The sequence below is a fragment of the Amblyraja radiata genome, chromosome 4 (assembly GCF_010909765.2).
Source record: "Amblyraja radiata isolate CabotCenter1 chromosome 4, sAmbRad1.1.pri, whole genome shotgun sequence".
Classification (NCBI taxonomy): domain Eukaryota; kingdom Metazoa; phylum Chordata; class Chondrichthyes; order Rajiformes; family Rajidae; genus Amblyraja; species Amblyraja radiata.
Window position 1 is genome coordinate 3,438,206 of NC_045959.1, and position 72,089 is coordinate 3,510,294.

Sequence of the window (72,089 nt, forward strand, 5' to 3'; positions counted from 1 at the left end):
ATCATTGGATAAATTAAAGTCAATATTGCAATAACTCTTTTCAGAAAGCCACAAGAGGTGAGAAATGGCTCTAAGGCCATCAAATCTAAATTATGTTAAAAGTGTATTTGTGAATGTATGAGCATTTAATGGAAATGTCTGTTCTCAATTAAAAAAATATACATTAATATCAAATTTTAAAATTAATCTTTTTCAGTTTGCAAGCAGTTTTGAAGAAATAGGAAAAAAAAGTTTATTTGATAGCATTCAATATTTGCAGAAGCAATAAAAAAACAAAGATAAACTAGAAACATCAGTGCCTGAATTGTTCTAAACGTTGCTATACAATTTTGTGTCATAATATATATTAACACATTAAATGACTGCTGCTCATTTCAATTAACATCTAAATTACTTGTACTAAAATGTTTCAACTCAAAGAGCAAAATTCAATTAAAAAACTAATTAATTCAATAAAAGAACCAGGGGAAGATCTAACAAAGATTTAAAAATAGTGCTGTGTCCCAGAGTCCTATTTAGTTGGAATTCCTGATCAGATTTGAAAGTGAGTGTTTTTTCCTATTGTTGCAAATTCAAGCGACTTAATTTATGCAGCATGGGACTTCTCAGTAAGGCAAAGGATTCAAGGTAAGGTTTGTTGCACATGACATACTTTTCAGATATGATGTGAGTCTCTGGCATTAAAAAGAATTACAGGCACGCTGGGGGATTTCGGAGCACTTTCTTACACCACTATTCTCAGACTACAAATGAAATGTTCCCTGAAGGGCTGTCATTTGCACGTCATTTCCCAAAATCTTCGCGCGCCACCTGCATGACGCGCGAATGACGCCCAAGTGGGACAGGCCCTTGAGGGACGTTATAGAGTGATTAAGTCAGAATAATTCAGCATGGAGACAGACCCTTTGGCAGAATTTGTCCATGCCGACAAAAATGTTCCATCTCAGCTGGTCCCATTTGCTTGTATTTGATCCATATCCCTCAAAACCTTTCCTATTCAAGTGCCTATCCAAATATCTTTAAAATACTATTATTGTACCTGTCTCAATTACTTCCTCTGGCAGCTCATTCCACATACCCACCACCCACCGTGAAAAGGCTGCCCTTCAGGTTTCAATGACAACTTTCTCTACTTCTTGATTCCCCTACCCCGGGTAAAATAATCTGTGCTTTCAGCTATTCATGATTCTATACACCTCCATAATATCAGCCCTCAGTCTCCTGCATACCAAGTAATAAACTCTTAGTCTGTTCAATGGCATTTGGCAAACGGTTAATCTCACAACCTATTTTCATCCTTTCTCAACATGCTTGCCTAATTAAAATCATTCCATCATTGACAAAACACTTCTCCTCCACCCCATGAAGATCAAGCTTCCAAATGGACAAAAATACAAAGTCTTTCATGTCCTCCTTGCGTACACGGTGGCGCAGCGGTAGAGTTGCTGCCTTACCGCGCCAGAGACCCGAGTTCGATCCCGACTATGGGTGCTGTCTGTACGGAGTTTGGTACGTTCTCCCCGTGATCACGTGGGTTTTCTCCGAGATCTTCGGTTTCCTCCCACACTCCAAAGACGTACAGGTATGTAGGTTAATTGGCTTGGTGTTTGTGTAAATTGTCCCTAGTGGGTGTAGATTAGTGTTTGTGTGTGGGGATCACTGGTCGGTGGGCCAAAGGGCCTGTTTCCACGCTGTATCTCTAATTTAAACCTAACTAAACATAGAATAGGATAGCACCTGGGAAGGGGGTGAGATGGTCTTGTGGATCCTGATGGGTGCATATCCCAAGTAGAGGATGCCACTCTGAATTGAATGGGCAGAGATACATTTGAGCCCAATATTTCAGGAAGGTGTCATCTTGCAATCTGTAAGATACATTCACTAAAAATGTTTTATTGTAACCATGGTAACCCCTTTGACTTAATTGACAATGAGACACCCTCATTAATATGCATGCTTCTGCAAGGCAATAGATGTCTATCTACTTCAGATGATGAGTGCAATTACCTGCAGTAGGAATATTTTAAGAAATTCCAATAAAGCATGGAATAAAACTAAATGTAAAAAAACAAAAGAAAAACAAATTAAATATTTTCATAAGCCTTGGAATAATTTAGCAAAAATTAAAGTGCTGGAGGAACTCAGCAAGATAGGCAGTGTGTGTGGAGCGACATGGAAGATGACATTTTGGTTCAGGACCCTTCAACAAAATTGTAAATACATCAAGATATTTAATACAATTCATGTAGCCTTTAACACTGAAATAAAATGTGAATTGGCAATTTATTTGTGATTTTACTGAAAATCATGAAAAAGCACTTTTTCACTAAGCACTGCTGACGTCCTTTTGCATATTCAAAATCTCATCTAAAGCTCGCAGATCTGGTCCTTTCGTTGAAGTCAAGAGGAAGAGGCAGCTATGTCTACTTCATTTGGAGAACCCTCTTCTCCACAGTGGGCAACCTCCTCAAGCCTCGAGCCAACACTCTCCCTACCTCTACTCCGGTTCTCTGCAACTCATTCCTCCACTTTTTCGCTGATAAAATCAGCACCATCTATCAATCTTTATCCCCTGTACCTGACTCCCCAGCATCTACTCCACCACCTACCAAGGCCCCTCCTTTCAACATCTCCACTGACCTCCTTACCCCTCTTCCACACTGCTTCCTCTCCCAGTTTGACCTGGTCACCCCTACTGAAATCTCCAAACTCATCAGCTCTTCCAAACCCACTACCTGCTCCCTCGACCCTCTCCCCATTCCCCTGTTGAAGTCGTGCCTCCCCGTTCTCTGCCCCTACCTCACTAATCTCTTCAACTCCTCATTGTCCCAAGGAATTGTCCCCTCCGCTTTCAAAACTGCTGCTGTCACACCAATCTTAAAGAAACCTGGTCTTGATCCCTCCTCTCTCATTAACTACCACCCAATCTCAAACCTCCCCTTTCTTTCAAAAACCCTGGAGCGTATCGTTGCGTCGCAACTTCATTCCCACCTCCTTGTGTCTAACCTACTTGAACCCCTCCAATCTGGCTTTTGCCCCCTCCATAGCACAGAAACTGCTTTCCTCAAAGTCCTCAACGACCTCCTCACCTCTGCTGACACTGGTTCCTTCAACATCCTCATCCTCCTCGACCTGAGTGCAGCCTTCGATACAGTGAACCATAACATCCTGCTTACCAGACTTGGGGACCTTGGCATTGAAGGTTCTGCACTCAGCTGGCTCTGTTCCTACCTTTCCAACAGATCCCACTTCATCTCTCTCCACAACCACACCTCTGCTACAGCCACAGTCACTCAAGGCGTTCCCCAAGGCTCCATACTCGGCCCCTTCCTCTTCATCATCTCCATCCTCCCCCTTGGTCAGATACTCCGCCACTTCAACCTGGACTTCCACTGTTACGCCGATGACACCCAGATCTACCTCGGCACCAAATCCCCCCACAACCCCCCCTCTCCCATATCAACTCCTGTTTGTCAGCTATAAAAACCTGGATGCAACATAACTTCCTCAAACTCAACAGCGATAAAACAGAATTCCTCCTCATAGGCTCCAAAGCCACACTCAGCAAAATCAATAACCTCACTCTCACCATCGACGGCACCACTGTCTCCCCATCTCCCCAGGCCCGCAACCTTGGCGTGATCTTTGATTCCACCCTCTCCCTTGAGCCTCACATCCGCCATGTCATTAAAACCTCCTTCTTTCATCTCTGCAACATCGCCAAACTTAGACCCTCTCTCACACCTCCCGCTGCTGAAAGACTCATCCATGCCTTCATCTCCTCCCGACTGGACTACTGCAACTCACTTCTCCTTGGCATCAGCTCCACCTACATCAACCGACCAACTGGTCCAGAACGCAGCCGCCCGACTCATCACCCACACGAAATCCTGGCATCACATCACTCCAGTCCTCAAACAACTTCACTGGCTTCCCATCTCCCACCAGATCACCTACAAAATCCTGGTCCTCACCTACAAAGCCCTCCACCATCTGGTCCCCCCCCCATATCTCACTGACCTCCTCTCCCCCTACCAACCCTCACGGTCCCTCAGATCCATATCAGCCGGTCTCCTCTCCATCCACAAATCCAACCTCCGCAGTTTTGGGGACAGAGCCTGCTCCAGGGCAGCTCCCAGGCTCTGGAACTCCCTCCCCCAACTGATCCGCAATTCCGTGTCCCTCACCATCTTCCAGTCCCGCCTCAAGACCCATCTCTTCACCTCTGCCTATCCTTAACCCCACGTCCCCCTCCCTTTTCATCTGTGCTTGAATTGCCTCATATTGTGTTTTAAATTGAATTCTGTCTTTAATTTGTGTACTAGTCATGTCTCTACTATTTATTTCATTCCGCATACATGTTTTTCCTCTACCTGCTAAATTTTTGTAAGGTGTCCTTGAGACTCCTGAAAGGCACCCATAAATAAAATTTATTATTATTATTATTATTATTATTTGGTCAAGTGACCAATTACATCTACAAGTTCAGCTCTCTGATGCTCCTGTGGTGAATTGCAGGAACATTCAGATTTCCGTACTTTTATGCCCATTTTGAAATGAGGAAGTTGCCAGGGTGATGCTGATGAATGCCAACAGTTTGATTAACATTTACCCACAGAATCAAAGCCAGTGTGTCCTTCCTGAGATGCAGTATGTATAACAGGTTGCATCGAACCCAGAAGGGCTGCCAGGGCATTCTACAGCTGTAGCATTACTTGCACTCCTTTGTGTTTTGACCCATTTGAGGCAAAGGCCAATGTTCCATTATCTTTTTAAATTATTTATTATACCTGTCCACAAGCTTTTAGTGATTTATGTAGTTGGATTACAAAATGTTCTACTCATCCGTAGTTCCTAGTTTCATGCTATTTAAAAAAAATAGTTCGATCTATCTTTCTTAGGTCCAAAGTGGATGATCTTAGATTTTGAACTCCGTCTGCTAGAGTGTTTCCTAGTCAATTTATCAATGTCCCTTAGCAACCTTGTGCTCCTGCTGCACCATTTACTGGGCTACCTAACTTAATATTATCACCAAACCTAGATATATACAGTAGCTCAGTGTTCGTTTGAGCAAGTCATTTATAAATATACTGTGCTCGTGTACAGATTCTTGCTACACTCCCAAGAACTTGAGTGCAAACGTATTGTTTCTCAAAATTAACTCTTGTCTCCACCAAGTAATTGGGAAGAAATTTAATGGCTCCACATGCGAGTCATTATCATTCTTCCCATTGCCAGAGCAAATTGTGCTGCAAGTTTCTAGGTTTGGTTTAGTTTAGTTTAGAGATACAATGTGGAAACAGGCACTTCGGCCCACCGGGTCCAGACAACTAACGATCATTCATTCTAATTTTACTTCGGAGTCACGTGAGTGACTACGTGAAGAACCCGCTCAGTGCGCAGGCGCGGCATTACGCCAGCAGTGCAACAGCGGCAGCGGGAGCTAGGCACTCCCGCAACAGATGAAACGGACCGTCAGGTGAGTAAAGAGAGCCGCCTCCTGAGGTCGGGTTTCTTTTACAGGGGAGCCCCTTTTTCTGCTTGTGTTTTACAGGCAGAGAAAAAGGCTCTGGAACAAAACTGTCCCCCGTTCGAGGAGGAACGTTTCCCGTCGGGGGGAAGGGGGGCAGCAACAGGCGGTAGGAGCGACCCGGTGTTCCTCTATTCCCCGACACCGTGCCGAGCCCAGCCCGCTAGCGGGCTGGATGTATAGCCACCCGAAGAGGCATCCGGCAGGTGTTCCCGATTTGGGACGGGACGTCTCTCCACCCGCACGGGGGGAGAGAGAGCCGCCTGAGCCGCTGGAGCGGCTCTCGGAGCAGGTGCCTGCGAGACGCGCTGCTTGAGGGGCGCTCTCGCTACTACAAGGCACAAAAGCTCCAGAAGAAGGCGGTAGGAACATTTAACCGGGCGTTCCGCTATCCCCACACCGCGCCGAAGCCAGTCCCGCTAGTGCCTGAGCTGCGGGCTGGATGTCAAGCCATCCGAAGAGGCATCCGGCCGGTGGCTTCCGACCTGTCGGAGGGGACGTCTCTCCACCCGCAGGGAGAGAGACAGCCGCCTGAGCCGCTGGAGCAGCTCCTGGAGCAGGAGCTCCTGCGAGACACGCTACGTGAGGGGCAGTCTCGCTGGAGGGTTCAGGCATACCCTCCACAGTGCCTAGGCACTGCCCATCGCTTCCTCCTTAGTGTGGTTAGCTTTGGGGTGACCAGTGGCTGGGCTGGTCATGAAGAGGGGTCACTGGCTGAACAATATCGGGAGTATGCTTGAGGTACAGGATCAGGAAGAGCTGCTGGGTGTGGCCGCTATGTGGCTCCACCACTAGCGAGATGGCTTTTCAGTCTCAACTGATGGCCAGCTTACTACCTGTCTTTTCCAAAAAACCTCTCCAAGACAGGTAGCCATGAGGCGTTGGTTTTATCACGCCTCCCCTAAATTGCATTTACTCAAAGTGCCCGCCATTATTGGGGGATACATTGAGCAGCGCGTTTAACCTAAATATTTTAAAAATGCATTTGGTACCCTGACGTCGGCTATCATGTCCACCTGCTCATTCCAGAAGGGCAGGGTAGTATGGCAAAACACCTGACCCTACTGTTCAACGGTATACCTCATAACTTCTGAAATGAACTCACAAACCTGCCCTCAATCTATGAAATTAACAGGACTATGAGAACGCCGACCTCATAAGCACAGATCCTGCTACCTGGCACTTATCAAACCAGTCCTAAAAAACTGGACGAAGTGTTCAAACTATTCAGCACAAGAGGGCAGAGTCTGGAATGAGCACCACACTAAACCAGACAGCAGTACCTCTACGTGTCCACCAGGGGCGTCTACCTCATGGTACTGGTGAAAGCTCGGGGCCTGCATGCCAAACCTGTAGCATTTTAGGCCACGGCCCAGAGCAGGCCCCAGGGGAAAATGTGCCACCCCCCAACAAACATCGTCCCTACAAGAACAAGGAACCAGAAACCGAAGAAAACAACAATGAAGACAGATAAGTATAGTTCCTACCATCACATAAAGGTTAAGGGTTGTACTAACAAGGGGTGGATGAATCACGCCTGGTTAGGAAGCTATCACTCTTGGTAGTTATATACCAAAAAATAAATACAAGGGGAATAGAATTAATATCTTGCCACCAATTCAGCAAGCACCCCAAGTGGTCTACCCTCCCACGATGGTGAATGTCGCACCATCGTTGATAAACCACTTGAGTATTTCACCAGGTATACCCATTCATGGGATTTGTAACTACTACCATGGATCCAAGGATACTTTATGGTAGACATCGACCTTGAAGATGCACACTATTCAGTACCTTCTCATATAAGTTTCGGATATACCGCAATTACCTGGATGGAGTAACCATGATGAGCGTTGCGGCATTTAAGTCAAAGTTATCCAGAATCAACTAGCCCTGACACTTAGAAACATTCCGTCATGGCATGTCTATATATTAACGACAAACTATCCTTGGATACAGCTTTAGCTGCATCGCTTCTCGACCTTTTGGCTAAGATCAAGTGTAGTATCTGTTCTTATCAGTTTAATAATCTGATACGTCCCTTATCTAGGGACCATATATTAAATTGAATTTTGGAACAGGGAGATGGAATAGGGGCTTGCTCCGTCCACTCCACGCATCGACCCAGTATTGCAGTGCCTCTGGGAACGGTGCACAAAATATATATCCAGATATTTACGTTGACCATCCACACCGTTGTTATCTGGTATTCATTAAGACTATCAGTCATGGTGCATTAACCACCAATCAACTACGTGGCAAAGTAATTGGGATATAGCAGCATTACCAGCTACTGAACTTTGTACCTTTCCTATGAGCTGAGATACTAGTGTTCAAAACTATCTCCATACCTGTAATATGGGGGCAAATGGATTAATCTGTAGTGTTATCATGGAATTTATCGGCAGGAAGGATTATGGTTGTACACTTCCACCTGTTTTGAGTAACATCTTATGTGTCCTGATGTGTTACTGAGCTTGTAATACTTAATGCCAATATGAATTGACTTAAACATGTTATATATTAACTTACTTAATTCTAGTGAAGCATTTGCTCAGTAATCCACCAAATTTGCATGTTCGTTTATAAGATAACAACATCAGTGGTGGCATATACCAAACCACTTGGGCGGAGAACATCGATATTAGGGGACAATTTATTAACAATTGGAAACCGTATGTCGTCAAACATGTTTGACCATCAGTAACTCACCTATCAGGTGAGCTAAATACTGTAAACATACATTTAAACCAAAAATATTTGCTGAAATCACTAAGCAATATGGACACCAGATATCGATTCCTTATATCCAATTAAATCACCACGTACTAACTTATGTCACATGAAACCAATCTCAAGGCAGCGGCAATGGAGACATTCCCGCGTATTGAGGGGTGGGGGGAACCTAATCTCTATGTTTTCCTTTCCTTCTACCTCTTCAATAGGTACTACGGCTTCATCAGTCGGGTACTACGCAAATTACAGTGGACCAAGTCCACAAGCATGGTTCCCAGTGATCCTCGACATGGTCATTAAAAGAATTGCAGAATTGGGAAGACCATTGCTGTGCTTGGATCAGGAGCACTATCAACCTGATGACAGCATTCCGTCGCATATCCTAGGGAACATACCTGAGGAGCATCAAGAAATGGTACACTGTTTCCAAAACAGGAATTACACATTCAACTATAACAAAAAACTGTACTGGAACTCCTGGCAGGTCTTCACCACAATGAAGGACATGTTCTGTTAGCCTACTCAACTTGGGTACCGCTCACTGGTGATCAGATACAGGAGAGGTATATCAATCCATTCCCCAGAAATAGGTACACCCAAATTGGGATGTCAGTGAAATCCTGACATACCTTAGGGGATGATCACCAGCCAGGTCACTCACCCTGGAACAGCCTACCCTGAAGATGGACATGCTGGTGGCCTTACATCAACACAAAGAGCCAGCTCTCCCATCTACTGCGATGGGACAACATGGTTATAACACCAGATAGTGTCACATGCCCATTCAAGGGTTGGCCAAACAGAACAGACCAGGAACATCAGTTCCAGTCATGAAATTCCGGGCATACCCACCTGAACCACGTTTTATGTGTCATGACCCACTTAGAGATCGACACAATAAGGAATACCGAGGGAGAGGAAAAAGCCTTATGGGTCAGCCACAGGAAACCTCATGGTCGGGTGACGAGCTAAACTATCTCTAGTGGCTCAAGCAGGTACTGGGAGTTGCTAGAGTAAATACTAACGTGTATAAAATCTTATTCCACCAGGACAGCTTCCACGTCAGTAACTAAGAGGATGGACGAGCCTATGGACCACATCCTGGCTACTGCAGGGTGGTCTAGGGAGTATACGTTCCAAACTTTTATAACAAACCACTGACAGAACCTGTATCGTTTGCAGAAAAAGAATCTGCAAAAAATATATAATTTAAGCCCAGGGGAGCAATTGGTCTTGTTGTTGTTAATAACACCATTATTGTTTTTACAAACAGATTCATGGTTGATTACGATAACATACTTCCTCCCTCGAATGACTTCGGCAGCGAGTGAAGTATGAACTGTTACACGGTTTGAAATCACAGAGCTTTGAAGTCTTCACGTAGTCACTCACGTGACTCCGAAGTAAAATAGTAAGATTAAACGAGAACTTACCAGTTTGAAGTTTGATCTGTATTTTATGAGGAGTTACGATGAGGGATTACGTGCCCTCCGCTCCCACCCTCATTATATGGATCAAACTAATAAATTGATGTCTCCTTATCTTTACTATGTTTACTTCAAATAACTGTGTCTATCTGTGATTCCACACCGCTGCTTGGAAGTATGCCGCGCCTGCGCACTGAGCGGGTTCTTCACGTAATCCCTCATCGTAACTCCTCATAAAATACAGATCAAACTTCAAACTGGTAAGTTCTCGTTTAATCTTACTATTCTATCCTACACACTAGGGACAATATACATAGAAACATAGAAAATAGGTGCAGGAGTAGGCCATTCGGCACTTCGAGCCTGCACCGCCATTCAATATGATCATGGCTGATCATCCAACTCAGTATTCTGTACCTCCCTTCTCTCCATACCCCCTGATCCCTTTAGCCACAAGGGCCACATCTAACTCCCTCTTAAATATAGCCAATGAACTGGCCTCAACTACCTTCTGTGGCAGAGAATTCCAGAGATTCACCACTCTCTGTGTGAAAAATGTTTTCCTCATCTCGGTCCTAAAAGATTTCCCCTTTATCCTTAAACATAAGCCAATTAACCTAGAAACTGCACGCTGTGAGAAAGTGGGAGGAAACCGGAACACCCTTGAAAAAAATGTACAAACTAAATACAGACAGCACCAGTAGTTAGGTTTGAACCTGGGTCTGGCATGGTAATGCAGCAACTCTACCACTGCATCACCTTGCCACCCCAGGTGTCCCGCACTCATTGTCATTCCCCCGAGGTTAAAAGACAAGATTTTAAAAGTTAGAAATCTGAAACACTCAGCAGGTCTGACATATTAGTCATAGAGAGTCATGGAGTGATTCAGTGTGGAAACAGGCCCTGTAGCCCAACTTGCCTACACCGGCCAATATGTTCCAACTATACTAGTGCGCTTGATCCATTTCCCTACAAACTTGTCCGATCCATGTACCTCTCTAACTGTTTCTTAAATTAGATTAGATTAGATTAGATTAGATTAGATTAGATTCCTTTATTGTCATTCAGACCTTTCGGTCTGAACGAAATTATGTTGCCTGCAGTCATACACAGAACCAATAAAAACAAAACATAAAATAAACACAAATTAAACATCCACCACAGTGAGTTCACCAAGCATATCCTCACTGTGATGGAGGCAAAGTCTTAGTCTCCGTCTCTTCCCTCCTTGTTCTCCCTCTGCGCTGAGGCGATCGATCCGCCTCCGTGGTGATGTCGCCGTCGCCGAAAGCCGGAACGCCGTCTCCGCTCCGAGACGGCCTGCCACAGCATCCGCTCCGGGCAGCCGCCCCAGCTCCAGGCCGCCGCCCCAGCTCCGGGTCCCGCAGTCTCCGCTCCGGGCCGCCGCCCCAGCTCCGGGTCCCGCAGTCTCCGCTCCGGGCCGCTGCCCCAGCTCCGGGCAGCCGCCCCAGCTCCAGGCCGCTGCCCCAGCTCCGGGTCCCGCAGTCTCAGCTCCGAGCCCCACTGCATCAGCTCCAGGCCGCCGCCGAAAGCCAGAACGCCACACCAGCAAGTCGGGCCACCGCTGCCTCAGCCCCGAAGACGGCCAGCCTCTCGTTGGTGAGTCCTGGCTGGCTCTGCCTCCAGAGCCTCGGGGTCAGTCGCGGTTGGAGGCCGCCAGCTCCGCCATTAGGCCTCAGCGCAGACGGAGGCAGAGAAGGGGGATACGACACGAAAAAGTCGCATTCGCCCGAAGGAAGAGACAGAGAAAATGTTTCACCCCCCCACTTCCGGATGTTGGAATAGTCCCAGCCTCAAATACCTCCTCTGGCAGCTTGTTCCATACACCCACCAAGAATTCCACCTGTACCAAACTAGGACCTGCATATGTGCATCAAATCACAGCACCTCAGGCAAGAAGGCAATGACTCCAATCGGCATGAGTGGCCCGCCCTCGAAAAGTGTGCATCTGCAGCACGAAAGCTCTTCACAAAACTGCTTGGAAAACTCTAAGGTTCCTGTCAGTTGTCAATGTAACACCCTCTGCACTACACTCGAATATCAGCTCAGAATTTATGCAAAAAAATTACTGAGTACGATTTGAACCGTTTTCTAAATCAGAAGTATCGATGGTACTTCCCGATTCAAGGACTTTTGTGTGAAAAAGTTACCCCTCAGATTCCTATTAATTCTTTCCCCTTCACCTTGAACCTATGTCCATTGGGCCTCAATTCTCCTACTCTGGGCCAGAGATTCTGTGCATCTACCCGATCTATTCCTCTCATGATTTTATACACCTCAATAAAATCACTCCTCATCCTCCTGCGCTCCAAGGAATAGAGACCCAGCCTACTCAACCTCTCCCTATAGCTCAGACCCTCTAGTCCTGGCAACATCCTCGTAAATCTTCTCTGAACACTTTCAAGCTTGACAATATCTTTCCTATAACACGTGCCCAGAACTGAACACAATACACTTAATGCGGTCTCACCAATGTCTTATACAACTGCAACATGATCTCCCAACTTCTACATTCAATATGTGCAAAAAGCCTTTTTGACCACCTTATCTACCTGCATCTCGACCTTCAGGGAACAATGCACCTGCTCTGATAGATCCCTCTGCTCTACAACACTCCCCAGAGGCCTACCATTCACCGTGTAGGTCCTGCATTTGTTAAACGTCTCAAAATGCAACACCACACATTTCTCTGCATTAAATTCCATCAACCATTCCTCAGCCCACCTGGCCAATCGATCAAGATCCTACTGCATTGTCAGAAAGAGAAACAGTTAAGAACTCATTTCTCAGAATCTTTGTCAGAACTGAGGAAAATGCAAGTCAGTTTTCAGTCACAGATAAGATGGCGGAGAAATCCCTCCATCACCTTCCTTGTTACTGAAAAGGAATTTGTTCTTTTTACGCACAGTTCTGATTAAGGGTCCTAGACATGAAATATTCTGTTTTTTTCCTTAGCTGCTGCTTGACTCGTTGTGTGTTTTCAGTAACTTGTTTTTATTCTGGAGGTAGTAATTCTGGTTAACATTATTCCGTGATTGACTTTGTTGCTTTTGAAAAAATGAAAGCTTGGAATGTGTGAGGATAGTTTGAGCTTTAACTGTGGCTGCCGTGCAACTATAGTCCTTGCCCAATGGTTTTCAATTTATCCTGTGGCAAACATTACATTTGAAGCACCACTTATCGACATAGTATCACTGGAATCCTATTACCACCATATCATTTTTAATACAAGAACAATAAATACACTGCCCCGCTCACTAGTGAAGCTGCCCATATTGTCTTATTGGGGCTGGGAGTCGCTGTGGGCGCGGGGGGGGGGGGGGGGGGGGGGGGGTTATCTTGTTATCAATGCAGTCTCTTGTGCTTATATCTTACATTGAAAATCCTTCAGCACATAGTATTACTCTCAAACCACTGTCATAATTTGAGTCCCAATGGTTGAGGATGTAACCCAGGTTCATATGATGAATATAGCAGTGAGAGATTGTGTCCTCGTTGAGATCTCACTTTTTTGACTACGTCCCATTAGTTTTAAGTTTGTTTTGAACATTTCTTTAGTTTTTCTATGTGGGATAGGGTAAGGGGGAAACAGTTTCCCAGTCACTTCCTGGCAAGGACGCAACTATTCTCCGAGTCGCGTCCTCGCAGCCTACCACCTGGATTGGAGCGGCCTTTCCTGTCGGGGACCCAGACCAGAGCTTCAGCAGCGGCGGCGCAGCGCTGGATACATCGTGGAGCGGGCGATTGCTTACCTGGATTGCTGTTGAAGCGCTGAAGTGTTGGGCCTGCTCTGATCTACATCAGAGCTGTGGTTTGCAGAGTTCCCAGTGGGGCGGAGCTGACTTCAACATCGCACAGTCCTGGGGCCCTTTGCCGAGGGCCGCCTGCGTTGAATCTCCGTCCAGCACGGCTTGTGGACTTCGGGAGCTGCGGGCTCCAGTAGGAGGTGGCCGATTCGGAAGTCCAAGTCGCTGAGGATGTCACACTGCTCTGGTGAACATTTATCCTTCAACTAACATGACTCAAATAAATTAGATCTTCATGCTTCCAATTGTAGCTTGAGGGATATTGCTACATTCAGTGGCTGTAAACTGCTTCAGGCCATCTTCAGGTTATAAAAGATGCCACACAAATACAAGACCTCCACTGATTCACTTCCAATCAAATCAAAAACAGATTTACTAATCAGGTAAAAATTATCACTCAATTCATACTTCGAAATGTCTACCTTGCTAACAATTCTTCTAGAATAATGTTTTCCTGGCATGTTGTGTACACCTTCACATTAGAAATGTCCTTTACCTTAATTTATTATTATTTCAGATCACTACTATGCATGTCAGAGCAATTGTCAGGCAGGAAAATATAAACGCCGATTTCTGCAGCAGACTCCAAAAACAACAAGTGATATTGACCAATTTAACTTTTTCTGTAATATAAATCTTAGCCAGGGCACAGGGAATAGGTCTGAGATACTTGAAATAGTGCCTTGGGATCTTTTGCATCCATCCTGGACAGGATCAGGGACTCAGTTTAACATCTCTCATAAAATGTAATAGTTGTGAAGTGCAGCACTCAATCTGTAATACACCTACATTTTGTCTTAGCTTAACTCTCTGGAGAACTCTTGAACCCAATCTCTGACATAAATGCCTAGAGGCCAGTAAGAAGTACATGTATCAGAACATAGAAACATAGAAAATAAGTGCAGGAGTAGGCCATTCGAGCCTGCACCGCCATTCAATATGATCATGGCTGATCATCCAACTCAGTATCCTGTACCTGCCTTCTCTCCATACCCTCCGATCCCTTTAGCCACAAGGGCCACATCTAACTCCCTCTGAAATATAGCCAATGAACTGGCCTCAACTACCTTCTGTGGCAGAGAATTCCACAGATTCACCACTCTCTGTGTGAAAAATGGTTTTCTCATCTCGGTCCTAAAAGATTTCCCCCTTATCCTTAAACTGTGACCCCTTGTTCTGGAACATTACATTCTGGTTCAAATCTACATCAATGGAAACAAAAATATTGAGATTAATTTATAGGTAAAGTGTTTCAAATAGAGACATAACTAAAAACTACAAGTAAGACTGTTCGATATGATGAAAGGTCATGTGCTCTATTCAGTTATTTTTTTAAGATGGATATTATTGAAAGTGTTTCATTTTTGGCACTATCCATTTCTATTCGATATTACGTCCCCAATTTTTGGAGCTTACTCCTTGAACGCTCTAGACCCAGGTCAGAGATTCCTATACAACATCCAAGGTAGTTACATGCTTCTCTCCTCTACATCAGTCAGTCTTTGAAGGAGGCTTAGGACTTCAGAAAGTCTGATGCATTGGAGGTCAATGGTAGACTAAAAGAACAAGCTATTCTCATTGGTACACAAAAATGCTGGAGAAACTCAGCGGGTGCAGCAGCATCTATGGAGCGAAAGAAATAGGTGATGTTTCGGGCCGAAACCCTTCTTCAGACTGAATAGGATAGAATTTCAGACTGAAGAAGGGTTTCGGCCCGAAACATCACCTATTTCTTTCACTCCATAGATGCTGCTGCACCCGCTGAGTTTCTCCAGCATTTTTGTGTACCTTCGATCTTCCAGCATCTGCAGTTCCTTCTTTAACAACAAGCTATTCTCATTAGTTGGATTGGATTGGATTGGATTCCTTTATTGTCATTCAGACCTTTCGGTCTGAACGGTCTGATTGACAATAAAGGAATCCATAGTTAAACTCTACCCAACTATCATACAACTACCCAAATAAGATTCTGATATTAAATATTTGTGCAGCAGATACTGAAACTAGCTGCTTCACCTCAGGGGGGAAGGGAGAGCATGAAATGCAGCAAGGAAGTCAGCTGACAGAGCCTTGCACTGGCACAGGATTCAAAGTAGATTGTTTGCACTCTGCTGAGTGCATTTGTGAACAGCCTTACTGAAAAGAGTAGAAAATAATTCAATGCAACAATCACAATATGCTTTATTTACAAAGTTTTTCCTTTTTGCTCACATGATTGAATTTACATGATTGAATGGACCAGCAATTGGTCCTCAAACTTGACATGATCTGCAAAACCTTTCAGAAGGCTCAACTACATTTCAGGAATTATAATAGAAAGAATACATTAATCAAGATTGTATAAAAATCCAAAATGTTTTCAGGAATCGTATTCCAGTCCCTGAATCTGACCTCCTCACAAATAAATTGCTTTTACAGTATCTGTAAAGGTACCTAATTATTCCTTATTCATTATTTACTAATCTACCAAAGCAGGGGGAAATCTCGAGCTTCGACCTAATATAGCAATCCATAACACTTTAAGCTTCAACGGTTGTCTTCAACGATAATGGTTCTTTTAGGATAGGTGTCAAAGTCCACAAATATATAACGAAATTCATACTTTCCATTTTCAGGGTTCTGCAATAAAGAACACAAGGTGTTTTGATTTGTAATCAGTGTGCATTTTGTTTACTCTCGCCCATTATAACAAGGGACAGAAAATAATGGCTGCAAGTTGATATTTGCAGAATTATTCACATTTTTTTCTTTCTTTCAAAATGTAAATCAATTAATCTGAAAATTAATTTTTAGAATGAAGGAAACTTGATGGATTGTTAAAGTAAGCTTGTTCTGGCAAGTTGCAGATAGGCAGCTTTGCTAAGAGCTTCTGGATAAATATTGAGGGAGTTTCAGGCAGTCCCATTTAACTCCACGGCCAAGAGCATATGCTCTTAAGTGAGAAATTTTAGGGGCATTTCATTCTAAATCCATCTCCTAATTTTATTTTCATTGGCAATGGTGTAAATTTCAGTACTCAACGGTACTCAATGTATTAAATACCTTAATATTCTTCAGTGTGCATTGATTGACATCTCTGCTACCAACCCTCCCCCAGACCACTGATGATAGCACACCAGTCAGCTATCACTCAAGCCTGGCTTATTCCAGCAAACATTTCAGCTCACACTGCAGACAGTGCATTTTCCCCACATTTTTTTTAATGCAACTTTTAATGCAGCGGTGGTGGAAAGGTTTTACTTAAAAAAACAAACTGTAAAGAATAACTGAACCGGTTAGACAAAGCACAACAGTAAACAAACATACTGACCTGTTTTGCATCCAAGTGCACTGTTCCTTTTATGGGTTCAGAGCCTTGAATATAAAATTTGAGTTGAATATGCCTCACGCCATCTTTCACATATTCTATGTGGCTGAAAAAGAAAAGAAAAATTGAAATACATGGATTTAATTTTTTAAAAACCAATCATGGCTTTTGTAATTTCTATAGAACTTCTCAACTTGTTTTGCAATCGATGACTAACATTTGAGATATAACAATGTTTATTTGTTGGCAAAGCAGCTAATTTGTTCATTATGAAGTTGCAAGAATATTAAGATTCTGATTGTTAACCACTGAGCAGAACAACAGGAAAACTCTGGTGCTCTTGTGAAAAAAATGATCATTGAACACTATTGTATTATGTGGGTCAAATTTGTTTAATATAATTTTAATCGGGAACTAGAGAACCACTTAAAAGTTACTTAAAAATTGACAAGCAGAAATTAAAACTGTCTTGGAAAAAAAATCACAGTTGAAAGAAAAATCTCTTTACATGCAACCTCCCTGCAGTATTCAGACACCTTTGTCTCTTAGGAACATAGCTGTCAGTTTCACCAAGGGAGACTGTTGAAACTGACAAGCAATTGCTTCAATTGATACGTGTGTAATGATACTATTAAACAATATAACGCTCAGCATTTAGTATTTTTAGCTTGCAGCAATACAATTAAATATATAGCTTTAATTTAGAAAATCCTGCAAGAATGTGTGTCTGAATATCTCTAAACCCTAAACCCCCCTTTCCCATTCACACTGATTGTTTTTATAATACAATTTTCTGCAAGGTGAGATTTCTCAGGAGTTTGAATGCTCCCCCCTGTGACATTGTGGGCTTTTCCCCCATATCTCAATAATGTGCTGGTAGGTGAATTGGCCTAGATCGGTGCAAGAAAAGATGGAGTTTTGCAGTTGATGTGAGAGAAGGAAAATAAGTGGAAGAATGGTATTGATGGGAAAGTCTGAGAGCTGGCATAGACTTTATGGGCCGAGTGGCCATCCTCTGTGTTGTGAAGAAACATGAATGTCATTCTAGATTACTTCCGCTTAATGGAGTGAGCACTAAAATCTGCGAATTCAAAGATTGAAGAGGTACCAAGGAGGTGAAATTTGAAAAGGTAGAATTTTTAAGGAATCTTATTTTAATCTTTTAGTGAAACACAAAATCTGGCCACTCTCGGTCCTAAGACTGATTCTCAGACTGAGCCACTCTCTCAGGGGCTAATCTGCAAGTCAAACATGAATGATTACCTTTCCAAATGCAATTAAATCCACTGCAGTAGTTACCATAAACTGTGTGGTCCTGTAATTGTGTGGAGCAACATATTTCTCCAGGTGACATTACATTAAAAAAAATGACCAAATCTAAATGAAGAGCAGGAGCTGACTGAGATATGCAAAAAAGTGACGATGATAAAGGAAATAGGCCATTATTAGCTGTTTGTGGGGTGAAAAAGAGAAGCTTGTGTGACTTGGGTGGGGGAGGGATAGAGAGAGAATGCCGGGGCTAGCTGAAGTGAGAGAAATCCAAACTCATACCACTGGGCACTGGGCTGTAAGCTGCCCAAGTGAAATACGAGATGCTGTTCCTCCAATTTGTGTTCAGCCTCACTCTGACAATGGAGGAGACCCACTGACTCCCACAAGTATCTCGACTACACTTCTTCCTGCAAAGACTCTACCCCACTACTCCCAATTCCTCCCTCTACACCACATCTGCGCCCAAGATGAGGGGTTCCATACCAGGACATCTGAGATGTCCTCATTCTTTAGGCAACAGGGGTTTCCCTCTCCCACCATAAATGAGGTCCTCACTCGTGTCTCCCCAATACTCTGCAGCTCTGCCCTTGCTCCCCCTCCGCCTAGTCGCAACAGAGACAGAGTCCCCCTAGTCCTTACATTCCATCCCATCAGCCGTTCCATACACCACATAATCCTCCAAAATTTCCGCCACCTCCAACCACAAGCCACATTTTCCCATCTCCACCTTCCCCAACTCCCTGGTTAATTCATCCCTTCACACCCAAACCACCCCTCTCCAGGTACCTTCCCCAGCAACCGTAGAAGATGCAACACCTGTCGCTATACCTCCTCCCTCGACTCTGTCCAGAGACCCTGACAGTCCTTTCAGGTTAGGCAGAGGTTCGCTTGCACCTCCTCCAACCTCAACTGTATCCATTGTTCAAGATGTGGACACTTATACGGCGATCATTTTGCAGAACACCTTCGCTCAGCCCACCTGAACCTACCTGATCTCCCAGTTGCCAGACACTTTAATTCTCCTTACTATTCCTACACAGACCTTTATGTCCTCAGTCTCCTCCATTGTCAGGATGAGGCTAAACGTAAATTGGAGGAACAGCATCTCATATTTTGTTTGGGCAGCTTACAGCCCAGTGGTATGAATATGTATTTCTCTCTTGGTTCCTTGGTCCTCCAAAATATTCCAACTGGAATTTAAACTGGAGGTGGTGGAGGGGGGACTCTCACTTCAAGTAGCCCCGGTATTCTCTCTGTTTCACCCCACAAACAGCTAATAATGGTCTGTTTCCTTTATCATCATTACTATGTTGCATATCTTTTATTCATTATTCTTTACCTCTCCACATCGTCTATATTCTCTCGTTTCCCTTATCCCTAACCAGTCTGAAGAAGGGTCTTGACCCAAAACGTCACCCATTCCTTCTCTCCAGAAATGCTGCCTGTCCCGCTGAGTTACTTCAGCTTTTTGTGCCTATCTTCAGTTTAAACCAGCACCTGCTGTTATTTCCTACTCATCAAGTCAACACTGCCATTCAATCATGGCTGATCTATCTCTCCCTCCTAACCCCATTCTCCTGCCTTCTTCCCATAACCTCTGGCACATGTACTAATCAAGAATCCATCTATCTCTGCCTTAAAAATATCTACTGACAGCCTTCACAGCCTTCTGTGGCAAAGAATTCCACAGATTCACCACCCTCTGACTAATGACATTTCTTCTCATCTCCTTTCTAAAAGAACGTTCTTTAATTCTGAGGCTATGACCTCTAGTCCTAGACTCTCCCATTAGTGGAACCATCCTCTCCACTTCCACTCTATCCAAGCCGTTCACTATTCTGTATGTTTCAATTAGGTCCCCCCTCATTCTTCTGAACTCCAGCGTGTACAGGCCCAGTGCCAACAAACGCTCATCTTAGGTTCCTTCAGCCGTGGAGCATCTGCTACTCCAACCTACTTAGCTCAGTTCTTGACTCTCATTCTAAGCATCATTAAACAACGACACATATAAAATTCCACTGCCGATTTGTTGGCATTCACTATTTTATGTTCACCCACCATTCCTGTGCTTGACGGGCAACACTATTCAGATTTTAAAAAACTTATCTTTATTTTCAAATCCCTTCATCCTCGAATCCTCCTTCGTTCCCATCTCCAATTTTCTTCAACCCAACTACTTTTAAAGATACCAGACTTGGTATCAGATCGAGATAAAAATACCAGATCTGGTATTGAAACCAATCTTGTCTTCTCCAGCAGCTTCCTGATCACATGGCACTTCGTATATTCATGTCCACAAAAAGCAGGATAAATCCAATTAAGCTAACTACTACCACTTCGGTCCATCCCCAAAGTCAGTATCAGCAACAGTGTTTTCTGATGGGATTTCTCCACCAATAGCCTGGTCGTCAATTTTAATTTTGGTTCTGCCAAAGTCACCAACTCCAGAGCTCATTGCAGCTTTTGCCCATGCATTGCCAAACGAACTGAGACATCAAGGTAGAATTTGACCAGATTTAGAATCAAAGGTTTCTTAACCTAATTGATGTGAATGAAAATTCCCCACCTGGTGGGCTCATATCTCGCACAGAATAACCATTCTGTGCTTTTGCAACATTAATCATCGCAACCGTTGGACAATACCATAGCAGCTCCCCAGGAACTGCTTCCTTGTCCCAGGCATCCCCAGTGTGAAACATTGACCTTCAGAAGAAGGGATGTCCTCAAATTACAAAGACTTGGTTCTTTGTATTAAAATGCATTTGCAGTGTGTGTTCCAAAACTGCCAGTATTGTGATATGTGACATTGTATGTGGGGTGACCTCTGGCCAGCTTTGTAACTGGATTCCTCCAACTGTGGAGGTGAAGGTCACATAAACTCTCACCTTGCTCATCACAGGATCTTTTTGTTAGGAAAAGTTTCAATTACTGCAAGAAGTATGAATGCACTGGGATTGTGGACATTGGAAGGGGTAGGATAGGGACCCACAATCCCGTTTACATCAACAAGGGTGGAAAGGGTCAAGGACTTCAAATTCCTGGGCGTTCACATTTCCGAAGATCTTTCCTGGTCCCAGCACACAATCATAAAGAAAGCACATCAGTGCCTCTACTTCCTGAGAAGACTACGGAGAGTCGGTATGTCAAAGAGGTCTCTCTCGAACTTCTACAGGTGCACAGCAGAGAGCATGCTGACTGGTTGCATCGTGGCTTGGTTCGGCAACCTGAGGGTCCAGGAGCGGAAAAGGATGCAGAAAGTTGTAAACACTGCCCAGTCCATCATCGGCTCTGACCTCCCTACCATCAAGGGGATCTATCGCAGTCGTTACCTCAAAAAGGCATCCAACACCATCAAGGACCCACACCAGCCTGGCCACACACTCATCTCACCGCTATCATCGGGCAGAAGGTACAGGAGCCTGAAATCTGGTACATCCAGGTTCAGGAACAGCTTCTTCCCCACAGCCATCAGACTATTAAACTTACCAACATACAGACTCTGAACTGTAACAGCCTATTGAACTCTATCAGCTTATTTCCGTGTATATTGAACTGAACTCTGTATTTTTGTTTACAATACTCTGTTGTGCTGCAGCAAGCAAGAATTTGATTGTCCTATCTGGGACAGATGACAATAAACTTTCTTGACTTGACTTGATTTGTTCATCGTGCTGGCTTCCCATGTGTTAGCCATGGTCTGTACTCATTCCCATAAACGCTACCCTTAATAACCTGGTCCCTTAGACAACATGAAACATTTCTACTTCCTCAAAATGTCGCTCACTCTGGACTAGGACAATAAGTTTCTCATCTTTAACAAACTGCTTCAGGTAAATAAATAAACAAACTCTTACCACTGAATCTTTTCCCAATAAGGAAGCCAACTGTCGGACACTTTCCATAACGGGCAGTGCACTTGCGTGATTCTCTTTATATCTGCCCATATCTGCCCTCACACCAAAGTTACCATGAACTACACATGGGATGGCATATACAATGAGAATCAGGTATGTGCCGATTTCAGAGAATCAGAGCAGATTTCATTGACTACCCTAGTTTTGGGATGCACTGTAACACACTACAGATGTGTAGACTTCATTGCCATGTGCTGAATGATGCACAATTTTGCAGGTTCAATAGTAGCCAGTGGTACGATTTTCAGAAGAAAGGGAAAGATTCGCCAGTGGTATGAGTTTCAGAAGAAAGGGAAAGATTCGCCAGTGGTATGAGTTTCAGAAGAAAGGGAAAGAGTAGCCAGTGGTATGAGTTTCAGAAGAAAGGGAAAGAGTAGCCAGTGGTATGAGTTTCAGAAGAAAGGGAAAGCCAGATTTTGAGGGCATGAAGCAGAACTGGGAGCAAGAGGACCAAGAAGATGGTCACTGCTACCCAGGGAGCTGTCTGTGTTCAGCATCCACAAACTCATTACCAAACTAGGCAAAACATTGCATAGAACACAATGGGACTCCAAAAAAGGGAGTCAATTTTCATAATAAGCCTGGAAAATTATAGATCAAAAATACCACAAACATATTGGACCAGTAATCAGGCAAAGGAACCCACATGATACATACAAATCCCACGCATTCCACTTTGCAGATCCAACTGTATCAAATATAACCCATGAACGAACCAATCCCTGCATCATTTAGTTAAATGCTTTGCCACAAAATCTCTGCATTTCCCAAGGAGTGGGGGGTCATCTGAAGAATTCACTGCTCCATGTAAAATATATCTTCCGTGAGGATCTCCACTCTGTAGGTACGAACAGTGGAGTGCAGATCACCCAGACATTTCTCTGCATTGTCCCACTGTGCGAGGACTGTACTCGGGGGACACTACTGTGACAATACTCTGCCAGGCGTTTCCTATGGTGGACATGTGGCCTTCTTCTTGGCATCTCATTGGCTCGGACTTGCATTCTATGAAGTGAATGCGGGAGCTGTTTCTTGCTGCCTTCCAAAGCTGTCCCTTGCATGACACCCAAAGTATGCTCTGCCGCTGTCTGGCTACCATCGAGGATTATATCTGGAAAGGCTGACACCCTCCTGTGGTTGTTACACATCAATGTATTGGGAAAGGTGTGAAATTAGTTTATGTTCTGTCACGAATCACGCAGATTCTGTTTTAGAAACATAGAAAATAGGTGCAGGAGTAGGCCATTCGGCCCTTCGAGCCTGCACCGCCATTCAATATGATCATGGCTGATCATCCAATGGCTTTAATGGTTGTTTTCTGGTGTCAACCAGCTTTCTGTGGTTTCAATCTTGCAATTTTGCAGGGAACTCTGGAACAAAAGTGTTTAGTACAATCCTATCTGCCATCTTATCTTTCTTCTGAGTAGCTACTAAATTTTGTTAGTGACTGTCCTATAAATGCATCATAGGTTGTGCTACTATTGTAAAGATCATGTAGCAACTATCCAGCAACCAGAAAAACTACTTAAGTTGTCTTCATTGGCACGCAATCATCTTAGTAAATACATATTCTCCGATTTACCTGACATGACGCCTTCTACCCCGTTGAGTTGTCTCTCCATAGCCTTTTATAGGTTCTCCCAGCACTCCGATTATCTGTTCACACAAGATTTACTTAGATCTGATTATTTAAATTATAACAATACTGCTCAAAAGCCTACTGGGTGTTCAATGAAAAATAGAAGTGCAGAACATTTTATTTTCATTTACTTCTCCAACAGCCATGGTAGAACTAAAACATGAAATGTAATTGGATTTTGCTTCTATTATAATTATCTGCAGATCATACCATTACCTGCACCTATCCTGAATATGTTGTATATATTTTACATAGGCACACACACTCATAATTCTTCTATCCGAGATGTGCATATGATTAAAAGCCAGTTTCTCCAGCAGCACACAGCTTGTCTGCATCTTAAGTAAATATTCCATTAGCAACAGTGAGCTTGCAATTCAAACAGATTTACAACATACAGTGCCCTCCATAATGTTTGGGACAAAGACCCTTCATTTATTTATTTGCCTCTGTACTCCACAATTTGAGATTTGTAATAAAAAAAAAAAATCACATGTCGTTAAAGTGCACCATTGTCAGATTTTAATAAAGGCCATTTTTATACATTTTGGTTTCACCATGTAGAAATGACAGCAGTGTTTATACACAGTCCCCCCAATTTTGGGCACCATAATGTGTGGGACACAGCAATGTCATGTAAATGAAAGTAGTCATGTTTAGTATTTTGTTACATATCCTTTGCATGCAATGACTGCTTGAAGTCTGCGATTCATGGACATCACCAGTTGCTGGGTGTCTTCTCTGGTGATGCTCTGCCAGGCCTGTATTGCAGCCATTTTTAGCATATGCTTGTTTTGGGGGCTAGTCCCCTTCAGTTTTCTCTTCAGCATATAAAAGGCATGCTCAATTGGGTTCAGATCGGGTGATTGACTTGGCCACTGAAAAAACGACAATTTTGTAGCTTTGAAAAATTCCTTTGTTGCTTTAGCAATATGTTTGGGGTCATTGACTTGCTGTAGAATGAACGACTGGCCATAGAGATTTGAGGCATTTGTTTGAACTTGAGCAGATAGGATGTGTCTATACACATCAAAATTCATTATGCTACTACCATCAGCAGTTGTATCATCAATGAAGATAAGTGAGCCAGTACCTTCAGCAGCCATATATGCCCAGGCCATAACACCCCCACCACCGTGTTTCTCAGATGAGGTGGTATGCTTTGGATCTTGGCCAGTTCCTTCTCTCCTCCATACTTTGCCCTTGCCGTCACTCTGATATAAGTTAATCTTCGTCTCATCTGTCCACAAGACCTTTTTCCAGAATTGTGGTTGCTCTTTTAAGTACTTCTTGGCAAACTGTAACCCGGCCATCCTATTTTTGTGGCTAACCAGTGGTTTGCATCTTGCAGTGTAGCCTCTGTATTTCTGTTCGTGAAGTCTTCTGTGGACAATGGTTATTGACAAATCCACACCTGACTCCTGAAGAGTGTTTGTGATCTGTCGGACAGGTGTTTGGGGATTTTTCTTTATTATAGAAAGAATTATTCTGTCATCAGCTGTGGAGGTCTTCCTTGGCCTGCTAGTCCCGTTGCGATTAGTAAGCTCACCAGTGCTCTCTTTCTTCTTAATGCTGTACTAAACAGTTAATTTTGGTAAGCCTAAGGTTTGGCTGATGTCTCTAACAATTTTATTCTTGTTTCAGTCTCATAATGGGTTTTTTTACTTTAATTGGCTCAACTTTGGTCCTCATGTTGATAAACAGCACTCCACGTTTCCAAAGGTGATGGAAAGACTGGAGGAAAGACTAGGTGCTGAAAGCTGTATTAAGGAGGCAATTAAATACACCTGAGAAATTACAAACACCTGTGAAGCCATGTGTCTCAAACATTATGGTGCCGTGAAATGGGGGACTGTTTAAACACAGCTGTAAGTTCTACATGGTGAAACCAAAATGTATAAAAATACCTTTTAATAAAATCTGACAATGTACATGTTAATCACATATGATTTTTTTAATTACAAATCTCAAATTGTGGAGTACAGAAGCAAATAAATAAATGATGGGTCTTTGTCCCAAACATTATGGAGGGCACTGTACAAGCTCTCTTTCAGCTCCATCTGTCTTATTCTGCATTTCCCAAAAGAATTAGCTGGAAGCAAATTAAACTCATTAAAAGTTGGAATGTGGTCACGATTGGAATCATCAGGAGATCAGAAATTAAACATTATAACTAAATTTACACAATTTTGTATTGCACGAATACTCCACGACTATTTTAGAGAAATGTTTTAGAGAAAGTATTTTAAGCTGAATCTTATCAGATTTTGTAACTGAATAATTAAAACAAGTATTTTTCCATTTCCTAACTTCTCCAAGTTTATAACCATATAACCATATAACAATTACAGCACGGAAACAGGCCATCTCGGCCCTACAAGTCCGCGCCGAACAATTTTTTTTTCCCTTAGTCCCACCTGCCTGCACTCATACCATAACCCTCCATTCCCTTCTCATCCATATGCCTATCCTATTTATTCTTAAATGATACCAACGAACCTGCCACCACCACTTCCACTGGAAGCTCATTCCACACCGCTACCACTCTCTGAGTAAAGAAGTTCCCCCTAATGTTACCCCTAAACTTCTGTCCCTTAATTCTGAAGTCATGTCCTCTGGTTTGAATCTTCCCTATTCTCAAAGGGAAAAGCTTGATCACATCAACTCTGTCTATCCCTCTCATCATTTTAAAGACCTCTATCAAGTCCCCCCTTAACCTTCTGCGCTCCAGAGAATAAAGACCTAACTTATTCAACCTATCTCTGTAACTTAGTTGTTGAAACCCAGGCAACATTCTAGTAAATCTCCTCTGTACTCTCTCTATTTTGTTGACATCCTTCCTATAATTGGGCGACCAAAATTGTACACCATACTCCAGATTTGGTCTCACCAATGCCTTGTACAATTTTAACATTACATCCCAGCTTCTATACTCAATGCTCTGATTTATAAAGGCTAGCATACCAAAAGCTTTCTTTACCACCCTATCTATATGAGATTCCACCTTCAAGGAACTATGCACGGTTATTCCCAGATCCCTCTGTTCAACTGTATTCTTCAATTCCCTACCATTTATCATGTACGTCCTATTTTGATTTGTCCTGCCAAGGTGTAACACCTCACATTTATCAGCATTAAACTCCATCTGCCATCTTTCAGCCCATTTTTCCAAATGGCCTAAATCACTCTGTAGACTTTGGAAATCATCTTCATTATCCACAACACCCCCTATCTTGGTATCATCTGCATACTTACTAATCCAATTTACCACCCCTTCATCCAGATCATTGATGTACATGACAAACAACAAAGGACCCAACACAGATCCCTGAGGCACCCCACTAGTCACCTGCCTCCAACCCGACAAACAGCCATCCACCATTACCCTCTGGCTTCTCCCATTCAGCCACTGCTGAATCCATCTTGCTATTCCTGCATTTATACCCAACAGTTTAACCTTCTTAACCAACCTTCCATGAGGAACCTTGTCAAAGGCCTTACTAAAGTCCATATAGACAACATCCACTGCTTTACCCTCGTCAATTTCCCTAGTAACCTCTTCAAAAAATTCAAGAAGATTAGTCAAACATGACCTTCCAGGCACAAATCCATGTTGACTGTTCCTAATCAGACCCTGATTATCCAGATGCTTATATATATTATCTTTAAGTATCTTTTCCATTAATTTGCCCACCACTGAAGTCAAACTAACAGGTCTATAATTGCTAGGTTTACTCTTAGAACCCTTTTTAAACAATGGAACAACATGCGCAGTACGCCAATCCTCGGGGACTATTCCCGTTTCTAATGACATTTGAAATATTTCTGTCATAGCCCCGGCTATTTCTACACTAACTTCCCTCAATGTCCTAGGGAATATCCTGTCAGGACCTGGAGACTTATCCACTTTTATATTTTTCAAGTGTCAGTACTTCTTTTACTTTGAAACTCATAGTATCCATAACTACTCTACTAGTTTCCCTTACCTCACATAATTCAATATCCTTCTCCTTGGTGAATACCGAAGAAAAGAAATTGTTCAATATCTCCCCCATCTCTTTTGGCTCTGCAGATAGCTGCCCACTCTGTTTCTCCAATCGACCAATTTTATCCCTCGTTATCCTTTTGCTATTAATATAGCTGTAGAAACCCTTTGGATTTACTTTCACCTTACTTGCCAAAGCAACCTCATATCTTCTTTTAGCTTTTCTAATTTCTTTCTTAAGATTCTTGGTACCAAATTATTCCCAACTCTTTATTAATGGTTTATAGCTCCAACTGAGATTGGAGCTATAAGCCTTGTCTGAACGACAGATGCTGGAAATCTGAAATGACAACAGAAAATACTGGAAATATTCAACCACTAAGGCAGCATCAGTGACAGGAGAAACAGTTAACATTATAGGTTCAGGAACTGTTGACGGAACTTGCATTTACATTATGTTCCTTTTGTAATATCCTCAAGTACTCCACTATCTTACTTACTTACTCACTATACTTACTTACTTACTTACTTACTTACTTACTATCTATTTAAAATAGAACAATGTTGCAATATTGGAAATCATATTCAATCATACAAAAAAAAAACCAGGCTGTTGATTTGCCTGAGCCTATTCAAAAGCCATTGTTCATGATGACTTTCACATCACTGTGCTGTACATGTTATCCCTCCTACTTGGCTTTTGGCTGCTGGTCACAGGCAGAAAAGATCAGCAAAATATGCTGTTTACATGACAGAAAGTATTTAATATACATCCTATTCTTAATACATTTGTTTATATTTAATTTATACAATTTATATAGTATGATATGTACTGAATATATTTAATATGAAAAATGGCTGGTATAATGCACACTGAATATTGTCTTTATTTGGCATACACTGGGATAGAAAGCAGGAGAGTTTTCAGCTCCAAGATCATGCCATAGTGTACAAAGTCTATGTGGGGGTGTAATTTACTGATAGTGTTGGCATTTCATTTTGTTTAAACTTTTGATGTTACAGCCAGCTCTATTGATATTTTTTTTACACAAAGTCAGAAATCAAACCTCAATGGAATAAAAACTTTATGAACATAAAATTCATCTTGGTTCAGTAACACTAAGTGTGGAACATGGTGCCATGTACTTCTAAACTTCTGTCCATGCAGGTGTGGATTACACTACAATTACTGCTTTATGGCGCAGTAGAATACCATGCACCAAGGATGAACCTCTGGATAGAAGATAGTTTTATAAAGAAAAAGCGCAAAACTATCAGATGTAAATACACAAAATTATGTGAAAGAACTATACAAACTGAGCTCTATTGAAAGCTCTTGCTGAATGTGTCTCCACCACCTATGACAATAGCTTCTGAAATGTACCACCAGAAATTATTTTCTGCCACTTCTGCTACCTGCATGAAATCTGTATAACCTGGCTAATCATTTATCCACTGGTGAGACGGTTTCTGAAGTATATCCCCAAGAATAATAAGGATTTACTGTAAATTGCAAATCTTAGTCTCGTAAAACCATACCTCTGGGTGAACTCTACACTTCTTCAGAGCAACTCCGTATATTTTGCTTGGACTTGAGGAGGAGAACAGCTCTTTAAATATCACATAGAACAATCCTCCTAAAATGACAAGCGAAAACACGTTGAAAGAGAAGGAAAATGCAGTGTTGAAAACTTTTAATATACAACGTGCTTTTTAATCACATAAAGGATTAAGGGGATTTTATCCTTAATATTTATTTTGTTACACATTTTGCATTCAGCAGATCATCTCCCCCCTCTGAAAGCTGTGAACACGAACCAGAGCTGGGCTCATTATTCATTTTAATTACTTCTGGATACTCCAAGTTGGTTTATGACACGTCACCGGGACATGCCTGTAATTTATCTTGTCAGAGCCACTTCTGGGTGTGCAAGGAAACATGAAGTGGCAAGATTCCATGGGAGTCAAACTGGAACCGCACGTTGTATGAAAGTTCCATCTGTGAACATGTAACTTGGTTGGTGGGGCAAGGCTAGGGTTGGAAGTGTATCCTTCTTTTAAAATCATCAGACATTGCCAAATATGGAATGCACTGGGGATAGTAATGGCAAACGCTGCTGAGTTGCAAAAGTACATCCACTATAATCTGGCTGGTGGCACACTCTCTATGCACTTTGCAACGCTCCCAGGTGCAATGAGATCTGTTTTCCACCCTGTCCAGGTGAGGACAGACAGGAACCAGATCTGTTGACTTTGGGTGACACAACTAGATTTTAATGTGGCAACCGTGTCATGAAAATTACAAACTTCAGTTTTTTCTACCAGCTCATCATTAACAGTTTGGAAGAGATAGAAAAACTTAGGGAAATGGGATAAATGATTCTTGTGTTTAAGAAGGAACTGCAGATGCTGGAAAATCGAAGGTACACAAAAATGCTGGAGAAACTCAGCGGGTGCAGCAGCATCTATGGAGCGATGGAGATAGGCAACGTTTCGGGCTGAAACCCTTCTTCAGGCTCTTTCAATGATTGATAATTGATTCTTTCAAGGGTGGACAAGGAGCTTTCTTCGGATGTCATGATTACTAAAAGTTTACAGGATGAACAACTTTTGAAATGAGTGGAAATATAAATGAGAAAGTGAATTCAAGCAGATTATATATTTCATCTGAGTTTAAATTGTCAATTGTCAACAGGAGGATGTACAACACAAACCTCTAATTCCACCAATGTGCTTCCAGCAAAAGAGAATAATTAACCTCTTAAAAAAAGGACCTCCAGCTGTACAGAAACACATTTCTCCAAACCAGGTGAAATGCCATGCAACATTTTGAACAAAGGACCTTTAATATTTGTAAAAGTCATAAAGATTTTCTGTTTTAAATTTTGGAAATTGTTAATAGAAATTTGAAACTTCTTTCACATCCCACCAGAATCAACTGATACCGCCCTCGATAATGTTTGTGACAAAGACCCATCATTTATTTATTTGCCTCTGTACTCCACAATATGGTATTCGTAATTTTAAAAAATCACATGTGGTTAAAGTGCACATTGTCAGATTTTATTAAAGGGTATTTTTAAACACTTTGGTTTCACCATATAGAAATTACAAGAGAGCAGTGGTGAGCTTACTAATCACAAAGGGACTGGCAGGTCAAGGAAGACCTCCACAGCTGATGACAGAAGAATTCTCTCGATATTACAGAAAACCCCCCAAACACCTGTCCGACAGATGAGAAACACCCTTCAGGAGTCAGGTGTAGATTTGTCAATGACCACTGTCCGCAGAAAACTTCATGAACAGAAATACAGAGGCTACACTGCAAGATGCAAACCACTGGTTAGCCGCAAAAATAGGATGGTCAGGTTACAGTTTGCCAAGAAGTACTTAAAAGAGCAACCACAATTCTGGAAAAAGGTCTTGTGGACAGATGAGACGAAGATTAACTTATATCAGAGTGACGGCAAGAGCAAAGTATGGAGGAGAGAAGGAACTGCCCAAGATCCAAAGCATACCACCTGATCTGTGAAACATGGTGGTGGGGGTGTTATGGCCTGGGCATGTATGGCTGCTGAAGGTATTAGCTCACTTATCTTCATTGACGACACAACTGCTGATGGTAGTAGCATAATGAATTCTGAAGTTTGTAGACACATCCTATCTGCTCAAGTTCAAACAAATGCCTCAAAACTCATTGGCCAACGGTTCATTCTACAGCAAGACAATGATCCCAAACATACTGCTAAAGCAACAAAGGAGTTTTTCCAAAGCTAACAAATGACCAATTCTTGAGTGGCCAAGTCAATCACCCGATCTGAACCCATTTGATCATGCCTTTTATATGCTGAAGAGAAAACTGAAGGGGACTAGCCCCCAAAACAAGCATAAACTAAAGATGGCTGCAATACAGGCCTGGCAGAGCATCACCAGAGAAGACACCCAGCAACTGGTGATGTCCATGAATCGCAGACTTCAAGCAGTCATTGCATGCAAAGGATATGCAACAAAATACTAAACATGACTACTTTCATTTACATGACATTGCTGTGTCCCAAACATTATGGTGCCCTGAAATGGGGGGACCATGTATAAACACTGCTGTCATTTCTACATGGTGAAACCAAAATGTATAAAAATGGTCTTAATTAAAACCTGACAGTGTGCACATTAACCAGAGGTGATTTTATTCTATCACAAATCTCAAGTTATGGAGTACAGAGGCAAATAAACAAATAATGTGTCTTTGTCGCAAACATTATGGAGGGCATTGTGAAAGCTCCTTTGAATTTTTGCCTCACCTCATTGGGTGGCACAGTGGGTGAGTTGCTACCTTACAGCACCAGAGTCCTGGGTTTGATCCGGACTACGGGTGCGGAGTTTGTACTTTCTCATGTGGGTTTTCTTCAGGGCTCCGGCTTCCTCCCACACGTACAGGTCTGCAGGTTAATAGGCCTCGGTAAAAAATGTAAATTGTTCCTAGTGTGTAAGATAGTGCTGGTGTACAGAGATCGTTGGTCAGCGCGGACTCGGTGGGGCGAAGGGCATGTTTCCACGCTCTATCTCTGAACTAAACTAAATGGTATAATTCTGCTACACTCAAAATATAACAGTGAAACATATATACAGGCCAAGGCTGGGGAAAAAAAATCAATGATTAAATAAGATAAAATTTACTAAATATTAATATAACAGTAAGATAAGAGTTTAAGAAAGAAATGCAGATGCTGGAAAAAGCAAAGGTAGACAAAAATGCTGGAGAAACTTAGCGGGTGAGGCAGCATCTATGGAGAGAAGGAATAGGTGACGTTTCGGGTCGAGACCCTTCGTCAGATTGATGTCGGTGGGGGGAGCGGGAAAAAGAAAGGAAGAGGCGGCGAAAGGAGGCTTGTGGGAGAGCTGGGAAGGGGAGGGGAAGGAGGGAGAAAGCAAAGACACTCAGAAATTGGAGAAGTAAATGTTCATACCGCTGGGGTGTAAACTACCCAAGCAAAATATGAGGTGCTGCTCCTCCAATTTATGCTGGGCCTCATTCTGGCAAAGGAGGAGGCCCAGGACAGAAAGGTCGGATACGGAATGGGAGGGGGAGTTGAAGTGCTGAGCCACCGGGAGATCAGGTTGGTTATTGCGAACAGAGCGGAGGTGTTGGGCGAAGCGATCGCCAAGCCTGCGCTTGGTCTCACCCATGTAGAGAGGTTGACACCTGGGACAGCGGATGCAGTAGATGAGGTTGGAGGAGGTGCAAGTGAACCTCTGCCTCACCTGGAAAGATTGCTTGGGTCCTTGAATGAAGTCAAGGGGGGAGGTCATGTCAAGTCAAGTCACTTTTATTTCTATAGCACATTTAAAAAACAACTCTCGTTGGCCAAAGTGCTTTACATTGGTGTAAGAATAGTATAACAAACAACAGTGGTTCATAGATTAAATACAAACATCACTACATACATATAGCCCTCGCTCAGAGGACATCAAGAAAGGTGAGGGAGTAGAGATGAGTTTTAAGTCTCGACTTAAAGGAGTCGATGGAGGGGGCAGTTCTGATGGGAAGAGGGATGCTGTTCCACAGTCTAGGAGCTGCAACCGCAAAGGCGCGGTCGCTCCCTGAGCTTATGCCTAGACCGCGGGATGTTCAGCAGCCCCAAGTCGGCCAATCTGAGGGACCTGGAGGTGGTGTGGTGGGTAAGCAGAGTTTTTATGTAGGTGGGGGCGAGCCCATTGAGGGCTTTGTAAACATAGAGGAGGGTCTTGAAATTTATTCGGAACCGCACAGGGAGCCAGTGGAGAGAGGCCAGGATGTGGTCCCTTTTTCGGGTGCCCGTCAGGAGTCTCGCTGCGGCATTTTGGACCAGTTGCAGGCGGGACAGGGAAGATTGGCTGATGCCAGTGTAAAGGGAGTTGCAGTAATCTAGGCGGGAGGAGATAAATGTGTGGATGATCTTTTCGAGGAAGGGACGAATTGACCAGGGAGTTATGGAGGGAACGGTGTTTGCGGAAAGCAGAAAGGAGAGATGGGAAGACGTGGCCAGTGGTGGGATCCCATTGGAGGTGGCAAAAATGTCGGAAGATTATACGTTGTATTCGACGACTGATAGGGTGGAAGGTGAGGACAAGGGGGACTCTGTCCTTGTTATGAGTAGGGGGATGGGGAGTGAGAGCGGAGCTGCGCGATATAGAGGAGACCCTGATGAGAGCCTCAGCAATAATAGAAGAGGGGAACCCCCGTTCCCTAAAGAAGCGGGTGGGAAGAAGTGTAGGCCAGATAGCCATGGGAGTCATGGGAGAATAAGAGTGATATTTTTGTGCAAAATATTAACTCACAAACTAGGCGTAACTCATTATTTCAAAAAATTTATATATGAAGGCATATTTGCAACTGATCACTATGGGAAAATGAAGAAATTTGTTGAAACAACAAATGAAAATCAGTGTGGTATAAACAAATGGGTAATTTCACAGAGTGAATCAGATAATTGAAAACACGAAAGACTATTTGTTCATTTTCATGGCTGAAACAGTAATTTAAATTTTCAAAATGTTAATAAGTGTAACATGAATTTGTAGATATTCATATAATTCAGTAACATACTATCACTTCTCCTCCCCTACCCCTCATTACTGCTTGCAACCCCATACAAAAAACATATTAAATGGTGAATGTGGACTTATGGAAGATACTCAACGGGTCAGGCAACATCTCTGGAGAGAACACGAATAAGTTACATTTCCTGCTTTTTTGTAAACCAGCATCTGCAGTTCCACGTTTCTATGTAACATTTGCCATTCTAGGCTAATGTAAAGCATATGTGTGAAGATGTACACAAACACAACAACAACTCACCTGTTATGCCAATTCCAACCAATACCACGAGAAGATAGGTAAAGTCTTTTCCAGCTTCTTTCACTAAAGCAAGAATTTGAAACGTGTTAGTCATTTAATGGTAAATTGTGTTTAAATTGACCAGAACCACCAGAGTGTAAACAATTTTGATAATCATTCATTCAATTTTTACAAGCTCCCTTTAATTAATAATATATTCAAATATAAAAGTGTCAACAACCTTTCATTGGGTTATTTTAAGAAAAAAACTTAATTTTAGGATATAAATTAATTGCTTGAGCAAAAAGCAATCTGCTGGAGGAAGTTAACAGGTCAAGCAGCATGTATGGAGGCAGATTGACAGATGATATTTTGGAGTTTGTACCCATTTTCAGATTGTTGGATCAGAGGGAGAATGCTGCTAGAGAGGGGTGAGGGGTAGAGGCGAGGCAAGAACTGATGGGTAGATTCAGATTAGGAAGGGGAACTGGCAGATGGGTGGAGATGGTAACAGAGGTTGGAAGTGAAGTGGAGAAAGAAGGGTGCAGATGTGGAATATGATAAATACGCTGAGGAGTGAAATGCAGAGCCAAAATCTGTTGATGTAGTGCTGTGAGGTAAGTCAAATGAATTTCTTTCTGCACTTAAAAAAAACTACCGGTACATATTTTCAAGAGAAATTATTTGCATTTACATAGGGCATTTCAGAAAGCATTTGATAAGGTCCCACATAGGAGATTAGTGGGCAATATTAGTGGGCAATATTAGGGCACATGGTATTGGGGGTAGAGTGCTGACATGGGTTGACAGACAGGAGACAAAGAGTAGGGATTAACGGGTCCCTTTCAGAATGGCAGGCAGTGAGTATGCTATTTACAATATACATCAATGATTTAGATGAAGGGATTCAAGGTAACATTAGCAAATTTGCAGATAACCCAAAGCTGGTGGCAGTGTGAACTGTGAGGAGGATGCTATGAGAATACAGGGTGACTTGGACAGGTTGGGTGAGTGGGCAGATGCATGGCAGATGCAGTTTAATGTGGATAAATGTGAGGTTATCCACTTTGATAGCAAAAACAGGAAGGCAGATTATTATCTAAAGGTGTCAAGTTGGGAAAAGGGGAAGTACAACGGGATCTGGGGGTTCTTGTTCATCAATCAATGAAAGTAAGCATGCAGGTACAGCAGGCAGTGAAGAAAGCGAATGGCATGTTGGCCTTCATAACAAGAGGAGTTGAGTATAGGAGCAACGAGGTCCTTCTGCAGTTGTACAGGGCCCTAGTGAGACCACACCTGGAGTATTGAATTTGGTCCCCTAATTTGAGGAAGGACATTCTTGCTATTGAGGGAGTGCAGCTTAGGTTTGCAAGGTTAATTCCCGGGATGGCGGGACTGTCATTTGCTGAGAGAATGGGCGGCTAGGCTTGTATACTCTGGAATTTAGAAGGATGAGAGTGAATCTTATTGAAACATATAAGATTATAAAGGGTTTGGACACGCTAGAGGCAGGAAACATGTTGCCGATGTTGGGGAAGTCCAGAACCAAGGGCCACAGTTTAAGAATAAGGGGTAAGCCGTTTAGAATGGAGATGAGGAAACACTTTTTCACACAGAAAGTTGTGAGTAAGTGGAATTTTCTGCCTCAGAGGGCGGTGGAGGCCGGTTCTCTGGATACTTTCAAGAGAGATAATGGAGTCAGGGGATATGGGGAGAAGGCAGGAACGGGGAACTGATTGGGGATGAACAGCCATGATCACATTGAATGGCGGTGCTGGCTCGAAGGGCCGAATGACCTACTCTTGCACCTATTGTCTATTTCATGTATACAAGACTGATCCATACAATTTCATTGCGAATAGGGAAAAATAATTTATTTTCTTGTTGAATATCAAAATAGTAATTCATCTATGGAAAAACAAAGCAAATTAAATTATTTAATGAACCCAGATGACATCAAAATGTACAGTGGATAAATCCAGATTGTTACTTTGTCATAGCAAATCTGGTGGCCTTGTAAATCCTGCAGCTTCTAGAAGTAACAGCCCAATTCAAGAAACTGCTAAAGGAACTCAATAGGTCAGGCAGCATCTGTGAAGGGAAATTAACAGTTGATGTTTTTGGTTGAGATCCTCTGGATTGGGGAGATATCCAGCATAAAGAGGCAAGGTAGATTCAAGTTCAAGTTTACATTTATTGTCACTGTACTAATTGGTACAGTGAGATTTGGGTTGCCGTAAAGCCACACAAATAAAAAGAACACAACACACGATAGAATTTAACACGAACATCCCCAAACAGCGGAATCAACGTTTCCCACTGTGAGGGAAGGCAATAAATTTCAGTCCACTTCCTCAGAACTGCTGTAGCTTTTGGGAGCAACAACAGCAGCAGGAGTTTAGCAAGAGATACGACTGATTGGCTCTAGCCCAAGTGGGAGGAGAGAAGTGAGTCAGTGCTGGGAAAACAGTTGAAAACTGAGGAATTTGGTTTGTAAATCTGTAAATCAGGCAATTTATCAGTCAATTTAAGCAAGACTGCTCTTAGCGAGCGGCAGTGAGTGAGCGGCCTTGTGAGGGAAGTTCCCTGTGAGAAAAGTGTGAGTCTTTGGCTCGAGAGTCTTCAGCGAGGAGACGAAAGAAGGAGATGTCAGGCAAGCTGATTCAGTGCGATGCTTGCAGTATGTGGGAGGTCAAGGACACCGCTGGTGCCTCTGGCTGCTACAAATGCGAGAAGTGCATCCAGGTAGAGCTCCTGAAGGGCCGTGTTGGGGAACTGGAGAAGCAAGTGGAGAAGAACTGGAGAAGAAACGGAGTCGTTCCTCGACAAGTCCTACAGTACGATTGTTACACCAAAGGTACTTGAAGAGAGAAGGTGGGAGACAGTGAGAACGGGAGGGAAGCATGGAATGCCAACTTCCCCGGGTGTTGTACCTCTTGTGAACAGGTTCACCCACTTAGAAGCTGTCGGGACAGAAGAGGTATTTACACTGGGCGGCGGACTGGCTTGTGATGCGAATAGGGCTGTTGAGCCAAAACCAAAAAGGCCTAAGGCAGGCAACGCCATTGTAGTGGGAGACTCCATTGTGAGAGGTACGGACAGGGGTTTCTGCGGCAACAGACGGGATGCGAGGATGGCGTGCTGCCTTCCTGGTGCCAGGATCCAGGATGTCACGGACAGAGTGCAGAAAATCCTCAAGGGCGAAGGTGAACATCCGGAAGTGGTAGTGCATGTCGGCACAAACGATGTCGGAAAGAAGGGGATGAATATTCTGCAGCGTGACTTTAGGGAGCTCGGAAAAATGCTGAAAAGCAGGACCTCCAGGGTTGTTATCTCCGGTTTGCTTCCAGTTCCTCGTGCTGGCGAGAGCAGGAACAGGGAGATACGGGACCTAAATGTGTGGCTGAGGAACTGGTGCACGGGGCAGGGATTTAGATTCTTAGATCACTGGGATCTGTTTTGGAGTAAGGGGGAACTGTACAAAAGGGACGGATTGCATCTTAACAGGTGTGGGACCAGCATTCTGGCAGGCAGGTTTGCCACTGCTACACGGGTGGTTTTAAACTGAATAAGGGGGGTGGGGTGTCGAATGGGATAGTGGAGGATGGAGTTAAAGGGAAAGGGTTTCTTAAATGTGTGAGCGTAGAGACAGAGGGATGTAAAATGAGGGTAGAAGCAATAGGTAGCAAGGTGAAAAGTAAAAGTGGCAGGCCGGAAAATCCAGGGCAAAAATCAAAAAGGGCCACTTTACAACATAATTGTATAAGGGGTAAGAGTGTTGTAAAAACAAGCCTGAAGGCTTTGTGTCTCAATGCAAGGAGCATTCGTAATAAGGTGATGAGTTGAATGTGCAGATAGCTATTAATGACTATGATATAGTTGGGATCACGGAGACATGGCTCCAGGGTGACCAAGGCTGGGAGCTGAACATCCAGGGATATTCAATATTCAGGAGGGATAGAGAGAAAGGAAAAGGAGGTGGGGTAGCGTTGCTGGTTAGAGAGGAGATTAACGCAATGGAAAGGAAGGACATTAGTTTGGAGGATGTGGAATCGATATGGGTAGAGCTGCGAAACACTAAGGGGCAGAAAACGCTGGTGGGTGTTGTGTACAGGCCACCTAACAGTAGTAGTGAAGTTGGAGATGGTATCAAACAGGAAATTAGAAATGCGTGCGACAAAGGCAAAACCGTTATAATGGGTGACTTCAATCTACATATAGATTGGGTGAATCAAATTGGCAGGGGTGCTGAGGAAGAGGATTTCTTGGAATGTATGCGGGATAGTTATCTAAATCAACATGTAGAGGAACCAACGAGAGAGCAGGCTATTTTAGACTGGGTATTGAGTAATGAGGAAGGGTTAGTTAGCAGTCTTGTTGTACGTGACCCCTTGGGCAAGAGTGACCATAATATGGTTGAGTTCTTCATTAGGATGGAGAGTGACATTGTTAATTCAGAAACAATGGTTCTGAACTTAAAGAAAGGTAACTTTGAGGGTATGAGACGTGAATTGGCCAAGATTGACTGGCAATTAATTCTAAAAGGGTTGACGGTGGATATGCAATGGAAGACATTTAAAGACTGCATGGATGAACTACAAAAATTGTTCATCCCAGTTTGGCAAAAGAATAAATCAGGGAAGGTAGTGCATCCGTGGATAACAAGGGAAATCAGGGATAGTATCAAAGCGAAGGATGATGCGTACAAATTAGCCAGAAACAGCAGCATACCGGAGGACTGGGAGAAATTCAGAGACCAGCAGAGGAGGACAAAGGGCTTAATTAGGAAAGGAAAAATAGATTATGAAAGAAAACTGGCAGGGAACATAAAAACTGACTGCAAAAGTTTTTATAGATACGTGAAAAGAAAGAGATTAGTTAAAACAAATGTAGGTCCCTTGCAGTCAGAAACAGGTGAGTTGATCATGGGGAACAAGGATATGGCGGACCAATTGAATAACTACTTTGGTTCCGTCTTCACTAAGGAAGACATAAATAATCTGCCGGAAATAGCAGGGGACCGTGGCTCAAAGGAGTTGGAGGAATTGAGTGAAATCCAGGTTAGCCGGGAAGTGGTGTTGGGTAAATTAAATGGATTAAAGCCCGATAAATCCCCAGGGCCAGATAGGCTGCATCCCAGAGTACTTAAGGAAGTAGCTCCAGAAATAGTGGATGCATTAGTAATAATCTTTCAAAACTCTTTAGATTCTGGAGTAGTTCCTGAGGATTGGCGGGTAGCAAACGTAACCCCACTTTTTAAGAAGGGAGGGAGAGAGAAAACGGGGAATTACAGACCAGTTAGTCTAACATCGGTAGTGGGGAAACTGCTAGAGTCAGTTCTTAAAGATGGGATAGCAGCACATTTGGAAAGTGGTGAAATCATTGGACAAAGTCAGCATGGATTTACAAAAGGTAAATCATGTCTGACGAATCTTATAGAATTTTTCGAGGATGTAACTAGTAGCGTGGATAGGGGAGAACCAGTGGATGTGGTGTATCTGGACTTCCAGAAGGCTTTCGACAAGGTCCCACATAAGAGATTAGTATACAAACTTAAAGCACACGGCATTGGGGGTTCAGTATTGATGTGGATAGAGAACTGGCTGGCAAACAGGAAGCAAAGAGTAGGAGTAAATGGGTCCTTTTCACAATGGCAGGCAGTGACTAGTGGGGTACCGCAAGGCTCAGTGCTGGGACCCCAGCTATTTACAATATATATTAATGATCTGGATGAGGGAATTGAAGGCAATATCTCCAAGTTTGCGGATGACACTAAGCTGGGGGGCAGTGTTAGCTGTGAGGAGCTGAGCTGGCCGAGTCCAGAGCGGGTGGAGCTGTGGTGGACGCTGCTGCGGCCCGACCTCCGGAGACTCGGTGGCTGCAACTGCGGGTTTGGCGGACGGCGACACCGGGAGCCCGCAGGTCCCTGGGGGGAGACCGCTTTTCAGGGCTCCCGCAACGGCGACTTCTCCCGCCCGAGTTGCGGGGTTGAAGAGCTCCTGGAGCGGGGCCTTACATCATCGCCCCGCGCGGCTTGGAATGGCCGCGGGAGTTTGCGAGCGCACGCCGGGGGCTCTAACACCAAGACCCGGTGTGCGGCCTTGCATCACCCGGCGTGGCTTTAATGGCCACGGGACAATTCGCCATCGCCCGCCAGGGGCTTTGACTTTGACTCTGACATCGGGGGGGAGAGTGCAGTGGAGAGATAAGTTTTTTTGGCCTTCCATCACAGCGATGTGATGGATGTTTATGTAAATTATGTTGTGTCTTGGGTCTATTTGTTTGTAATGTATGGCTGCAGAAACGGCATTTCGTTTGGACCTCAAGGGGTCCAAATGACAATAAATTGAATTGTATTGTATTGTATTGTATTGTATTGTAGGATGCTAGGAGACTGCAAGGTGACTTGGATAGGCTGGGTGAGTGGGCAAATGTTTGGCAGATGCAGTATAATGTGGATAAATGTGAGGTTATCCATTTTGGTGGCAAAAGCAGGAAAGCAGACTATTATCTAAATGGTGGCCGACTAGGAAAAGGGGAGATGCAGCGAGACCTGGGTGTCATGGTACACCAGTCCTTGAAAGTGGGCATGCAGGTGCAGCAGGCAGTGAAGAAAGTGAATGGTATGTTAGCTTTCATAGCAAAAGGATTTGAGTATAGGAGCAGGGAGGTTCTACTGCAGTTGTACAGGGTCTTGGTGAGACCACACCTGGAGTATTGCGTACAGTTTTGGTCTCCAAATCAGAGGAAGAACATTATTGCCATAGAGGGAGTGCAGAGAAGGTTCACCAGACTGATTCCTGGGATGTCAGGACTGTCTTATGAAAAAAGACTGGATAGACTTGGTTTATACTCTCTAGAATTTAGGAGATTGAGAGGGGATCTTATAGAAACTTACAAAATTCTTAAGGGGTTGGACAGGCTAGATGCAGGAAGATTGCTCCCGATGTTGGGGAAGTCCAGGACAAGGGGTCACAGCTTAAGGATAAGGGGGAAATCCTTTAAAACCGAGATGAGAAGAACTTTTTTCACACAGAGAGTGGTGAATCTCTGGAACTCTCTGCCACAGAGGGTAGTCGAGGCCAGTTCATTGGCTATATTTAAGAGGGAGTTAGATGTGGCCCTTGTGGCTAAGGGGATCAGAGGGTATGGAGAGAAGGCAGGTACGGGATACTGAGTTGGATGATCAGCCATGATCATATTGAATGGCGGTGCAGGCTCGAAGGGCCGAATGGCCTACTCCTGCACCTAATTTCTATGTTTCTATGTTTCTATGTATAGATGGGGCAAGAGCTAGCACATGATAGATAGTTCCAGATGAAAAGAGGTGGATTATTGGATGGAGTCAGTTGGAAGTGGCGTGGAGTTAACAACAACAGTGGTTGGGCTATGACTGGTGGAGATAACCAGGAGCTGCAGATGGTTTGTGGTCATAGAAAACATAGAAACATAGAAACATAGAAAGTAGGTGCGAGAGTAGACCACCAGGTCCGTCGAGCCCGCACCGCCATTCGCTCATGGCTGAACACTAAACAGACACACTTACCCACAAACAGTAGACACAAGACACAGAACACAAGACACTACCCTCCCCTTTATACCGCTATCACCCCTCTCCACCCCAAGAACCACGTGATCTCCTGGGGGAGGCAAAAAAACGGATAAAAACCCAGGTCCAATTCGGGAAAAAAAATCCGGGAAATTCCTCTCCGACCCCAATCCAGGCGATCGACACTTGTCCAGGAGATCACTCAGGTCTTACTATACTAACCATACCTAGGTCCATATCCCTGCCCTCTCCCCGTAGCCCCTTATCCCCTCGGCAGCTAAAAAACCATCTATTTTAGACTTAAATATATTTAACGTAAAACGGTCTGGATCATTTTCAAAGTCATTTAATGAACGGTCCACAGTCTGGAAGAACTATCCTTCAGCGACAGTTGGACAATCATATTGTCAGAATCGTATATTATACAGCTACTGTCCTTTACAACTCCATCATAATGCCTGCGTTGTCCTATCACATCAGAAGAACTGGGTTCCCAGAGGTACATGTCCTTGAAGCCCTGGGAATCTTCAATATTCACAACTGAACAAGGATTCCTCCTGTTCAATCCGAGCTACTCCAATCTCTCAATCAATCAATCAATCAATCAATCAATCAACCAACCTTTATGGTCATCTTGCAAAGCAACAGTTGTACATTGCAAAATGAGAAGACGTTTCCCAGAGAAAGCATCGCACATAAAACTTAAACATTTCACACATAAAATAAAAACAATAAAAACAATCCAGTCCCTGATAAAAACAATACTAATAGTTAAAAAGTGCAGGTAAAAAACAGCAACATTAAAAATACGTTAAAACAGTCATAAATTGTCCAGCGCAGCTGATTTACGTGGCCAGTGACAGAGTTGATATTAACTTGTCAGTGTAAAGCAGCAGAATCAGGTGGAGTGACTGTTTAGCAGCCTCACAGCCTGTGGCAGGAAGCTGTTTAGCAGTCTGGTTGTCCGGGCTTTGATGCTATGGTATCTCTTGCCTGATGGCAGGAGATCCCGGTGTGTGTGGAGGGGGTGTAGTTTGTCCTTTGCTATGCTCAGTGCTTTTTTCAGACAGCGGCTCTGGAACAGTTCTTGTACCGAGGGTAGGGAGACGCCAATGATCCTCTCTGCTCCCCTCACTACCCTCTGCAGAGCCTTCCTGTCTGACCAGTTACAGTTGGAGTACCACGTGTTCATGCAGTACGTGAGTACAGACTCCACCGTGCCCCTGTAAAAAGTCCTGAGGATGTTGGTGGGGAGTGAGGCCTGTTTGAGTTTCCTCAGGTAGTGCAGTCGCTGATGGGCCCGTTTGACAATCCCAGTGTTGTTCCTGGACCAGGTGAGACTGTCTGTAATTTGCACCGAGGAACTTTATGTTCTCCACTCTCTTCACCAATCAGAACTTCAACATGTTAAATACTAGCCAGAAGAACCACTGAGAAATACAAAGGCTCAGAATGTACTCCAGAATTTGGTCACCATTGATCTGTAAAGGTGGCAAGAAAATCAGTGAGGGATAAACCTCCTTCCTCATCCGCCAACATATCCCTGAGTGACTGCTACATGATCCTTGAAGAGATGGTGTTCCATCTTCACGTTTAGTGTCTCCATCATTTTGAGTGGCTCTATCACCAAATCAAATGAGACAGTTTGAAAACTGATTTGGCAGCTCAAAATTGGACATCATCATCAGTAGAACCATATTCCTTCTCACTGTTGAGCACATCCCTCACTCAACTATTACCAATGACTCGGAGGGCTATCACAGACTTAATGTGTGTAGAGAAGAATGCCAAATGTATGCCCAGATACACACATAAGGATAAGCCAACCTCATGAAGATTATAGTCAGAATTACATGCATCCTAAATAGTGGAAACAATATGCTGTAGATAAACCATGCAATACTCCAATCACATTCCTGACTAGATGGTGCAATTCTGTTGGTTGTGGGATTGCATGACACTACCTATTGCACATTTCTTCTATTGTTTAGGATGCATATGATTTTGACTTGCATCATCATCTGGTTAACACTTCATTTTGGGTATGCCCGCGCACACTCTTGGGATTCTCCTTTGATTAAGCAGCTAACAGCATCATATCTTAAGTCTGAAGAAGGGTCTCAACCCGAAACATCACCCATTCCTTCTCTCCAGAGATGCTGCCTGTCCTGCTGAGTTTCTCCAGCATTTTGTGTCTGTTAACAGCATGAGTAGGTGGCCTTGTGACATCACCTTCAAAGATGGTGAGATTAGCTGGAACAGAACACTTGAAGGAGAAACATTTTCCATCATTTTTAGCCAATATGGCCAAGTTGATGACATGCCTCAACTTTTTCCTGAGGTATCCACCATCTGCGCTATTTTAAACCAATTTACTCCACACAGTAATAAAAGGTTTATTGATCTGGACACATTTCCTCTTGCAGATGGTGATAAATCTCTGGAATGTTCTGCTCCAGAGAGTTGTGGAAGTCAATTCATTTAAAATATTTAAAGTGGAGAAAGATACACTTTTGAAAAAATGGGAGAATGAGGGTGATGGAGGACTGGCACAGGAGTTGATGCATGAGGTAGATCAGTCATGATTATATTGAATAGCAGGGCAGGAGTGACACCAGATGGATACAGATGTATGATACAACACTGACATCTGACAATGTGGATTGTTGCAAAAGTACATCCTGCCGCAAAGAGCAGGACAAATCCAATCGGACGAACTACTGCCTGTAGTCTCCCGGCAAAGTGGAGAGAAGTTTAGGGGTAACATGAGGGGGAACTTCTTTACTCAGAGAGTGGTAGCGGTGTGGAATGAGCTTCCAGTGGAAGTGGTGGCGGCAGGTTCGTTGGTATCATTTAAGAATAAATTGGATAGGCATATGGATGAGAAGGGAATGGAGGGTTATGGTATGAGTGCAGGCAGGTGGGACTAAGGGAAAAAAAAAAAATTGTTCGGCGCGGACTTGTAGGGCCGAGATGGCCTGTTTCCGTGCTGTAATTGTTATATGGTTATATGGTTAAAGTGTTCCATTAACCCTTTCAAGTGGAACTTACTGCCACCAACCTGCACAATAATGATCAAATAGGTAGCAAATGGACTACTTGCCTCCAGACCAATCTAGCCTTGTGTCCAAGCATGGAGGTGGGGGACATATTCCAGAGGTGAGGCAAGAACCTTCACATTTTACGATAATTATCCCAGAGCTGATTGAGTTAATGAATGCATCTCTTGAATTAACTCACCTCTGGAGTCCACAAGCCATCTTCCACTATCTAAAATTCACAAATGTCTGGTCGAATAAAGGCCAAATATTACTCAAGAAACTTAATATCCTCTTAATCTGCACCAGTTTACCACCCCAGGCAGTCCCTCCTTCCACCATATAGTGGATGAGTTACCATTTACAAAATGCACAGTAACAATGTGCCAATTTTCTTCAAAGCAAGTAGTAAATCTCCGACCATTACTATGTAGAAGATCATAGTCAGCAAACAGGCCCTTTGGCCCACACTAGTCCCACCTGCCTGTGTTTGGCCCACATCCCTCTAATCCTACCCTAAGCATGTACCTGCCTAAAATGTTGTGATAGTACCTGCCGCAACTTCCTCCTCAGGCAGCACTTTTTACAGGGTCTGCCATACAGTATAAATACTTTGGCAACAAAAAAACAATTAAAGGCCACATATCCCGCACTATTACCTCTTGACTCTACAAGACTTGAGTCTATATCTTCCACCATCTAAAATTCACAAATGTCTGGTTGAATGAAACTCCAATATTACTCCAATGACGCCACATCAATGTCTTGTACAACTGTAACATGACCTCAAAACTTCTATACTCAATATTCTGACTGAATAAGGCCAATGTGCCAAAAGCTGTCTTGACCATCCTATCTCCGCGACGCCACTTTCAAGGAACCATGTACCTGTACCTCTGGATCCTTCTGCTCTACAACAATCCCAGAAGCTTGGCATTCCAAAACAAAATTACTTTGAAAGATTTTATGATTCTTATTATGGAACTATGTACAAGATGGTGATTCTTTGCGTGGTGGCTGATGTGGATCTACTATCATCTGATACAATTGCTCTATTCTTTTAAATCTCTTAACTATTGTACTCGAGTTTGGCTTGATTGTATTTATGCTTTGTATTACCTGATTTGATTGGATAAGCATACAAAACAATGCTTTTTACTGTCCCTCGGCACACATGACAATAATACACCTAAACCTAATTCACTGTGTAGGCCCTGCCTTAGTTTGGTTTCCCAAAATGCAATACCGCGCACTTCTCTGTATGAAACTATATTAAGCATTCCACAACCCACCTGCCCAACGATCAAGATCCTGTTGCAATTTTTGACAACCATTTTCGCTTCCTACACAATGAGGAAAAACTTTTTTACCCAGAGAGTTGAGAATCTGTAGAATTCTCTGCCACAGAAGTCAGTGGAGGCCAATCCACTGGATATTTTGAAGAGAGAGTTAGGTTTAGCTCTTAGGGTTAAAGGAATCAAGGGATAAGGGGGGGAAAAGCAGGAACTGGGTACTGATTTTAGATGATCAGCCATGATCATATTGAATGCAGTGGTGGCTCGAAGGGCCAAATGGCCTACTCCTGCACCTATTTTTCTATGTTTCGATGTTTCTAATACCACCCATTTTAGTATAATCTGCAAGTTTACTAATCACTAATCTGAGCCTATGCCTGTTACATTTGTCTGAAAATACCCAAGAGTACAAATACTTGCAGTGCCACACACCGTGCTGTATTAGTTGATACAAGGAACTGCAGATGCTGACATCTTGACCAATGCAAAAAGTGCTGGAGGAATTCAGCTGATCAAGCATTATCTGTGGAGGGTTTTGGGTCAGGCCTTTTTCAGACTGGTTGTAGTAGGAGGTAGAGAGCTGAAAGAGAGGTGGAGGCAGGACGAAGCCTAGCAAGTGGTGGGCAAGGAGTGTCTGATTGATAGATGGGTGGTGTAAGGCTCGAGGTGAAAAGGAGACAAAAGGGTGTCAGATTGGAGTAAAATATAAAGCCAAAATGGAGGGAGAGAGGTAGATTGAAGGGGATGAGAGAGAGAGGAAGGGGAAGGGGAAGAGAGAATAGAGAGAGTGATTTGGTGCTAATGTGGAGGTTGAGACAATATGGAATTGTTAATGGTAAACAAAAGTGTTGGAGAAACTCAGCGGGTGAGGCAGCATCTATGGAGCGAAGGAAATAGGCAACGTTTCGAGCCGAAACCCTTCTTCAGACTGATGTGAGGGTACGGGACGAAGAAAGGAAGAGGTGGAGCCAGTGGGCTGAGGGAGAGCTGAGAAGGGGAGGAGAAGGTCAGGACTATCTGAAATTGGAGAAGTCAATGTTCATACCGCTGGGGTGTAAACTACCCAAGCGAAATATGAGGTGCTGCTCCTCCAATTTACAGTGGTCCTCACTCTGGCCATGGAGGAGGCCGAGGACAGAAAGTTCAGATTCGGAATGGGAGGGGGAGTTGAAGTGCTGAGCCACCTGGAGATCAGGTTGGTTATTGCGAACCGAGCAGAGGTGTTGGGCGAAGCGGTCGCCAAGCCTACGCTTGGTCTCACCGATGTAGAGCAGCTGACACCTAGAGCAGCGGATGCAATAGATGAGGTTGGAGGAGGTGCAGGTGAACCTCTGCCGCACCTGTAAAGACTGCTTGGGTCCTTGCATGAAGTCAAGGGGGGAGGTAAAGCGACAAGTGTAGCATTTCTTGCGGTAGCAAGGGAAAGTGCCTGGAGAGGGGGTGGTTCGGGTGCCATCCCATTCCCAATCTGTCCTGGGCCTCCTCCGTTGTCTTGGTGAGGCCCAGCGCAAATTGAAAGAACAGCACCTCATATTTCGCTTGAGTAGTTTACACCCCATCGGTATGAACCAAAGATCCTATAGCGGATCCTATTGCTAAATGCAATGGGCTGACGTGTAGTACGCAACGGAACGGAACGTGGGCCTTTTTTTCATCCATTTCCGTAACCGGACCCGACCCGACTCGCAGTGTAATCAACGTTGCGGGAGAACAGTTTGTGTTAATAAATTAAAATTCCGAAAATGAGGAGAAGATTTTTATCAAATAACTTTTTTCGAGGATGTTTACGTAACCGGCTTCCGTCTCCGCACTATTATCCTATGGGATCGTTGGTGCGGAGACAGAAGCCGGTTATGGAAATGGGGTCTTAAATTACCCATGAATCTGCCCGTGACCGTACTACGTCTTTTTTGTCGAGTGGACTATCTTGCTCGCTATAGGATCTTTGGTTTGAACATTGACTTATCCAATTTCAGGAAGCCCTTGCTTTCACTCTCCATCCCCTTCCCCTTCCCAGTTCTCCCACTAGTACTACTGTCTCCATCTACATTGTTTCTTTGTCCGGCCCCCTCCCTTGACATCAGTGGAAGCAAAGCGGAGCAGAGCCACATCAGTCTGAAGAAGGGTTTTGGCCTGAAATGTTGCCTATAGGGAGGTTTCACAGCAGTCGGGTCACGACCCATGACCCGTACTGTTGCTACGCTACTCCAAATGGATTACACGCGATGAACTGCAGGTAGGCACTTACCATTGTTTCCAGCGTAGTGGGCCCGTTAAAACCCGCTGAAATTGTCAATTTTTGCGCTGTAAATAATTATGGAAATCGGGATAAGCGTGTGAGACATTTAGCATACTTCAGAATTCCAAAAGTGAGGAGAAATGACGGTAGATAGAAGCGAAAGCTGAAGGGACAACAACAGACAGAGTGCTTAGCGAACATTGGCCGTTTGCTCACTGCATTTCATCAACTAAGGCATTATTTGTGTTTTTTCTTGATTCCTTTGGCATCTAAAAAGTTTCAGAAATGATAAATCTGGCTGTAATTTTTTTAAATCGCCCATAGTTCTCGTGGGTTTTTACATACAAAATGAAAACACATCTGAAGAAAAATTTACAACCAGATTTATCACTTTGAGAATTTTTAGATGCCAAAGGAATCAAGAAAAACACAAATAATGCCTTACTTGATGAAATGCAGTGAGCAAATGCGATAATTCCCAATATTTTCAATGTTTACCAAGCATTTTAGCTGTTGGTGTCCCTTCAGTTCGCGCTTCTCTATACCTTCATTTCGCTCCACTTTTGGAATTCTAAAGTTGGGTACGTGTCTCTCACACTTACCCCGACTCCCACAATTTTTTTCAGCGCAAAAATTCAACATTTTGGCGGTTATTAACAGGTAGGAAAGTACGAATTTCTAGCATTAATAACATATACCGGAAGTGACGGATGTCCTCCAGATGGATTTAGCGGCTCCGTGCGTCGAGCCCTCTGACCCAGTGACCTTTCGTGCAATCACCCTATTTCCTTCGCTCCATAGATGCTGTCTCACCCGCTGAGTTTCTCCAGCACTTTTGTCTACCTTCGATTTTCCAGCATCTGCAGTTCCTCCTTAAACACATTTCCTTCTTCCTCCTTTATGTCTACAAAGCCCTCAATGAACCACTGTTGTTTACTATATTTAAGAGGGAGTTAGATGTGGCCCTTGTGGCTAAAGGGATCAGGGGGTATGGAGAGAAGGCAGGGATGGGATACTGAGTTGGATGATCAGCCATGATCATATTGAATGGTGGTGCAGACTCGAAAGGCCTACTCCTGCACCTATTGTCTATGTTATACTATTCTTATACCAATGCAAAGCACTTTGGCCAACGAGAATTGTTTTTTAAATGTGCTGATAAATAAAAGTGACTTGACTTTGATCTGAAGAAGGGTCTCGACCCGAAATGTCGCCAATTCCTTCTCTCCATAGATGCTGCCTTACCCGCTGCACAAACACATTGAAACTTTTAGTACGGAGGGATTACCTTTATAAACTGTGGAGACAGGCGGTGAGCTTCTTCTTAATGTCACTTTGCTGTCTTGCTTCCTCTCGGGAACTGCATTATTTCTTCTCAGTGTGGTATCGGTAAAAATGCATCGACTGGAAACTAATCTAAAGCAGTAAAGTGAATCCAGATTGTGTTGTAAAGAGCTGACTGTGGCTGCCCCGGGCTTCATTGGGATTGAATTACAGATTGGGGACAGCCCCAAATCATCCAACCGCATTTGTGTCTTAAACTGGGGCACGGGTCTGACTCCACGCGTGCGAACGGCTCGTAAAAGTAAAGCACTGGCCATGTTATTTGCAAAGCAGACGGAATATATTTGTCCCTCAATCGTAACTACCTCGCAGCCATTCTTCAGCTGAATGGGGATTTGAACAGATGTGTGGGACATGTAGTCCATCGCGCTTATTGCTTGGAAGAATACAACACTTGGTAAACTACAACTCCCATGATGCATATTTATTTGCCCTCTGCATCGGTTTCGGCTGTAATGTCCACGGTGCCTTCCGCAAAAAAAAGGGGAGGCGCGTTTTATTTAGGTCCGTAGGTCCAAGTCACAGAGAAATTGCTAGTTTCTTAAATGTAATGCAAAAGCATCTCTTAAAGGTGCTAATTAAGATATCACTGGAAACCCAATGAACAAAGTGACATAATGGGGAGAACAAATAATTAATGATATTATAAGAGTAAAGCAAAAATCCAATTCAATGATCGCGTTATTACTGGTAAAAAATGGTCAGATCTGACTTTCATGTAACCACCATTTATTAAACGACTCATCTCCATTACATCTCCATTGGGGGTTGCAAACGTTACATTTATGCGAATGCCAATTTCGGTGTTCAAGGGAGGAGACATTTTAGACCAGTTTTACACCAGTTAGTAGCAATGTTACAAAATTTTGAGATTTTAAAAATCAAGTCTGCGATTCATCCCATCAGATAAAGCATAAAAATAAATTTAATTTGACACCTTATTCACTTTCATATCTTCAGTATTAAAAAAGTTATGACCATTTTCATACTCTGAATTTAGCATCTTTTTCCCTATTGCTTTTCCATTGACTTAACTCAAAAGCTGTGATCGAGGACAATCAAAATTCATTAAATGAAATTTTCAGTTATTATAGATTGAAGCATTCTGAAACAAATATGAAACAATCTTACTTGGATGACTTGAAATTAAAGCATATACCTTAGTTAGTTATCTAATTGTAGCTAATTACAAAATTCAATCACTAGATCTAAACATCTATCCATTTCTTAAGAAAAGGTTAACATTTTTGAATAGCCTAAGTGTCCAAATAACATTCACACAATAATTCACAATATAACATGATTTTTAAATCTCATTGTCATGAATTTATAGGCCAAATGGAAGGAATTTAGTGTTTAATTCCTGTAAATTAATGGCCATTTTAATCATCTTGCGAGTGAGATTTTGTGGAACGCGATCGATTGGAACGTTGCGGTTTGCAGTGAATTTAAACCCCATATCGGCAGGAAATACGCTGCCGGTTCGTATATTTACATATTCACATTTTCGCTGATGAAATTTTGATTAAAGTAATCCTAAGAAGCAAGTTTATATGTAAAATAAATGACTTACCTTATTTTTTGTCCCGTACGGGAGATCCGTCCAGTTGTCGGCGTTGACGGTGTTAGAAGTCACTTTTTTATTTTACTCTAACGATTTAATTGTCCCGCAGTTTAAAAATAAAGTCACAGAACGGCAGTCGGAACGATTATTCAGCATTAGGTAGTAGCCCGAGAAGATATATATCGGACAGGCAGGAGAAAACGGCATTTTAACCCCGCCCCCCCCCCTCCTCAAAGGCGTCAAAGTCGCGCACACGGCCAGTGGCAGAACTCAGGCGCCGCTGAAGGTAAGTTTTGTAATATACCATCAGTTAGCCTGATGTCTGTCTTTCGGAAAATGCAGGAGTTCATAAATAAGCAGTATTAATAGGCGACATGTAAGATAAATAGTATGATTAAGTAGCATCAACATTGTTTTAAGATCATATGAAATAGAAGTAGTAGGCCATGTGTTCATAAGTTCACAAGTTCTAGGAGCAGAATTAGGCCATTCGTACCATCAAGTCTACTCCGCCATTCAAGCTGATCTATCTCTCCCTCTCAACCTCATTCTCCTGCCTATTCCCCATAATCCTTGACACCCTTACTAATCAAGAATTAGTCAATCTCTGCCTTAAAAATATCAATTGAATTGGCCTCCACCACCGTCTGTGGCAATTAATTCAACAGATGCACCATCCCCTGACTATAGAAATTACTCCTCATACCTTTAGAATGTACTTTTATTGTGAGGCTATGGCCTCTGGTCCTAGACTCACGAGCGGAAACATCCTCTCCACATTCACTCTTAGGCCTTTCACTATTCGGTCAGTTTCAACGAGGTGCCCGCACATCCTTTTAAACTCTAGCGAGTACAAGCCCAGTACCTTCAAACGCTCATCATATGAATTTATGAACATGAATTATGATCATCTGGGAGTTGGACAGGCTAGATGCAGGAAGATTGTTACCAATGTTGGAGAAGTCCAGAACAAGGGGTCACAGTTTAAGGATAAGGGGGAAATCATTTAGGACCGAGATGAGAAAAACATTTTTCACACAGAGAGTGGTGAATCTGTGGAATTCTCTGCCACAGGAGGTAGTTGAGGCCAGTTCATTGGCCATATTTAAGAGGGAGTTAGATGTGGCCCTTGTGGCTAAAGGGATCAGGGGGTATGGGGAGAAGGCAGGTAGAGGATACTGAGTTGGATGATCAGCCATGATCATATTGAATGGCGGTGCAGGCTCGAAGGGCCGAATGGCCTACTCCTGCACCTATTTTCTATGTTTCTATGAATTATGATCATCTGGGAGTCCTGAAAGGCCAACCCTTATTTTGAGTTCATGAACTCAGTGTAGATACACCAACTACTGAAACATCACTCTGTATCTATCCTCAAACTCTAAAAGAATGATGTATATTTCAATAAGATAATCTCATTCCTCCAAACTTAAAATACTTTAGATCCATTTTGCTTATTCTCATTATGATCCCCGCACATTAACACTATCCTACACCGACTAGGGACAATTCTTACATTTACCAAGCCAATTATCCTACAAACCTGTACGTCTTTGGAGTGTGGAAGGAAACCGAAGATCTCGGAGAAAACCCACGCAGGTCACGGGGAAAACGTACAAAGTCCATACAGACAGCACCCATAGTTGGGATCGAAACCAGGTCTCTGGCCCTGCATTCGCTGTAAGGCAGCAACTCTACCGCTGCGCGCACTGTGACCGTGTTGTACTTGGGTTTCCAAAAGGTGACATATAAACATTTACTGCACAAAACAAAGGTTCATGATTTTGCAACCGCAGGAAATGCTACACTTGTCGATTTACCTCCCCCCTTGACTCCATCCAAGGACCCAAGCAGTCTTTCCAGGTGTGGCAAAGATTCACCTGCACCTCCTCCAACCTCATCCATTGCATCCGCTGCTCTAGATGTCAGCTGATCTACATCGGTGAGACCAAGCGTAGGCTTGGCGATCGCTTCGCCCAACACCTCCGCTTGATTCGCAATAACCAACCTGATTTCCCAGTGGCTCAGCACTTCAACTCCCCCTCCCATTCCGAATACGACCTTTCTGTCCAGGGCCTCCTCCATGGCCAGAGTGAGGCCCACCGTAAATTGGAGGAGCAGCACCTCATATTTCTCTTGGGCAGTTTACACCTCAGCGGTATGAACATTGACTTCTCCAATTTTAGGTAGTCCCTGCTTTCTCCTTCTTTCCCCTCCCCTTCCCAGCTCTTCCACAGCCCACTGCCTCCGCCTCTTCCTTTCTTTTTCTCCCCCCCCCCCCCCCACCCCCACATCAGATCAAAAACGTCACTTATTTCCTTCGCTCCATAGATGCTGCCTCACCCACTGAGTTTCACCAGCATTTTTGACTACCTTCATGATACTAAGAGTAATATATTAACATGGATGTGGGATTAGTCAACTGACAAAAAAGATAGAGTGTGGATGTTGTCAGGGTACATGTGGAAGTAAATGCTCCATTTGTGAATAGTTTGTCACGTGTCAATGTGTTACTGAAAAATAAGATGGGACGAAGGGTGAATAATCCCTTCACCTCAGCACCACTTTCCTGGTCTGATCCCATCTATAGATTGTTGCCTTGAATATGTTCAATGATCAAGTCTCTACATCTCACTTAAGTAACAAATTGCAAAGATTTGCTGCCATCTAGGAGTCCTGAATAGCCAATCCTTATTTTGAATTTATGATCCCTGGTCTAGATGCACCAACCATTGGAAACATCAAAGCATGGAACATAAGGCATTACAGAGAACGATGGACCCTGCTCAGTCCATCACGAGTACTGACCTCCACATCATTGAAAAGTTCTTTAGGAGGCACAGCCAACATCATCAAAGACCCATGCCAGCCTGGCCACAATCTTGTTTTGCTCCTATAATCGAGATGAATAGACAATGACATTAGGTGCAGGAGTAGGCCATTTGGCCCTTCGAGCCAGCACCGCCATTCAATGTGATCATGGCTGATCATCCCCAAACCGTACCACGTTCTTGCCTTCTCCCCATATCCCCTGACTCTGCTATTTTTAAGAGCCCTATCTATCTACCTGCCTCCACCGCTTCTCTGTGGCAGATAATTCCACAGACTCAACACTCTCTGTGAGAAAAAGTGTCTCCTCGTCTCCGTTCTAAATGGCTTACTCCTTATTCTTAAACTGTGGCCCCTGGTTCTGGACTTCCCCAACATTGGGAACATGTTTCCTGCCTCTAGCGTGTCCAAGCCCTTAACAATCTTATATGTTTCAATGAGATCCCCTCTTATCCTTCTAAACTCCAGAGTGTACAAGCCCAGCTGCTCCATTCTCTCAGCATATGACAGTCCCGCTATCCCGGGAATTAACCATGTGAACCTACGCTGCCTCAATAGCAAGCAATGAAGATATAGGAAGCTGAAAATCTTGACTATCAGGTTCAAGAATAGCTTCTTCCCCACAAACATCAGTCTCTTGAACACTACAGAACACTAACCTCACCAACTATCATCTTCTATGGACTGTCTTTGGTTGCACATAGAACGTTGGTTCCTTTCGCACTGGCATTATGGTCATTAATTTATTGAATCTAATATATATTTTAATTGTTATCTGTGTGTACAATGTTTACGGGTCTGTTAAGCTGCGGCATGAAAGAATTTCATAGTTCTGATGTTTGCTCATAGGCCAATTAAACACTAGCTTTTTCTAATGAGTCACGTGTTGTAAAGTTGTAGATACAGGATGAAAAACAGTTCCATGTGACATTTTTCAACAATATTATAGAAAATAATTGATAAGCAAAAAAAGCAACAACAAAAAAAACATAATTGTAAGTGCTGTGAATAGGAAATAAAAACAGAAAATACTGGATATAATAAGCAGGCCACACAACATTTGTAAAGGGAGAATCTGAATTAATGCTTCAGGTTGATGAACTCTGGTCAGAACTTTAGAAAGTTAGAAAACAAACATGTTTTAAATTGCAGAGCACAGTTGAAATGGAAAAAGCAAAAGGAACAACTGCAGTCGGACGTAGACCTAAGAGCAAGTGGACTATACAGCCAAGTGTGCATAATGAAGGCTTGTTAAAGGCAGCTAATTTGTCTGGAGGAAATATAAAGCAGAAGATGAATGAGTATTGAGAGAGAAAGCTTATTTTTAAGTGGTGTCTCAGGATTAACCACAGTTTACTTCCACCACAGTTCTGCAGGTTCTGACACAACTAATGATGCCAATATGGGATTTGAAGACTGATACTGTTCACAGAAGTTTTATGGACATTCTTAAATCTTTTCTTCTCCCTACTGGTAATTGAGTTTGGTTTTCAGAGGCTGGCGTAAGGTATGCAAATGACATGGCCTGCAAAATGAGCGTAATTGGATGTTGGCCTGGCAGTCTGGCTGAAGTCGATTCACTCATTCCAGAGTGGTTCAAATTCAGGGGTGGAAATCGCTGTCAAAATATGGGTGAGGAAATGCAATTCCATGGTGGCCCTGCGCACATGCATGCGCACACACACTTACACACACACACACACACACACACGAGCAGGCACAAATGCGCGTGAGGCTTTGGAGGCTTCAGCCGTAGGTCCTGTGGACAGTGATATTGGGGGCTGACCCGTTTAGGGAGGTGGCTCTAGAAATAGTGGACGCATTGGTGATCATTATCCAATGTTCAATAGATTCAGGATCAGTTCCTGTGGATTGGAGGATAGCTAATGTTATCCCACTTTTCAAGAAATGAGCGAGAGAGAAAACGGGGAATTACAGACCAGTTAGCCTGACTTCGGTGGTGGGAAAGATGCTGGAGTCAATTATTAAAGAGGTAATAATGGGGCATTTGATCTGCATCATGATTTCCTGACTCTTATATTCATACCCCGACCAATGAAGGCACATATATCATATGCCTTGTTTACCACGATATCTACTTGTGTTGCCACTTTCATGGAGTTATGGACTTGGACCTGCACATCAATTGTGTTAAGGGTTTTGCCATTAATTGTATATTTGCCTCTTGCATTTGACCTCCCAAAGTGCACACCTTGCACTTGCATGGATTAAACTCCACCTGCCACTTTTTCTGCCCATTTCTGTAGCTGATTTATACCCCACTGTATACTTTCATAGCCTTCCTCACAGTCCACGACCCCAGAAATCTTGGCATCATCTGCAAACTTAAGAACCTACCTGTCTATGTTTACATCCAAGTCATTTATGTATATCACATACAACACAACAGAAGTTCCAGCACAGATCCCAGCAGAACTCCAGTCGTCACAAACCTCCAGTCTGAATAATGTTCTTCCATCACAACCCTATGTGTTTTATCAGTAAGCCAGTTCTAAAGCAATACGATCAAGTTGTTATTAATCCCATGCATCTTAATCTTCCAGATTAGTCTGTCAGAGCAGACTTTATTAAATCCATCTATACTATTACGATAACTCTCATCTTGACCATTTCCGGTTTGCATTGTTTTTTTAATTTGCACATAAAAGGGTACCATATATCGCTAGGATTTGCCACCTTACTCGCCGTTCTCCTCTGCTCCAAGGCACCAAGTTTTGTTCCGATCGGTGGAAGATTACAAAAGTTATGAAGGTTTAAAAAATCATGAGATCAGCAGATTGGTCTTCTCGCCTGTCAGTCACCATGAAGGTAACGCCCCTTCCGGCACCGGCTGGAGAATAAAGTCCCGGAGGAGGGGCGGAATCCGTGAGCACGTCCACAAGCCGCACGTGCAGAAGCCGCCCGTGAAGAAGCTGTCCTCGCGGGCGGGGGCGGGCTGTCTGTGAAGGCGGGGATGGGCTGTGGTTGCGGGCGGGGGCTGTGAGCGCGACAGGCACTGGGGACTGGAGCACTGAGTGAGTTCGGAGTCGAGTCCTGGAGCCAGGAGTGCGGTCGGAGCCAGGGCCGGGAACCGGTGAGCCCACACATCCTCCCTCCCCTACACCCCCCTTCCCCTACAACCCTCCTCCCCTACATCCCCCTCCCAAACCTCCCCCACACTCCCCCTCCCCCCCCCCCCACACCCCCCCTCCCCCACCCCCCCTCCCCCACCCACACCCCCCCTCCCCCACACACACACCCTCCCCCACACCCCCCCTCCCCCACACACCCCCATCCCCCACCACCCCCCTCCCCCCCCACCCCCCTCCCCCACACATCCCCCTCCCCCACACCCCCCCCCCTCTCCCCCACACCCGCCCCCTCCCCACACACCTCCCCCACCAGGCCCCGATGCCCCGTCTGAAGCAGTCCCCGTCCCCCGGCTACAGAACGCTCCTGCCGTTGAGTTGAGGGAACAGGTGAGTGGTGGAATATTGCGTTGGAGGACCAGGCCTCCCGTGTGACTGGGATCCAACGGGTCCGACTTAGTCTAGTGCCTTACTAAAATTCATGTGGGTAACATCCACCAAGCTATCAGTGGATTAGTAAGATTTTGTGGAGACTATGTTGATGAAGTGTCTCCTGTGGTTTGAGATGTATGCTTTCAGCAGTGCAAGTCTCAGAGGCATATACAGTATATAGGGTGGGGATCACAATTGACTTGTTAAAGTGTGTTAGGTCTTGATTTTGATCTGTAAACTCAAACTCTCACAACATAAGTATGTCACCTCATTCTGAACTCGGTCTGAAGGGTCCCAACCCAAAATGTTCTCTGCCAATTTTCCTCCAGACGCTATCTTACCTGCTGAGTTCCTCCAGCTTTTTTGCTGAAGTATGCTGCTTTTTGAATTCACTTTGTATGTAGATCTACCCTGGCAGAAATTGTGCTGCAGTACAAGGTTGTTCAAGGAGTAAAATTGTAAATTGTCCCTGTTGTGTGTAGGATAGTGTTAATGTATGGGGATTGTTGGTTGGCGGGGACTTGGTGGGCTCAAAAGCCTGTTCCCGCGCTGTATCTCTAAACTAATCTCCAGTTGGTCAGGCAGCATCTCTGGAAGACCTAATGTTACCTATCCATGTCCTCCACAGATCATAAGTGATAGTAGCATAATTAGGCCATTTGGCCCATCAAATCTACTCTCCCATTCAATCTTGGCTGATCTATCGCTCCCTCCTAACCCCATTCTCCTGCCCTAACCCCATTCTCCTGCCTTCTCCCCATAATCCCTGACACCCGCACTGATCAAGAATCTATCCATTTCTGCCTTAAAGATATCGTAGTATAAGGAGCAGAACGGCCAGGTTTTGCAACAGCTTCTTCCCCTGAGCCATCAGACTCTTGAATCCATGTAATGAGCCGCCACTATTATCTATATTATCTTTTTATCTATTTTATCTTTTATCTATTTTATTTTGTTATTTTATGTTGCGCGGTGAGCCAGATGCAACAAAAAAATTTTCAGACTTGGTGTATTTTTGAATGACAATAAAGTCTTTGATTGATTGATTGAAAAATATCCATTGACTTGGCCACCGTGGTAGGGGTTTGATGCTGCCTGACCCTCTGAGTTAATAATAATAATAATAATAATAATAATAATAATAATAAACTTTATTTCGGACTCAAGGTCCAGACGAGGGGCAACATTACATTAAAAAATGCATTGCATATTAAAAAATATCATAAAGTGCATATAAAATCTTAGTATATCACTTATAAAAGCATCATAAATTAAAGTTACTCCAGCACACTATTATTTTTTTTTAAACCAGCATCTGCGGTTCCTTTGTGTCCACATTCTCTCAATGTATCCATTGCACGGCGTGACGTCATAAAGGCCGGTTGTTGCCATCCCTTCATTGCTATTGGTCGTCTGGCGATATTGATACATCCATCCATCAGGGGGGAGCCCCGCCTTGTGGGAGGTGAAGCCCAGACCCTGCGGCACCTGCTCCCTCCCCCTGGACACCAACACTAACCGGTTGCTCCATCCACACCTCCTCTCCCTTTCCACCCTCAAACGCCGACCGACTTACGCCCGACTTTCCCCGGCCAGCCAGCCACTCCTCTCGGCCGCGCTGGTGCCAGTGTGTTGTGTGTTGTCCTCCTGCCGGCTGCGATGGCAACAGGCGGAGGCCGAGCGGAGGTGGCGAAGGGCCGGGTCAACCCACGACCCCGTGGTCTGGGTGTCTCCGCTCGGCTCACCCTGCAGCACGGCGGCTCAGAGCAGCCCGGTGCTCGGCTGCCGGCGCTCGGCCACGTGTGCTCCAGGTGAAGATTTATTTTCCCCACTGTGCCTGGTGTGTAGCGCACACTGTTGCTGCCAATGCAGGCAGCGTTGATCCATGCATTGTAGTCCCCAGCAAAGGCCCTTCCCTGCTCGTTAAACCTCGTGCCGGACTGTTGTGCACTTCCAACATTTCCGATGATTTTCATTTGATTAAAAATAGCGGAGTCAGGGGATATGGGGAGAAGGCAGGAACGGGGTACTGATTGGGGATGATCAGCCATGATCACATTGAATGGCGGTGCTGGCTCGAAGGGCCGAATGGTCTGCTCCTGCACCTATTGTCTATTGTCAGCATTCGTCGTGGGTTTCCTTCATTGCCTGCAGTCAATAACCTGCCACCCCCAAGCATTGACCAATTGACCGAAAATGTCATTTTGGTTTATTTCAGTGACATTAGAAAAAATGTAAGGATTGCATAATGTAGAATGTGAAAACCATCGCTCGGTATCGAAAGTGCAGCAAACTATAAACTCCATTAAAGTTTGGGTGGCATAAGGAACTGTAGATGCTGTAATCTTGACCAAAACACAAACTGCTGGAGGAACTCAGTGGGTCAGGCAGCATCTGTGGAGGGAATGGATAGGGGTTGTTTGCGGTTGGGTTCCTCCCACCTGACTCTTGTTTTTAAGGAAATGGTTGATCTCGTTACGTTTTTGTTCAGTTATTTAATGTTGCAATGTTTCAGTTTTGGACATAAACGGGGCCCAAGTCTGCTTTCGAGGTCCTACCACGGAACAAAATGTGGTAAATTGAGATCTACAAGTCTGACCACCGTTGAGAGGTAGGTAAAAGGTCAGAGGTTAGTTAATAACGCACGTATCAGAAACAATATTTCCCTCCTCCTGGCATATACACAAGGGCTTTAATGATATTGTCCTCTCAACCTGCATTACCTTTTAGGGGAGTGTTGAGTGGAAACTGCTGCAATTATATTTAGTTCCACATTATGAGGGGGCGAGAATTGGAAACATCAACTTTACCGAATTAATTCTCTGTATGGAACATTATTTTCATTTGAAGATCACTTTGAAAGTACATTTTGGAATTTTAAATATTAGAATAAAGAATAATTAAACCATTATTTAGAGTAGGTGGCTATTATGTTTGTTTTTATAGTTTGGGATTTGAAGTATTTTGTTTGATTTGTTTTAAATATGTGGCTTGAGGCATTCTGCACAATATACATGATAACAACTCATCAATCTAACAATTTATTCAATTCTCTCACGTTCAGTTTGGCCCAAATCACGGACTTGAATAATAAAATTGCCATTGATTAAAATGAATAAGACTCTTATTTAAGATTAAAATTATTATGATTGTACTATCCTGGATTATAAATTAAAAACAGAGGCATTTCAGGGTAACCAATGTCAATGGTGATTAATATTGGACATGTTACAATGCAAGCCTAAAGGGCCTATTCTGTTGATACTCACTTTTAAGGAAATTGGATTTATTGAAAATTGGGATCCATTTGTACAATCATTCATATATGTTTTATTATCTCAACTACCAAATATAAATGATATTTTGCTCAAGGGTAAATGGTTACATTTTTGAGTTGGGTCAATAAATTGTGTAGATAACGCTTTTGGTTCTCTATTTCACATGGGAAAATTAATTACAAACATGGAGTGAGAAAAACGCAAGCCAAAGTGGTCTTGTGAGAATTTGTTCAATCTTATCAGGAAGGCGATTGCCTAAAGATCTTTCAAGAAGAGAAAACATTTTTTTCTGATTCTTAAAAATGATTCAGAATGTAAGAAGTTCAGCTAAACCTTTGCGTCAAATATTATATATATAATATTTGACGCAAAGGTTTAGCTGAACTTCTTACATTCTGAATCATTTTTGTCAGATTTTGCCAAAATAGACTTAATGGCAGTCTATTTTCACTCAACACACCAAACAGCAATGTGATAGTGACAAATTAATGTTGTTTAGGGTTGAGTTAAGATATGAATCCTGCCTGGAGCAGTAATCTCCCCTGCTGTTTGATTTTTAACATTCACTGCAAAAGCCAGAGGATACTTGGTTTCAAGTGTAACAGAATCTCGCCTGTACTGCATTGAACTATCAGCTTAGATTTTTAATTGATCGTTTCAATGTTCCTGGGGAGTATTTTTGTGTTAAATTACATTTCAATTGAGATTTCGTAATTACTTTACATAACAGCAGATGCAATTTCAGATAAAACCAAGACTTTTGCCACAATTGTTTTTGCTGCTATTACAAATTTTAGAAACATACTTGACACTAATGTAAGTTACGTATGCATTGTTGAGTTTTGACTGATTTATTTTTCTTTAAAAAGGTACACCCTGCAGTTTGCTATTTAAAAGGTTTTTTTTCCCCCCAGAGTATAGCCATGGTATTTAGTCAAAGCTTCTGCCAGAGGTGTACTGATAATGCTTGGTGAAAATCTTTGAAAGTTGATCTGCTCCTTCATCCTTTTATGGTCCCTTGCATTTATTAGGGCTATTGTTGCTGCTGGGATGCATAATTGCTTATGGGGATGTTTTCTGCCTCGGTGCTGCACAATGCAACATATGCCAATGAAAACAATAGCTTTTATGTCTTCAAAATCTATTTCTCTATTAAACAATTAGGGTGCTTTTAGCAAAAGCATTTACAATTAGTAGTGTTTTGAAATACATAGATAAGTTGTATATATTTTTTTGGTAGTGATGGAGAAATTAAAGTTAGGAAGGAAAATCTGCTATTTGGAATAATTTACATAGTTTGCTGAGCTTGATAATTAGCTTCTCTGCAAGAAAGAACCAGTTTAAAGTAAAAACATGATTGGGTGCTCACTGATCATTATAAAACATTAAGGCATATTTATTGTTAATACTATTTGGTAAATAGCAAACCTCTGTTTCCAAATGAAATTAATTGTGGACCCATGTTAACTTGTTGCATGAGATCCTCAATAGAAGAATTCTCACCTGATACATTATACCTTCAAATATCTTGCCCTGTTGTATTGGATATATTACAGTGCCCTCCATAATGTTTGGAACAAAAACCATCATTTATTAATTTGTCTCTGTACTCCAATTTGAGATTTGTAATATAAAAAATCATATGTGGTTAAAGTGCACATCGCCAGATTTTATTAAAGGGTATTTTTATACATTTTGGTTTCACCATGTAGAAATTACAGCTGTGTTTAAACAGTTCCCCCATTTCAGGCAACATAATTTTCAGGAGTCAGGTGTGGATTTGTCAATGACCACTGTCCACAGAAGACTTCATTAATAGAAATATAGAGGCTACACTGCAAGATGCCAAACACTGGTTAGCCACACAAATAGGATGGCCGGGTTACGGTTTGCCAAGAAGTACTTAAAAGAGCAACCGCAGTACTGGAAAAAAGGTCTTGTGGACAGATGAGACGAAGATTAACATATCAGGGTGATGGCAAGAGCAAAGTATGGAGAAGAGAAGGAACTGGCCAAGATCCAAAGCATACCACCTCATCTGTGAAACACGGTGGTTGGGTGTTATGGCCTGGGCATGTATGGCTGCTGAAGGTACTGGCTCACTTATCTTCATTGATGATACAACTGCTGATGGTAGTAGCTTAATGAATTCTGAAGTAGAAGTATACATCCTATCTGCTCCAGTTCAGACAAATGCCTCCAAACTAATTGGCCGGCAGTTCATTCTACAGCAAGACAATGATCCCAAACATACTGCTAAAGCAACAAAGGAGTTTTTCAAAGCTAAAAAACGGTGAATTCTTGGGTGGCCGTCAATCACCCAATCTGAACCCAATTGAGCTTGCCTTTTATATGCTGAAGAGAAAACTGTAGGGGACAAGCCCCAAAAACAAGCATTAGCTAAAGATGGCTGCAATACAGGCCTGGCAGAGCATCATTGGAGTGGACACCCAGCAACTGGTGACGTCCATGAATCACAGACTTCAAGCAGTCATTGCATGCAAAGGATATGCAACAAAATACTAAACATGACTACTTTAATTTACATGACATTGCTGTGTCCCACACATTGTGTCCTGATATGTGGGGACTATAGAAACATAGAAAATAGGTGCAGGAGTAGGCCATTCGGCCCTTCGATCCTGCACCGTCATTCAATATGATCATGGCTGATCATCAAATGGCTGATTATGTATATACATTGCTGTAATTTCTACATGGTGAAACCAAAATGTATAAAAATGGTCTTTATTAAATCTGACAATGGTGCACTTTAACCACATCTGTTTTTTTTCTCTTACAAATCTCAAATTGTGGAGTACAGAGGCAAATAAATAAATATTGGGTCTTTGTCCCAAACATTATGGAGGGCACTGTTCATGTTCAAGTCAAAGTGAGATTTAAAATCTCAATCAAGCTCTCAGTTTCTTTATTAGATGGGTAGATTGTCAGCACTGAGCTAACTTAATTGTACACTGTCCAATGTTATTTTTCATTTAACCATGAAAAAAAGCAATATACAAGCTTAAATGGATGAAAACACAAATATTCATAGCATATTTGACTTTTTCCAACTTAGCTGAAGTTTTACTGATTTAACTGGCCTAGGCTTCAAGGCTACTGCATTTCGTTGTCTCTGTACTGTACACTGCACAATGACAATAAATTTGAATCTGAATCTGAGATTATTTCAACTGGACAATCCCTTTGTGATTTCCCAAGTTTATGAAAACTGTCCTGTAAATGAGGTTTTCAGTGAATTTATTTGTATGAATGTGATTTCCATTAATTAGTCTTTTTGTGTAAATCCATGTTAAGTTTCGATTTTGGGTTGAAGAATAAAAGCCTACAATTTCATTTATTTATATTGGTTACTTAATCGGTAGATTAAATTATGCAATTATTATTGCATTAACTTTTTCTTAGTTTTGAAATGAGTATGTCTGGTGTATCTTTAAGGTGTGGGTCATTGTGAGCATTTTTTAAATTATTACAAAAACAACTTTGATAAATATCTATGAAATGACATTACTGGTCATGCCTGAATGCATATTTTAAAATTGTGAAATATCTTTTAATTATTAGAGTAAATGATGAGTTGCTTTATTCTGCTCTCTTTCAGACTGCTATGGTTCCGATTTGGTAGATAAGCATATCTAATGGTGTTAAATATTGTTTTTCAAATTACAATGTAACAATCTGGCAATTATTTCTAGCTTACCATGGGAAGTTCTGCTGAAGATCTTTACATACCTAGATGTTTCTTGCTTGTTATGTGCTGGTTGTGTCAGCAAGCGTTTCTACCATATGTCAAATGACAAGTAAGTGGGCATGGATGCTTTTGTTTAAGGTAGATGGAATATTCTTTAACAATAGTAGTGATCTCTGTTAGGATCTGATCTTCCTGTCATTCCAGTCCAAAACTGCAAATAACATATGAGTTGACTAATTTTCCTTTTTTTCATGGTTAAATGAAACTTGTCTTGTTTTCACACCTTGTACTTCCTTATCTAAACACTTCCTTATCTATGTACTGCCCACTCCCCTGACATCCGTCTGAAGAAGGGTCTCGACCCGAAACATCACCCAATCCTTCTCTCCAGAGATGCTGCCTGTCCCGCTGAGTTACTCCAGCATTTTGTGTCTTATCTATGGGTAGACTAAGCTAGATCATTGAACTTCAGTAATTTGACTTACTATGACTGCTGAATTGAATTAGTGTTTAATTTTGTTTAGCAGAGTTATGAGCAGTCACTTTCAGGATCTTTATGGCGTTGCTAACCACGACTTCGGAATATTTGTGCTTATTGATGATCAGGGACAGAGGGTGGAGGGGCAACAAGATGTGGAGTAGGAGAAAGTAAAATGAATAGTAGATGAGGTAGGAGTGAGGGTGGGTAGGGAAGGTAACAAAAATGAGGGAAAAGCAACCCATTTGGCAATGGATTACAATGTTTTAAAAACTACAAAGTCTGGCTACACCAATTTTGTTGATCATTAATTTGGAGTTAAACAAATCATCTGATATTTTAAAATTGGGGCGATCTACCTTGTAATGAAAAAGAAAAATGCCTCTTGTTGATATACATTCTTAGTTTGTATAAGGCCACTGATTTCTGAATCAACCGTATAACTTGATGTTATAATCTACTGACCAAATTTAAGATTAAAAACGACTTCACTGAAAATACTGTTTAAAAAAAATGCTTGCCATATGGAACCCAAGTTGTTTTATTTTCTCTTGTTAAAGTTATGTTTGGTGACTTTCCTCCCACCAATATTTAAAAAATACCGGTTTTGCAATGATTTTTGTGTAATAAGTGACTTCAGTACCAACAGTTTAAACATTGTTGAATAATCTTCCACATTGGTTTGAGACATATCCCCAAGCTATCATTTATGATGCCACTGTAGAGCCATCTGCCTTCTAAAATCGTAAAGTATTTTGTATTTTTCTGTATCTTTTCCAGTTTAATTTGGCACAGAATCTACTGCTGCTATTTTGTCTCCAAAAGCAAGGCTTGGAAACCAAAAGCTGTAGGTATAGCTACTGAGAAGTTGAGTAGAATTTCTATCCAGGACAGTCCGCCAGGATTTTGGAAGAAAGAATATATACGTAAATGTACAAGCTCTGGCACAAGAGGAGTTGGGCTGTTGCTGAAATCCATTAACCGTTACACAGGATTACCCTCAAAATTGAGAGAAGCAGTAAAGTAAGAAACATGATTTAATAACAATGTCATATGACTGAAGTAAATATACGTACTTGTACATACTTATATGGTAATGAGTTGAATAACTTTTGCTGATGTTGGAAAAGTAAATTCTGATCCTTTTTACTACATAAATAGTCTTCATTGGTTAGTTTCAATAAAAAGTAATTGTAGCCCATATTTTCTGTATGGTTTCCTTTGGGGGAGACACTTAACTGGCTTTATAGAGGAAAATCAAGTATAATTACTAGTGCAACTCTATTTTTTAAAATATTTTGAATTGAAGTTAACCCTAATGACCTGTGGATGGAACATCGGGAGCTCGCGGTTCCGGGTGGAGACCGCTTTTCGGAGCTCCGCAATGCAACTTCTCCAGCCCGTGTCGCGGGGATGGAACGACCCGGAGCGGGGCCGTACATCGCCCGGCGTGGGTTTAATGACCGCGGGACATTCCAACGCCTGCCGGGGGCTCCAACTTTGAGACATTTAGACCCGGAGCGGGGCCGTACATCGCCCGGCTTGGCCTTAATGGCCGTGGGACTTACCATCGCCCGCCTGGGGCTTCAACATCGGGAGAAAAAAATGGAACACAGGGGAGAGAAAAGACTTTGCCTTCCATCTCAGTGAGGAGGAGATTCACTGTGATGGATGTTTGTGTGAATTGAATTGTTTGTGTGTCTTGTAGGAATTGTTTTGTTTGGATGGCTGTAGAAACGGAGTTTCGTTTGAGCCTCACTGAGGTTCAAATGACATGGAATAAATATTGTATTGTATTGTATGACAGTATAATCAAATCTCTAAAAAAAAAAGTGATGTATTTTCAGAGCTCTTGGAATTACCTGGATGATTGCTCTTTGCGAAAGAACTGGGAAAGAACATGTCTACGAGCAAGGTAAAGCCTGCTTCAGTGATACATCTGCTACCGTATGTTGGAACGGTGCAGTATGGCCTCCTCTGTGTGGACTCAAGACACTGTGTGTGTATGGAATCACACCATTATTTCCTCCAAGTAAAACAGCCGGAATGCATGGGTAAGCTTGGGGAGAATTGACTGTGCTGTCTGTGTAAGCAATTTAATTGCTTGTGATGTTTATCTGCACTTCATTATTTTTATTGTACAGATCGTGAACTAGATACAAGGCTGATTCCTCTCACCTCTGTCCTGCTTTAAATGGGTCTATAGAGCACTATTAAACTGAGGAAAAATTGCATTTTGATTCTAAATAAAATCTCACTTAGACTGTGCCATCTGTAGCATTCCTTGTTAGGGTGGCTGCAACGCAGTGAATTTCATCTATGTGATCTCTGCAATTTTCCTTTTGGATGTGATTTGGTGGCCTTTAACAGCAAGAGCACATGGAAGTCCTCTCCAATCCATCCTTGTCTCCTTTCATCAACGTAACTCATCTCAACCACAAAATACATTAGAATAGACAATAGGTGCAGGAGTAGGCCATTCGGCCCTTCGAGCCAGCACCATCATTCAATGTGATCATGGCTGATCATTCACAATCAGTACCCTGTTCCTGCCTTCTCCCCATATCCCCTGTCTCCGCTATCTTGAAGAGCCCTAGCTAGCTCTCTTTTGAAGGTATCCAGAGAACCAGCCTCCACAGAGGCAGAGAATTCCACAGACTCACAACTCTCTGTGTGGAAAAAGTGTTTCCTTGTCTCTGTTCTAAATAGCTTACCCCTTATTCTTAAACTGTGGCCCCTGGTTCTGGACTCCCCCAACATCGGGAACATGTTTCCTGCCTCTAGCGTGTCCAAACCATTAACAATCTTAAGGTATCTGGGGTATACTGAACACTCGGGTACCTGAATCATTATCTGAAGACTAGTGCTGTCACCCACTATGAACAAAGAGAGCACCTGTTGGCATAGGAATAGTCACTTCTAAGTTAAACATATCAATACATATCCTTCCGCTATCTTCCTGATTACCTTATTGACACATAACGTATTCCAGCCAAAATGGAAAACTTGGCTGGAATACTTTAAATCAATTTGAAATTCTCATTACATCATAGAAACTTAAACTGTTTGTGTGTTGAATGCCTCTTTTGTGGAACTCTTAATTTTCAAGAACAATCATGATGAAAATTGTGACTGACATTTTCACTTGGTTTCAGGATCGGTTGATCTTTAGCATTCTAGCTATCCATCTGAATGCATATTGTTGAGTTAGTTCGAATATATGTCGAGGTTAAGCTCTGATTATTTATTCAGGCTTGTGGACTATCAGATGAGCATCATCACAACCTTCTGTACACGTACTTTGAACAATTCTTTGGATCTAGAAGAATAAAGGCAGACTATTTTATCCTATTTCTTTGTAATTAGAGTTAATGCAGGGTAATTATGCAATGTGTAAAATTCTATGTTTCCCCTTTTATCATTTTGTTTCAGTTAAAGCTGTAGTGTCCTGTGGAAACATGCAGATCTGGATTTTATAAAGTGGTTTGCATAAATTGAGATGGTTATTTTAAATAAAAGGAAATGTTAATTTTCTTTAATCAACAGAAATTGAGAAATCTTTCAATTTAATTTCAATCTAAATTTCTAATGTTTTTTTTAGCCCTCGCCGGCGATCTCTACTTGTGGAATATGACCTGACAACTCTGGAAGAGTCCAGTACCTTTATTGGCTGTGACAAACTTATTAAGTTGAGGTGCTTATACCCTGGCTTGTTGCTGGGTTGCTGGCAAGTGAGTTAATGTTACAAGCAGTTTCACCAAGCAAGGTCACACAAACACAAATGAAATAACCAGACAACCTTTATTCACAACTCCTTGCACCCATTAGATTACTGGGCCTGGCATTTACTGTTCTGATTAAGTGTTATGTACATTTTGTTTCCCACATCAATGTGAGCAATTCACTTTAATTATTTAATGACAGGACTTGGAACAAGAGTTGTATGTAATGACTTGTGTAAATAATACAAGAAAAAATGAAGAGCACATTATGTGCATGTTATGAACTACATGCAAATTTACATGACTAAGTTTATTTGAAATTTAAAAAAATGTATTGGTAGATCTAAAGATCAGTTTCTATGAAATCCTAAATACACCCTACAGATAACTTCAATCTGGGACTAACTTAGTGGTTGGGGCAGGCTCAGGCAATCAAGCAGCATCTCTGGAGAGAGGGAATGGGTGACGTTTCGAGTAGAGATCCTTCTTCAGACATCACCGTCCTTCTCTCCAGAGATGGTGCCTGTCCCGCTGCGTTACTCCAGCTTTTTGTGTCTATCTTCGGTTTAAACCAGCATCTGCAATTCCTTCCTCTACATTCAATCTGTGACTCTAATGCTGTCAGTGATTGTAACAGATTTGGACCAGCCATGGCCATGGGAAGCCATCTCTGTTCTTCCTGGTTAGGGCAGTCTTCCCTGTGAAAATCATGATATGTTACTTCTTCCCATACCTGTTTATCTCCTTTCCCCTCTTGTTGCCATTGACAGATTTTTTTTTTACAAGTGCTGACTCTCTACCCAGGGGCCCATGTGGCACTGCAAAACATGTAGATTCAGGTTTTAATACTCTGAAAAAAGAATAAATCACACTAACAAATTAATGAAGGAAGGATGTTTAAGAAGGAACTGCAGATGCTGGAAAATCGAAGGTAGACAAATATGCTGGACAGACGCAGCGGGTGAGGCAGCATCTACGGAGCAAAGGAAATAGGCAATGTTTCGGGTCGAGCCCTTCTTCAGACTGATGTGAGGGTGGGGGTGGGAGGGGAGGGGGGTGGGAAGAAGAAAGGAAGAGACGGAGACAGTGGGCTGAGAGAGAATAGGGAAGGGGAGGAGAGAGGAAAGCAGGGACTACCTGAAATTGGAGAAGTCAATGTTCATACCGCTGGGGTGTAAACTACCCAAGCGAAATATGAGGTGCTGCTCCTCCAATTTACGGTGGGCCTCTCTCTGGCCATGGATGAGGCCCAGGACAGAAAGTTCAGATTCGGAATGTGACGGGGAGTTGAAGTGCTGAGCCACCGGGAGATCAGGTTGGTTATTGCGAACCGAGCGGAGGTGTTGGGCGAAGCGATCGCCAAGCCTACGCTTGGTCTCACCGATGTAGAGCAGCTGACACCTAGATCAGCGGATGCAACAGATGAGGTTGGAGGAGGTGTAGGTGAACCCCTGCCACACCTGGAAAGAATGCTTGAGTCCTTGAATGGAGTCAAGGGGGGAGGTAAAGCGACAAGTGTAGCATTTCCTGCGGTTGCAAGGGAAAGTGCCTGGAGTGGGGGTGGGAAGAGGGATTTTTTTCATCAAGTGTCCTTGCTGCTGCTGGACTATCATAAAACTGAGTGTTTGGATGGACTAATTATTGGTAAAGAGAAGCTATAAGAATACGGCTAGCTGCTCTTAAAGTAGAAAAATCAGTTAACCCTGACAGAATGCATCTTGGGTTGCTGAGGGAAGAAGTCACAGAGGTAGTGTCCATGGTCTTCCAATCACACAATGATACTGGGGATGGGTCCTGAGGACTGAAACATTACAACTGTTGCATCCTTCTTCAAACACTGATGTAGTTTTAAACCCAGAAACTGCAGACCAGTCTGTTTATAAATCTATATTACTAAAAGTCTGATCTTGACCGCTTTTGGCCCACTGTGGTCAAACGCCACCACCTACGGCCGTCATTCTTAGCCACCTCGCTCAGCGACCCACTCCGCCTTCCGGGACCGGAGGATTTTTCCCATCGATGAAAAATCAGAGCGATATTAATGTTTTTTTTTAAATCCCCATTCTCTCTGCTGCCCCCGCTGGCGGCAGGGGGGAAGGACTTTAAAACCCAGAAGTGTAGTCCCTCACTCAGTCTCTGCCAGATCCAGGAAGCGAGAGGGTCACGGCTCTCTGAGCTGCGAATAACACTGAATGCACGTCTACTCCACGGTGAGTCCCCTCAATGCGGCTGTAAGGTGGCTGCTGCCCAATTGTTTGCCTCGCCTTTTTAACAAGTTTGTGTTCACAAAATGAATTTTGGTTGTCGGGTGGCTGCTGCCCAATTTGTTTGCCTTGGCTTGGCTTTTAAAATTGTTGCAACGGTTAGCCCTCTGGAAACCAGTACCTTCGGCCCGCAACACCCATACTAGCGCAACAGAAAGCCCCCCCCCCCCCACCCCACCCACTGGTGAGCAATATTGGAATTGGTGGAGAGGTGGAATATTGCGTTGGTGACCAGCCCTCCCGTGTGATGCTGGGACCCAACGGGTCACACTTGGTCTAGTATTATATGGAAAGAGTAGGTAAAGTAAATGTAGAATGATGCTCCCGCCCCCCTGGAGAATGAGACTGGAGAATTAATAATGAGAATAATCCGAGACCTTGAAAATATTTATTTTTCGTATCTGTATTCCTGGTACAATACCTGTACAATAATCATTGACATTTTGAAGCACAAAGGGTGGAAGATCTTGATCACTATCAGTAGCATTTACATACTTAACAAAATATTGGGACCCGAAACCCTTCATGTCCATTGGACCTGAAATCATAAATCAAGTGCTGCCTTGAAAGTGGATGGATCCACTGGACTCTGCATTGAAAGAAATGCAGCTGACATTCCTATGCAACAAAGTAGAGAATCCGAATGCAAGAGTTAGCAATCGGTAGGTATGTTGCAAAACTTACCTTCAGCGGCGATGCAGTTCTGCCGCTGCCCGTGTGCGCGACTTTGTCGCCTTTGAGAGGGGGGCGGGTTTAAAACGCGATTTTCTCTCGGCTGTTGAAATCGATGTTGTTCAGCCTA

The 72,089-nt window shown here is 42.9% G+C and overlaps 2 protein-coding genes and 1 non-coding gene across 4 annotated transcripts in view; 2 read left to right on the plus strand and 1 right to left on the minus strand.

The window, feature by feature from the left end:
* Nucleotides 1–7,499: 7,499 nt before the first annotated feature.
* LOC116972660 lies at nt 7,500–7,691 on the plus strand. Its single transcript, XR_004411860.1, has one exon. It is a non-coding gene; the product is annotated as a U2 spliceosomal RNA (small nuclear RNA).
* A 7,992-nt stretch (nt 7,692–15,683) lies between these two features.
* timm21 (translocase of inner mitochondrial membrane 21) lies at nt 15,684–50,299 on the minus strand. Its single transcript, XM_033018919.1, has 6 exons — nt 49,864–50,299; nt 34,476–34,538; nt 29,177–29,274; nt 23,596–23,669; nt 16,831–16,933; nt 15,684–16,139 (listed from the first exon to the last, which is right to left on the minus strand). Exons 1-6 carry the CDS (start codon nt 50,282–50,284, stop codon nt 16,047–16,049), a joined length of 852 nt encoding a protein of 283 aa, XP_032874810.1. The 5' UTR covers nt 50,285–50,299; the 3' UTR covers nt 15,684–16,046.
* An 8,967-nt stretch (nt 50,300–59,266) lies between these two features.
* fbxo15 (F-box protein 15) overlaps nt 59,267–72,089 on the plus strand; it is a 17,969-nt gene continuing 5,146 nt past the window's right edge. Inside the window, exons 1-6 of one of the 2 annotated variants that reach the window (XM_033018920.1) lie at nt 59,267–59,644; nt 60,349–60,444; nt 64,828–64,932; nt 66,082–66,324; nt 67,149–67,355; nt 68,903–69,032. In XM_033018920.1, coding sequence (XP_032874811.1) covers nt 59,493–59,644; nt 60,349–60,444; nt 64,828–64,932; nt 66,082–66,324; nt 67,149–67,355; nt 68,903–69,032 — 933 coding nt within the window. In that variant the 5' untranslated portion in view covers nt 59,267–59,492. The remainder of the gene's footprint in view (nt 59,645–60,348; nt 60,445–64,827; nt 64,933–66,081; nt 66,325–67,148; nt 67,356–68,902; nt 69,033–72,089) is intronic. The other variant, XM_033018921.1, reaches the window with a different exon arrangement.

Coding starts and splice junctions, on each gene's coding strand:
- timm21 (XM_033018919.1), bottom strand. CDS start 50,284: ATGGACTACATGTCCCACACATCTGTTCAAATCCCCATTCAGCTGAAG. Junction 16,934..23,595: donor GGTAGAAGGCGTCATGTCAG/GTAAATCGGAGA, acceptor TTTCTTTTTCAG/CCACATAGAATATGTGAAAG. Junction 16,140..16,830: donor TGCACTTGGATGCAAAACAG/GTCAGTATGTTT, acceptor TCTTTATTGCAG/AACCCTGAAAATGGAAAGTA.